Below are 72,089 nucleotides of genomic sequence, written 5' to 3'. Positions count from 1 at the left end.
CCCTGACAAACATACATCCAGTTTGGAGTTTCTGCCCTGCTTTTTGACAGTCTGCCCTCAGGTTGCCACTTATGGCCGTTAGCTACTCCAGACAGTGTGACAAAGGCTATTAAAGCATTCATTATTTCATAATTGTTTCCCTGATATCATGTGTAAATTTGTATATTAGGAATCCCCAACTAACATTTAGGTAGGATCTCTTATTTTTGAACCTTACCTGTAGGTCCTAGCCAACAAGTTTTATTCAGACATTGACAGGAAGCATTCAGAGATCTTTTTGTTCTTGATAGTCTTCACTCTTATACCTGCACTGTGTTGGTTTAAGCTCTGACCGATCAAACTTCACACATCACTCTATCAGACACCATCAAATAATGGCATTTTCTATCTAGAAAGACAAATGAATACAGATGACCTGGATTAAAAAATGCGAGCTGCACAAATCTAAAATGTTCCCCTGGTGAATTTCACACTTGACTGAAAATTATCTAATGACAATTGCTGCCTGTGCAATTCCAAACCCTGTCTTTGGTTCCTGCTTAAATAACTCTTTATGAAGCATAAAATAATAGATTAGCAGTGAAGCAGGGAATTAAACCAAAGTATCATTTCCAGTAGCAGGACAGGCACTGGCTTTTCTTTCCTAAGGACTGACCTTTACTCCAGTAATGAGAAAGTGATTAATTTACAAAAACACTTACCTAGTCCCATGCTGCAATATAAAATGCACAGCATCTATCCATGGAAAGAAGAGGCACTGAAAAGTGTTTTATTAATTTTAACTATTATTCCATTCATTTCATTGTAACTGTTATCATTTAGAAAGAACAAAATTTTGAATGGTGTGCAGGAATTCAAAAGCATTTGGAATCCTTGTAGCCTGGGGGGAAAACACTCTTCTAATTGCAGGGGCTGGATATTACTTTTTTTTTTACCTGCTTGCCCCTTGGGGTCAGAGCATTTTAGCAGAGACCCAAAGTACAGGCAATAGATCGAATTTTCTACTACTCTCAGGTGAAAGATTAAACTTTTCTGAGGCTCAGTGCTATAAAAATCAAATAATTAGCCTGGAGCTTGCTTTCATTTTGAAACTCCCCTGTGTGCCTCCTGAGGATGTCATCAGAACACAAAGAAGACAGAGAGGTTTCACTGCTTTTTATTTTCTCAGCTAGGGGACCTGCTCTAATCATGGTGCCACAAGCTAGAGCTGTTTTCTTTCGTTTTGTTTTTAACACTTATTTGATGAGGCCTTCAAACTTGTCCCTGTTTGCTCTTGCTTTTGTGTGATATGGAAAACAATGAGCTGTATTACCCTGTTCATGGTACATGTTTGGTAGGATATGTTGATTCTTGTAGCCCAATGGCAGGGGTAGGGGTTATAGACATTCTAAAGAGAGAACATGGTTGCTGCTGGAACAGTTGTTTCCATGGTTTTCAACAACCACAGCAAGCACCACCTCTGTTCACCTCCCTGTTGATACAATTCTCAACAAATTGGCTAACCTCATCTACCTGGTACCCAAAATGTTATGTCTTTTGATCTAATACACGTACAGATGTCCTGTTCAAATGAACAGTATAATAAATACCAGTGTATAAATTGCTCTCCATGGCATTGCTGTCCAACTGCAGCTGCTAAAATCAAATAGATATTCCATTTGTTCTTCCTTTCAGCAGAAAACATCAGAGCAGAATACAGTCAAGCACTTGTATACGCTCTTGTCCACTTGCACTGATTGGAGGACTGTACAGTATATCTTTGGCCTTAGAAGCCTCTCAAGCTCCAAAAGGCTGCATATCTTGGCTCTGCAGTAGGTCAGTTTCTTCACAGAAAGATTGGTGCACTCTGGATAAGCTACATCAACAGATATCTTTGTTGTTGCAAGTTACAGAGTTGTGCTGCTTGGTCTTTTAGTGTTTTATACCTCCTCCCCCCCCCCCCACCAGCTCCTTTGCCCCTCCCGACTGGTTGCTTGACTTTGCCGTGAGATAGGGGTTGCTAAGTGTGCTCTTGAGTAACAATTTAACTACTCTTATCTGTTTTCATTGTACTAACAAATCCAGCTGACTAGGCAGAAGCAACATCACAGTGTCTTTTCCCCTTGTTTACACATTTTAGTATAAGAGTATCAAAAAGTCAAACCCAAAATTCTATCCCAGGCTAACAAACAGACCTATATACTAACACTCCACCCCTTTATTTTATTTTCTTCTAGGACCCTCCTGCCCAGGTATCCCGGGAAAAGCATAGGACATATGGTGGCACATTTCCTGAAAGGGCCAGCTATCAAGATGGAACGTGTCCCCTATGCAGTATGATGCCCTGCACCTTCTCTCGTACGGACATACTGCACATATATTCCAATGAGTGTGTGAGACTCCCCATAGAAATGGGCCCGAAAAGGTTGGGTCTGGGTTATCTGTTACACTGTGGTGAAGGGCCAATTACATTACTTATATGTGACAATTAGTGGTTATACCTTGTGGGTCTGTGCCCCCCTTAACCACCGTAGTATACATTGCAAAATTAGCATACTTAACACAGTTGGCCAATAGCCACAATAATCCACAGTAATATTGTCAGCCCTGACCATCATAATATAGTCCAGCATCTGGGTCACCACCAGAAACACTGCTTCTCCTCTGTTGACAGGGTTAAGATCCTTTTAACACCATTCTGGAGAATATATTTTAAATGTGTTCCATTGTTTATAGTGGCATTGAGCTGCTCCTGCAGGTTTTGCATGTTTTTGTCTATATCATGAGTCCACTGAATGTTCACAGAGAAATGGGGTATTGTCCAAACCAGCTTAACCACGTGGTATGGAATCAGGTATTATGCACTGGTTCGATTGTCCACAGCAATGAGTTCCACAGATCCATTCGTGCACCGAAGTCCTGATGGCAGTGTGTCAATGTGCAGAATTGTGCCAGATGCTGGTGCACTTGTACTCCCAAGTGTTATATTGCAGAACTGTGTGCACTCCCAGCAGAACACTCCATACCCAATACATTACATACATTACACTCAATCGTCCATTCCTGGCAACAGGCCATTGGGTCTGCTCCTCCATGGCCAACTAGGGGAAAAGCTCTTCTTGACCTGCTGCTCACAAACAGGGAAGAAATAGTAGAGGAAGCAATAGTGGATGGGAACCTGGGAGGCAGTGACCATGAGATTGTCGAGTTCAGGATCCTGATACAAGGAAGAAAGGAGAGCAGTAGAACAGAGACCCTGGACTTCAGAAAAGCAGACTTCGACTCCCTCAGGGAACTGATGGGCAAGGTCCCCTGGGAGAATAACATGACGGGGAAAGGAGTCGAGGAAAGCTGGCTGTATTTTAAAGAAACCTTATTGAGGTTGCAGGAACAAACCATCCCGATGTGTAGGAAGAAAAGTAAATATGGCAGACGACCAGCTTGGCTTAACAGTGAAATCCTTGCTCGTCTTAAACACAAAAGAACAGCTTACAAGAAGTGGAAGATTGGACAAATAACCAGGGAGGAGTATAAAAATATTGCTCAGGCATGCAGGTGTGAAATTAGGAAGGCCAAATCACACTTGGAGTTGCAGCTAGCCGGAGATGTTAGGAGTAACAAGAAGGGTTTCTTTAGGTATGTTAGCAACAGGAAGAAAGTCAAGGAAAGTGTGGGCCCCTTGTTGAATGAGGGAGGGAACCTAGTGACGGAGGATGTGGAGAAAGCTAGTGTACTCAATGCTTTTTTTGCCTCTGTCTTCACAGACAAGGTCAGCTCCCAGACAGCTGCACTCTGCAGCATGGTATGGGGAGGAGGTGACCAGCTCTCTGTGGAGAAAGAAGTAGTTCGGGACTATTTAGGAAAGCTGGACGAGCACAAGTCCATGGGGCCGGATACGCTGCATCCGAGGGTGCTAAAGGAGTTGGCCGATGAGATTGCAGAACCATTGGCCATTATCTTTGAAAAATCATGGTGATCAGGGGAGGTCCTGGACGACTGGAAAAAAGCTAATGTAGTGCCCATCTTTAAAAAAGGGAAGAAGGAAGATCCAGGGAACTACAGGCCAGTCAGTCTCACCTCAGTCCCTGGAAAAATCATGGAACAGGTCCTCAAGGAATCAATCCTGAACCACTTAAAGGAGGGGAAAGTGATCAGGAACAGTCAGCATGGATTCACCAAGGGCAAGTCATGCCTGACTAACCTAATTGCCTTCTATGATGAGATAACCGGCTCTGTGGATGAGGGGAAAGCAGTGGATGTGCTATTTCTGGACTTTAGCAAAGCTTTTGATACAGTCTCCCACAGTATTCTTGCCAGCAAGTTAAAGAAGTATGGGCTGGATGAATGGACGGTAAGGTGGATAGAAAACTGGCTAGATGGTTGGGCTCAACAGGTAGTGATCAATGGTTCCATGTCTAGTTGGCAGCCGGTATCAAGTGGAGTGCCCCAAGGGTCGGTGCTGGGGCCGGTTTTATTCAATATCTTCATTAACGATCTGGAGGATGGTGTGGACTGCACCCTTAGCAAGTTTGCAGATGACACTAAACTGGGAGGAGTGGTTGATACGCTGGAGGGTAGGGATAGGATACAGAGGGACCTAGACAAATTAGAGGATTGGGCCAAAAGAAATATGATGAGGTTCAACAAGGACAAGTGCAGAGTCCTGCACTTAGGACGGAAGAATCCCATGCACTGCTACAGACTAGGGACCGAATGGCTGGGCAGCAGTTCTGCAGAAAAGGACCTAGGGGTTACGGTGGACGAAAAGCTGAATATGAGTCAACAGTGTGCCCTTGGTTGCCAAGAAGGCTAATGGCATTTTGGATTGTATAAGTAGGGGCATTTCCAGCAGATCGAGGGATGTGATCATTCCCCTCTACTCAGCACTGGTGAGGCCTCATTTGGAGTACTGTGTCCAGTTTTGGGCCCCACACTACAAGAAGGATGTGGATAAATTGGAGAGAGTCCAGCGGAGGGCAACAAAAATGATTAGGGGGCTGGAGCACATGATTTATGAGGAGAGGCTGAGGGAACTGGGATTGTTTAGTCTGCAAAAGAGAAGAATGAGGGGGGATTTGATAGCTGCTTTCAACTATCTGAAAGGGGGTTCCAAAGAGGATGGATCTAGACTGTTCTCAGTGGTAGAAGATGACAGAACAAGGAGTAATGGTCTCAAGTTGCAAAGGGGGAGGTTTAGGTTGGACATTAGGAAAAACTTTTTCACTAGTAGGGTGGTGAAGAACTGGAATGGGTTACCTAGGGAGGTGGTGGAATCTCCTTCCTTAGAGATTTTTAAGGTCAGGCTTGACAAAGCCCTGGCTGGGATGATTTAGTTGGGTTTGGTCCTGCTTTGAGCAGGGGGTTGGACTAGATGACCTCTTAAGGTCCCTTCCAACCCTGAGATTCTATGATTCTATGAGATTCTATGACACTTCCAAATATTTTCTCTGGACAATTACTTAACTGAATTATTGTCCAATTTACACCATTCCATCTTCCCCATCTATCCCCCAGTGGTTCCCAGCAAGCCCTTCCCTGTCTCATTATTCCTACAGGACTTATGGGGACCACCTTAGTTGCCGTCCCATTCCAAGGTACCACAGTAACTATTACATAGGTGCTAGCCCCACTGTTGGGCATTTTGTATTTCCATACACACTTCCCCTCAGATTAGCCTCTGAAGCCATCCCCCCCTCCCATCACAAGGTTCCCTGTCCATTGCATTAACTGCAGTTTCACCTCTGCTGCCCTTTTCCAGCCTGTTGCAATTGCAGACAGATGTGCCAGTAGCTCATTGATTTTGCTTCTGCAATTTTATCAGTTACTTTAGTTACTCAATGGTCCCCCAGATACACTCAACCCTATGTTTCCTGCTGCCCACAAATGCCTTTTCCGGCGACGATTCCATGTGTGTCCCCTCACCCACCAATTAAATTGTTGCTTCAGTCCTTTTATGTATGTACTGCAGTTGGGGTGTACCCGGTCCATTCACCATTCTCTGGGATGTACCACCCATGTTATGGACTGGAAAGACACGTTTTAAAGTGCTGGTTGCACCCGCTCCCACAGTGGCTCCTACAAATTCGCCTGTCAGGAAGTATTTCTGGCTCCAGGCTGCAGACAGCTTAGATCAGGATTCTTCCAGCTTGACATCCATATTACCTGTGGGGTCACATTAACAGCAACAATTGTGATTAGCAGCAATGATTGTTCCATCCCAGGCCAGGGAATCCTTGGGTTCCCCTTTGTAGGTCCACCTATAATATGCATGTAAAAATTTATACGTCCTCCTTCTTAACTCCCATTTTGGGCCTTTTTATTGATTTCCCAGCTTGTTGACTTTTGCTGCTATATGTGTTAACCCTCCTTGTACAATATCCACCAAAATAACAGTAATAACAAGACAAACAACAAAAACACCTCCTCCAACCACCTTTAAATCCTCTCTGATGACCAATCAGAACTGTGAAGTCTAACTGTCAATCAAAGCTGTTACACAACAAGTCTTAGAATTATGGGTTGTTTACTATTATGGTCTGAGGACCCTCATCTTGTTTTGGACTGAGTATGCCTGACTGACCCCTCCCTGCAGTGCTGGAGTGACTTTTACTTAACCTCAGTCCACATTCTGCTTACCAATACATTAGCCATAGGCCAAATTGCTTGAAACTGCCAATTCATCATCCTTGGCTATGTGCCAATATTGTGTGCACACTTATCAAACTTTTAACTTATAAACCATCACCTTATTTCTTTAGTATATGCTTAATTGTTAACTTATACACCTTAATGTTATAGTCTACTACTGCCAACCCATTTCTTACCAATTTAATTAATTTTATTTCAGTTTTTCCCCTATTTTCAGTTAATTGTGGCAAAGCAATGTTCTCAGTGCTGTGCTTAAGAAACAAAATAGCTCTTCCCAGGTCTACTATCGCACAATGGAGAAAGGGACGACCTGGCATCCCTCCATCTGCCAGCCTGGTTTCTGGATGGGCAAAGGACCTAGAGAATTCTTGTTCAGAGGAGGTTCAATCCATCTTTCTCAATAGAACAAAACCCTCCACAAGGAAGTGCTATGCCACCAAACGAAGAGGTTCTCCTTGCGATGTCAGCAACATCAGTTACCTCCCGAGGAGCCCAGGATTCCTCTTGTACTGGAATATTTTCTCTCTTTGAAATCATTGGGCCTAACCATCCAGTTTCTATGAGTACAATTAGCAACTGTTGAGGCCTTTCATCCTCCAATAGAGAAAAGCTCAGTTTTCACCCATTCCACAACAGTAAAGTTACTAAAAGTTATCAGAGCGTTCTCTCAGTATTGAAACCTGTCTGCTGAGATTTGAAGCTGGTGCTATCTATACTTATGAACCTACAATTCGAGCTCTTGGCCTCTGGAGCTCTCTCACATTTACTGTGCGGGAAGCCTTCCTAACTACTATCACCTTGGTCAAGATAGTGGATAAGCTCCGGGCCCACATGGTGGACCTGCTTTATACAATATCTTTCACAAAGACAAGGTGTTCCTGAGCTAACACCCCAGGTTTGTCCCCAAGGTTCCTTCTAACTTTCACTTGAACCAAACAGTGCAGCAGCCCTAAGCAACCATTTGACAGGCAGGTACCTGTTAATCCTTTACAAATCCTTTCCTTGCCCCAGCACTCAATTGTGTAAATGTTAGCATTTCTATTATGGAAACCTAGGAATTTTCACACTGAATCAGACCAGTTGTCCATCTAATCCAGTATCCTGTCTCCAATAGTGGCCAGCAAGATATAAGGACCTTGCAGTAGCAATATATGGGATGATTTGCCCTCTCTTCCCCCATTAGTTCTCATCTTGATGTCCAGTACTTAAAGATGGGCTTAATTACTGGAACACAACGTTTATATTTGTTAACACTCCTTCCACAACATTTATTATAATTAATTATAATAATTCTGCATTTTCTTGATACCCATATAAATGTCCAATCCCTTTTTTGTATCCTTGTAAATTCTTGGCCTCAATGACTTCCTGTCGCAATGAGTTCCATAGTTTTTATAAGTTTTGAATTTCCTACCTTTAAATTTCATTCATAATCTCTTTGTTCGAGTGTGGTGAGACAGGGAGAACAGAAGGTCCCAATCTTCTTTTTCTGTATCATTCATCATTTTATCATGTCCTGTCTTATTCATCTCCTTTCTAAGGTAAGCAATTCCAGTCTTTTCAGTCTCTCTTCATCTGAAAGGTTTTCCAGGCCCTTCATCATTCTTGTCACCGTTCTCTGAACCACCTTTAGTTCTGCAATATTCTTTTTGAGATGGGGTGAGAAGCACTGTGCACGGTATTCCAGATTAGGCCACACCATTAATTTATCTGAAGTCATGATAATATTCTCTGTATTATTCAACATCCTAGTCCTTATGAATCCTAAATCTTGTTTGCTTTCTTGACCATAGCTGTATACTGAGGATGGGTCTTCACTGCCCTGTCTACGATGCCCAGGTCCCTTCCCTATTTTATTTGTCCTTCGTAGTATAGAAAAAAATATTTTCAGGTCTTTGATATTATTAGGCACAAATTTAGGGGCTGGTGGTGAGAGATCATTGAGTCAGGTTTCTGTGGGATACTTATATAGTAGCTGTAAGCAAATTGTTAGTCTCTTTTAATCCTATGGGTCCAACAGTGAGATCTTGCATTGTACTGCAGAACTGGGGGAAGCGGTCATTTTGAATTAGCTCTTGAGAAGAAATTTTCCCCACAGCAGTTTAAAATATTTTAAAACTTCATTCCAGTAGAAAACCTATGCATTAATAAAATGCAGGTTTTTCAATTATTCAAGGTTTAAAGCTGCTTGTAGCAGGGTTCCCACCATGCCCCTCTGGATTCAGCCACTCTCCTCCATGAATCAGGGACACTTCAGTCTGGTGCAACACCCATAGTCTTTATTTGTGAAAAGTTTCCAGCTATATACAGGCTTTACACAGGCCTGGCCAGCAACAGACTGGGCAGCTCCTACTCCAACTGAACCTGACCTCTTAGTCTCCACCCGCTTCCTCTCACTTCCTTCCAGCCTCATAGCTCCTGCTAATGAGGCTGGCAGGTGTGGTCAGTTACCAGGCAAACATAGGGCAGTTCATTCAGCCTCAATCCATTCTCCCTGATTGGGGCTGGGGTGGCAGGTGCTGGTTAAGGACTTCTCCAGCAGCACCCTGCCATACAGATGATAGGTCTAAATCCAAAATGGCAGCAGTTCAGAATTATGGTGGATTTAGGATAATTTCAAAATAAATAAAATAAATTAATGGAGATATCCTATCTCCTAGAACTGGAAGAGACCTTGAAAGGTCATCAAGTCCAGCCCCCTGCCATCACTAGCAGGACCAAGTACTGATTTTGCCCCAGATCCCTAAGTGGCCCCCTCAAGGATTGAACTCACAACCCTGGGTTTAGCAGGCCAATGCTCAAACCACTGAGCATTGGCAATTTGGTTATGGTTTTATTTCACCCCACAAAATAAAAACATAACCAAATTGCCACAGTAACTTGTAAAGCTATCCTCAAATTACCTTTGTGTTATTTGACCAGCTCTATTCCAAACACAGCGCAAGCCTCTGCTCCTCACTTACAAAGCATTCCATGGCCTATCTGCATGTCTGCTCTCATTTCCTCTATAGCCCCTCTCATGCCCTACAGCCCATCAAGCTTTTCTGTTTCTTTTGATCCAGATGGTGGTCTGGTTTAGAGGTCCATCAATTTACAATAGCTGAAAAGAAGCTCAATTGATTTCCACTATCTGAGAAGATGGCCCTGTGCACTCCAGAACTGACTCATCTTTGGGGAGCTCCCTGGTGCATATGTTTACTCTGCCATCCCTTAAAGAATGCAGCATATGTTCCCCTCTCTGACTAGCCAGCTCTGCTGACCAGTGCAGGGGGCAAAGAACAAGGCTATGGTCCTGCCGCTCCATTGCCCCTTTGGAGGACAGTTGTGCCCCAAGGAGCATTCAAGGAATACTGAGGACATTAAGAGAGTACAGGGACCACAGCTGTGGCTGGTCCCTGTGGTGGGTCACAAGCAGGTTTGGCAGAGTTTGACTTTTTTAAAATAATTTTGATGGATAATATCAATGTTTATTTTAAGCACTTTTTTGGTTTATTTAAATGTTTACATTTGTGCAGAATTATGGGGCTTAAGCATTTTTTAAATTTTTTATGCATTTAAAGTTTCATAGTTACAGAAAATTAGGATGGACAGGGTCAGACAATGATGATTTAATGACTGTAGAAGTTGAGATTAAAAGTGTTAAACTTTCCAATTGTCAAAACACAAATTGTCACTATCACGTGTCAACATATGCAAAGTAAATACTTTCAAATCAAATTCTAATAAGTTCTTAAGCAGCATTTTTCTGACTTTGCCTGTATGTAAATTTTGATGATTATTTATTGACATATGCAGACAAAAATCTAATCCTTCCAAACCTAATCACAAGGAAAAGAAACAATTAGATCTAACATTTTGTCTTTTCTCTTTCCTCAGTTTCATGTCTTGTTACATTTGGTCCCTTATGCTTGGAATAGCCTTTCAATTATTGTATTTCAACCACCCTGAGATCTATATTCAGAATATCAGCCCATTCAGCAATGCCCACATGTGACCATGCCCACATCACTCTTAATAATAATGATAATTAACTTGTTGCCTGACAATGGCACCCTGAAGTCCCAGTCTAAGTTCCCCTAAGTGCTGCTCAGTTGTAAACTCTTCAGGACAAGAATTCTGGGGCTTTGCTTGTGGCAATATTCTACATGTTGTAAAATGTCAAGTGCAGCTGCAAGCACTAAATAAATAATACATTATCCTCATTGTGGGACTCACTGGAACAACTTGCCATTTTCTCTAACCTTCCCACCATCTTCGCACCGCCTCCCTGAATTCAATTTGTGAGTTCAGCAGGGAATGTAGTTACTGAACAATGACTGCTGCTCGAAGAAGCCAACATGGTGTGCTTGGAGAATAAACAGCCTTTTCACTTTTCTCCCTCTAAAAAACCCTTGTAAATTTACTTCAGTTCTGAAGAAAAAAAAGACCGTGGTGTTCAAGAGAACTAAAACAGTGTGAGTCACAAGGAGCATTTATTCTCTGTAAGTGAGAAGGAAGGCAGGGGTTATTTTTTGTCCCTCACCCCACTCCCGGTCAACTGTGGGGGTCTTAAACATTATTAGCACTGGCAAAGACCTAAGTGCCTGCTAAAAGTACGGTAGAAAGGATAATCCAGCCCTGTTTTAGACACAAAAAGACATTAACATTTCAGAAGCAGAGGTATTGTATGACTGAGGACATATAAAGTAAAAATAATTTCAAAGAGAAAGCTAGTGTCAAACAGCTGGTATAGGGAGACAAGTGGCTTATAAGCATTTGTAAAGTCTGCCTTTTGTAACACTTTCTCCTCTTCCTCTAGGCGCAAAGTGAAATGTATGCTTTGTGTCTGTTTTCAGCATCTAACATATACTTATCCCTAAACTCAGAGTGGACATTACTGAAGCTTTCTTTTGTAGAACGTGTGATAGATGCCAATACAACTGGACATTTCCTATCTGCAGTAATTGCATTTCTGATGCTAAGTATAGGAAATGTAAACAAACAACATCACCACCACCAAGTAACCCTCTGTTTTATTAACTTTCACTCATGGAATCCTAAACCCAGATGTAGAGTTTTTTGTTTTTGTTTTCTCTGGACCTCTCCAGAAAATTGTGGGTGATATTCACTACTCCTGATGCAGGGAGGAGCAATTTATACTTCAGTGCTACAGCAACCCTCTGTGCCCCAGAATAGATTAATTCCACTGATATCCCTTGAGGTTACTGCACAGGGGAGGTTCTACTACAGAAGAGCCTAGTTTATGGAGGCTGGTTATAGGATACACTGAATCAACACATCCCATGTTTATGCACTTTCTCAATGAGCATTGCCTACCTTTGGGACTACATTACTCTCCCATTGTAGCTCTTCCGTTCTCCTCCCCTCCTAGCCACGAAATCATAGTGGCTGGTCTGATCTGCTGCAACATGCTTAATCCGACTCAGCAACAGATTAGGTGGGAGGGTTCTGTAGTAAAGTGGTTATCCAGAGTTTAACTGGGTTACTTAGAGTATTATGGGCTGGAGCTATGATCCACCCTTCTCTAACTTCCAGTTTAGTTAATGAGTGTACCCTCCCCCATTCTGTTTATATGTAGTTGAATAAAGCAGCACATTCCCAGCTTGCAAAACTATAAGTGATGTGTGATTCTGATGCACTGAGTGGACCCTTGACAAAATTGGTGATGAGGAATGTAGTAAACTGTCACATGATGTGAGTGGAGGGAGACAGGTATCTCTAATTAGGCAGTCCTATTAGAAGCCCCTAAAAGTGGGATGGGTCTGGGCCTATATAAACCCAACCCAGCTCATTTCAAAGGATAAGGGGGAGGAAGTGCTTTAGCAAATGGGGAGGATAAAACAGTGCCTAAGGAAAAGACTCCTCTTGGGAAAGGCAAAGGTACAAACACCTGCTAGACAAAAGATACTGGGGTTTGGGCAAAGCAGGCAAAGGCTGGGGGCTGCCTTCCCAAGAAAACTTGCCAAGATGTGAGGAAAATGATGGAGAAATGGGTCTAAAAGGCTTGAGTATAAATGATAAGTTAAATTCTGATATGCCCTTTATCACTAATACTGCATATCCTTTGGGCTTTGATTATTTGTTTTCCATTCCCTCACCCCCACTTCATCCTGTGGTGGTCAGATCATCCTGGTCCATCCTGTGTAGCTTGCCCACATTAGTACATTAATGATTGTCTACCAAACTCCCTGGGACTGGTGAGGATTCACTGTTTCACAAGTGTAAGCAGGGTCTAAATGAGCTCTCCCCTGACATCTAGTGACAAATGGGTGGTGGGGGGGAAGATTCAAAACCAAACCATATTTACATAGACACACTTTCTCTGCCTAGGTGTTCAGCTGGCAGAGCTGCTTTGCCAAAGGAATCAATGTTGGCTGATTTGGGGTTACAATTCACTTTTGTATCAAATGCTGGTGTAATGAAATATTATCCTTATTGTATGAGACAAGGGAAGCTGAACTACACTCAGTATATGCTGATTGAGGGGGTCACCCTAGATTGAACCTCACTTGCTCAGTAGGAGGATAGAAATGCCAAATTTCAGCAAAATATAGCAGGGGTGGATTTTAATCAGGGGTGTTCCTACCTGAAGGCAAGGCTGCTGCTTAAATACCATTTGGTCCTCCTTTTTCCAGTGTATAAGACAGAGCTGATAGGCCTCAGTCAAGAGTCCTTATTTCTGTTCAGTGATTACTAGAACTGAAATCACTAATGAGTAGGTGTAGGGACTACGTCTTAGATGTGGTGGGGGGATAGTGTTGTATGAAAGACACTGAAGGAGTAGCAGCTGAGATGTTAAGCTCAGTTCTTAGTGACTTCAGCGGATATGGGGTGGACCCTCAGAATGCAGCTTTGCAGAAGTGGCAAAGCAGCAGCAGCAGCAGCAGAGATAACAGTGGCTGTGGTAGAGTATGATAGCATGTGGTAGCACAGATAGCAGCAGCCGTGAGCAAGTTGCAAAATTGGCAGCAGATACATTGCTTGGTGAACTTCCTCCTCCCTTTTCAGGGCTGGGAGGTGAATGACTCTCTGAACTCTGGATCTTCCTTGACCAAGGACAACTAACTGTGAGTGGGGTGAAGCAGAGAGAAACAGGAGTGGCGTGTTAAAGGGACATTCATTTGTCAGACTTTCACATCACAACACTGCCCAATGCATTGTGGGGTAAGTGCTTGCTTAAGGTTACATGCTTCCAAATCGTGCTTGTGGTTTTTTTCCCAAACTAATGCTGGATTCCCTTTGCCTTTTATTAAGTTTTCCTTTGTAATGCACAGGCTTAGTGCTTGCAAGCGGGGAAGTGTTGCCTCATAGAGGAGCCCAGGAGTGGTGTTTAGTTTTCCCACATTACAGAGTGGGCGCTTGAGCCGGTTCTGCTTTGTATTAAGAGGAACCCCTAGATATTGAACCCAACCCTTGTTACTGACTCCATCTGGCAGAAGAGTTACACAAGGAAGACATAAGAATAGCAGTGTATGGTAAAATTCCTCAGTTAATGTAGAAAATGAGGCGAGTCGGCAATATTTTGAAAGACTGGAACACTATTTTCTTGCAAATGAGATTATAGATGAGGACAAATGGAGACCAATTTTCCTCAGGGTCAGTGGTTGCAAAACCTACTCTCGCTTAAGGAGTTTGTTACAACCTCAGAAACCTGGAGCTAAAAGTTTAGAAGACCTGCAAAATATCTTAACAGAGCACTACACCCTAAAGCTAAACATTATTGTGGAATATTTCAAGTTTCATACTAGAATGAGGCATCAAGGTGAAACTGAATCTGTGTATGTGTCAGAGCTAAAAAGATTAACGGAATATTGCTCATTTGGAAAAGTCCTAGAGGACATTCTGCAGGACAGATTTGTTTGTGGCTTTGATAATGAGAGAATTCAAAGAAGATTGCTGGCAGAGGAGAACTCAACCTGGCTGAAAGCAGTAGAATTAGCAACAACAATGGAAGCAGCATTTTTTTTTAAAGTACAACATTTTCACTTAGAATTCAGGGCAAATCAAACTGACTCAATAAAAAATACAAAGCCAGCAGCAAAAGACTCAGACTCCTGAGAGGTATTTCTGCTGTGGAGGAGCTCATATTGCATCAGTTTATAAACTTAAAACAGCTCAGTGTTATAAATGCCTCAAGATTGGACACGTGACCAGAAAAAGCGAAGGTGACTATCAAGCACAGGAGGGTAGATTACAAAAGATCAGAGGAAAAGAGAAAGCAGAGGGCTTTTTATCTTGGTGGGGGGGGACAGAAAATGTGGTACATACTGTGCATTGTCTAAAAGTGAAGAAAGTGGGACCTTAGGAAGTAATGGTATAATTAAACAATCAGTCAATCCAAATGGAATTAGATACAGAGACTTCAGCTACGGTGAGCAATGAATATACATGTAACACCTCCTGGGTGTGGTGTTCTGTTCCCTCTTGTGGCACCAGGCCCACTTAGAGCTTGAGTCTGCTACAGCCTTAGCTAAGGGCCATATGGCTTTTAGCTCATGTAGTAGAGGCTCATGCACTGAGCTCCGGAGGCCCCAGGCTCAATCCTGCCCACTGACAACCGGGGGTCTGTTGGTGTTATATACAGATCAGCAATGCAAAGCAGGATTGAATATAAAAGTGACACTGCACACATACATTGGAGAACCCATATAGGTGGAAGGTTTTTGTGCTTGTCCCTGTAAAGAAAAAGTTACCACTCCTGAGGTGAGGATCTGCTGGGCTAGGACCTGGGTCTGCATATCCCTGTGCTGTGAGCATTGTGGAGCCAAGTAGTACTGGATGTCCTGCCCACAGAGGACCTGACTAGCAGAGCCCACCATGTTCTTTATTGCCCCCAGCATGCTATTTTAGGCCTATGGGAAACACCAGTAGGCTGTTTGTGCAACAAGGCAAATCCTTGACTTGCTTCTGAGACAGATCCTGCTTTGTTCCTGCATCCTTGTGTAACCCAAGGTCCAGTGTGCTTCAACAGCAGCCAGGGGAACTACATGTTGTGGACAACAAACTTCTGCATGTTGGGAGAACTTCCTGGTTCCTACCAGGATGTACCCTCTGCCCCTGCACAGCAGGAGGTCTCAGCACTGACTGAGATGGGAGCACATAGCAGGCAAGCAAAGAGGAGGCTTCTGGACTGTAATACTGTTCTATGTTCTTTACAGAATAAAGCCTTGTTCCTGGTGGTTTGTCTGAATGGGTCTGGTCTGAGGTGAACACACACTGACTCACAACACAAAGCACACAAAGGAGCTTCAGACCCAGTTTACCAAAGTTGTGTAAAAAGTTACAAGGCAGGCTTCCCCTATCTTGAACAACCTCATACTGAGCCAGTGAATAGGAAGGGGGCTACACCTGCCGTATCCCAGCCTCTGTCCTGCCTCAGACCCAGCTCTGCTCTGCCTTCCTTGACTCCAGGTAACCGACTTCTGACTCTTGATTTTGATTCCTGGTGCTAACTCTGGTCTGGCCCTTGACTCTGGCATCTAGCTTCTGACTCTGGTTCTGAGCCTCAGTCCCATTTCCCAGCCCTGACTCCTGCTCCAACCAGTGGACCTGACCACCCACGTTCCTAATGACCTGGGGACAAATGTAAAATCTGTTAGGCAGAGATTGGTTGCAAGAACTAAAACTGAATTGGGAGGAAATGGTCAAATTAGACCCTAGCAAAACACAGCACTCCTCGACACTCACCTACACATTTTTAAAGAAGGGTTAGGGACCCTGGATGATATAATGCCCAGGATTTATACCCGGGATGGGGTCAAGCCAAAATACCTTAAAGTAAGTCCACTTCCTTATGCCCTCACAGAAAACATAGCAGTATAGACACTATTGAGGACTTCTATTAGTATAATAGATTGCAATATCAGCAGCACATTAATTTTCCAGTGGGCCATGGAACTTTTGCTGAAAGGTGTCCCATGCATTTTAGTGAGGATTGATGACATTCTCATCACAGGCAGTGTGGACATTCTCAACACTGGCAAAGGTACTTCAAATATTTGAAGGCCATGGGACTTTGCTTACAAGAAAGTAAGGGCTTTTTAAATAAAGAACATATAACATCTATAAGAATGGCCATACTTGTCCAACCAATGGTCTGTCTAGCCTGGTATCCTGTCTTTGACTGTGACCAATGCCAGATGCTTCAGCATGAATGAACAGAACAGGGCAATCATCAAGTGATCCATCTCCTGTCATCTAGTCCCAGAATTTGGCAGTCAGAGACTTAGGGACAACCTGACCAGCTTAGCTAATAGCCTTGGCTAATAGCCTCGAGAGGTCATCTAGTCCAGTCCCTTGCACTCAAGGCAGAACTAAGTATTATCTACACCATCCCTGACAGGTGTTTGTCCAACCTGCTCTTAAAAATCCCAAATGATGGAGATTCCACTACCTCCCTAGGCAATTAATTCCAGTGCTTAACCATTCTGACAGTTAGGGTTAGATGCATGTGAAGAAGTGAGGTTTTTTACCCATGAAAGCTTATACCCAAATAAATCTGTTAGTCTTTAAGGTGCCACCGGACTCCTTGTTGTTTCTGACAGTTAGGAAGTTTTTCCTAATGTCCAACTTAAACTGCCCTTGCTGCAATTTAAGCCCATTGCTTTTTGGAGGTTAAGAAGAACAATTTTTCTCCCTCATCCTTGTAACAACCTTTTACATACTTGAAAACTGTTATCATGTCCCCTCTCAGTCTTGTCTTCTCCTGACTAAACGAACCCAATTTTTTCAATCATCCCTCATAGGGCATGTTTTCTAGACCTTTAATCATTTTTGTTGCTCTTCTCTGGACTTTCTCCAATTTGTCCGTTTCAGGAAAGATGGGTGGTGCCCAGAACTGGATACAATACTCCAGTTGAGGCCTATTCAGCATGGAGTAGAACAGAAGAATTACTTCTCATGTCTTTCTTCCAATACTCCTGCTAATACATCACAGAAAGATGTTTTCTTTTTTTTTTGCAACACCATTACACTGTTGATTCATATTTAGCTTGTGATCCACTATGACTCCCAGATCTATTTCTGCAGTACTCCTTCCTAGGCAGTCATTTCCCATTTTGTATGTGTGCAACTGATTGTTCATTCCTAAGTGGAGTACTTTGCATTAGTCCTCATTGAATTTCATCCTATTTACTTCAGACCATTTCTTCAGTTTGTCCAGATCAATTTGAATTTTAATCCTAGCCTCCAAAGCACTTGCAACCCCTGCCAGCTTGGTATTGTCTGCAAACTTTATAAGTGTACTCTATATGCCATTATCTAAATCATTGATGAAGATATTGAACAGAATCGGACCCAGAACTGATCCCTGCGGGACCCCACTCCTTATGCCTTTCAAGCATGACACTGAACCCCTGATAACTATTCTCTGAGAATGATTTTCCAACCAGTTATGCACCCACCTTATACTAGTTCCATCTAGGTTGTATTTCCCTAATTTCTTTATGAGAAGGTCATGCAAGACGGTATCAAAAGCCTTACTAAAGCCAAGATATACCACATCTACTGCTTCCCCCCATCCACGAGGCTTGTTACCCTGTCAAATAAAGCTATCAAGTTGGTTTGACACAATTTGTTCTTGACAAATCCATGCTGATTGTTATTTATCACCTTATTATCTTCTAGGTGTTTGCAAATTGATTGCTTAATTATTTGCTCCATTATCTTTCCGGGTACAGAAGTTAAGCTGACTGGTCTGTAATTCCCCGGGTTGTCCTTATTTCCCTTTTTTATAGATGGGCACTATGTTTGCCCTTTTCCAGTCTTCTGGAATGTCTCCCGTCTTCCTTGACTTCCCAAAGATAATTGCTAATGGCTCAGATATCTCCTCAGCCAGCTCCTTGAGTATTCTAGGATGCATTTAAGCAGGCCCTGGTGATCTGAAGACCTCTAACTTGTCTAAGGCCTGGTCTACACTAGGGTGGGGGGTCGAACTAAGGTACACGACTTCAGCTACGCGAATAGCGTAGCTGAAGTCGAACTACCTTAGTTCGAACTTCTTACCTGTCCAGACGCCACGGGATCGAAGTCCACGGCTCCCCCGTCGACTCCGCCACTGCCGTTTGCGGTGGTGGAGTTCCGGAGTCAACGGGAGCGTGTTCGGAGTTCGAACTATCACGTCTAGATTAGATGCGATAGTTCGAACTCCGAGAAGTCGAACGCTACGCGTCGACCCGGCAGGTAAGTATAGACCTACTCTAAGAAAGTAATTCATCCTCCATGAACTATTTTTGATTTTTTTTAACCCAGTTATACTTTTGGCCTTCACAACATCCCTTGGCAATGAGTTCCACAGGCTGATACTGTGTTGTGTGAAGAAATACTTCCTCGTGTTTGCTTTAAACCTCCTGCCTATTAATTTCATTGGGTAACCACTGGTTCTTGTGTAATGTGAAGGGGTAAATTCACTTTCTTCACTTATTCACTTTCTGCACATCAGTCATGATTTATAGACCTCTATTATATCCCCCATTAGTCATCTCTTTTCTAAGATTAATAGTCCCAAACTCTTTAATCTCTCCTCATAAAGAAGATGTTCCATATCCCTAATCATTTTTGTTGCCCTTCTCTGTACCTTTTCCAATTCTAATGTCTTTTTTGAGCTGGGGTGACAAGAACTGTGCACAGTATTCAAGGTTTATATAGTGGCATCATGATAGATAATAAGACAGTAAATATCTCTTTCCTAATGGTTCTTCAGACTTGCCACCAAAAAGAATTGCTCGGGTGTGGGAATCTCCCTCACATCTTCTACAGTGAAGATTGAAACAAAGAATTAATTTAGCTTCTCTGCAGTGGCCTCGTCTTCCTTAAATGCTCCTTTAACAACTTGATCACCTATTGGTCCCACTGATTGTTGGCAGGCTTCCTGCTTTTGATGTACTTAATCATTTTTTCCTGTTAGTTTTTATATCTTTTGCTAATTACTCTTAAAAAAATGTTTGGCCTGCCTAGCTATACTTTTACACTTGACTTGTCAGAGTTTATGCTTCTTTCTACTTTTTTCTCAGTGGGATTTGACTTTGAATTTTTAAAAGATGTCTCTTTGTCTGTAACCATCTTTTACTCTGTTTAGTCAAGGTGGCATTTTTTTGGTACTACTATTTTTTTTTCTTTTTAATTTGGGCTATACATTAAATTTGAGCCTCTATTATGGTGTTTGCTGTTTTGGGGTTGTTTTTTTTTAAAGTTTCCATACAACTTTCAGGTATTTCACTCTTGTGACTGTTGCTTTTAATTTCCATTTAACTAGCTTCCTTATTTTTATGTAGTTCCCATTTTTGGAGATAAATGCTACTATGGTGTTCTTCTTTGGTACCTCCTGCCACCCCCGCATGCTTGAAAAACAATACTATAACAGTAGGAATTCTCATCCATAGAGATTCTATGGTACAGTTGATTAATTTAAGATTTGTATTATATTTGACTATACACTTTCTTTCACATATAGTGTCACTCCCCCAGAAGCACAACTTACTCTGTCATTCCTATATATTTTGTACCCTGGCATTACCTTTTGATTATCCCTTTTGATTATCCTTGTTCCACCAAGTTTCTCTGGTGCTTATTATACCAATATCCTCATTTAATACCAGGAACTCAAGTTTACCATCTTAGTATTTAGACTTCTTGCATTTGTATACAAGCACTTACTTGTCTGCCTTCATGTGATATAATTGCATGGGACTCTCTTTCATTTGACTGTTTCTCTTCAGCTCCTATCAGCTTCCATCCTTTCTTCTTTATTAGGATATAGAGAATCCCCATTAACAGATCCTCCTGTAAAGGATATATCTGTTGGCTTGTCTCCGAGGCCTCTGTTTTAATTTTACATGCCAGCAAGCTGGTTCCATTTTGGTTAAGATGGAGCCCATCCTTCCTGTATAGGCTTCTCTTTTCCTAAAAGGTTCCCCAATTCCTAAAAACAAACAAACAAAAACAAACAAACAAACAAAAAACCCATAAAACACTCCTCCCTATCCTTATCAAATCCATGGGTTGAGACCATGCAGTTCTGCCTGTCTACCTGGCCCTACTCTTGGAACTGGAAGTATTTCAGAGAATGCTACCAAGGAGGTCCTTGACTTCAGTCTCTTAGTAACAGCCTAAATTTGGCCTCCAGGCTTACCTTTCCCAATGGTACCTAGATGTACTGTGACCACAAGCTCCTCCCCAGACCTGCACATATGTCTGTTTAGATTTCTTGAGAGATCTGCAACCTTCACACACAGCAAGGAATTTACCATGAGGTTCTCCTGGTCATCACAAACTCAACTATCTAGATTTCTAGGAACTGAATCCTCCATTACTATTACCTATCTGTTTCTAATAACTGTGGTCCCCCTCTCCCAGAGGAGTACCTGCAGTGCGAGAGGGTACCATGACATCATCTGGAAGGAGGGCCCCAACTAGGAGATCATTTCCCTCTATTCCAGTTTGATGCTCTTCTTCCCTGAGACTTTCATCCTCCTCAACAGCACGGAAGTGGCCAGATTAGGGGAGGCCCTGATATACTGTATCCCATGAAGTCTCAGCTATGGAGCTCTCTGTCTCCCTTAGCTCCTCCAGCTCAGCCACTCTGGCCTCTACAGCCCATACTCTCTCTGTCTCTGAGGGCAATGAGCTGCTTGCACCAAATGCACACACATGTCACCCGCCCACAACGCATGTAATCAGACATGCATTCAGTGTGATAAACTGGTAACACCTGTTCTGCTGCTGGACTTCTGCCTGCATTATTTTTCAATCTTGCAGCATTTTTTTGGTTTGGTGGTGGTTGTTATTTTTTTTTTTAGAGGGTGGGGGAAAGGTGTTTCTTCACCTACATTTAGAGAATGTTTGGTGTATCTGGCTCTCTCTCACTCCCTCTCTAAACTCCCTTGCAAAATGCCCCTGTTTTCAGCTCTTGCTTACTAGCTCCTCTGGTCACTTTTTTTCCCCCTGGGAAACTTTTGTTTTCTTTAATTGATCAAAATGATATATCGGCATCAATCTGTCTCATGCCATTTGTACAAACGGGCGGAGGGAGGGGAGCCAGGCCCAGCCCCAGTCCATGGCTTCTGCACATCGACCACAGAATCCCCTAATTACTCCAAGGCTTTTACAAGGGCCTCACCTGCTTCTACGTTAATCTGGGCTTCTACTTTAGCCATTCCATCAGGTGCTGTACCCAGCTGGGATAAGGCCTTATCCAGATTTGATTTAGCAGTAGCGAGAGCCAGCATGTCAAAAGTGGCCACCTCTTCTGCCAGCAGCTGCACAAAGTACTTGGTTGCTGTGCCATGCTCGGCAAAGACCGTCACAACTCCAGGATTCAGGACCTGCAGGGTGGGAACGTGAGCCGCCAAGATGCCAAAGGAGCCACTCAGTGTGGGAACATCCACCTGCTTCACAATGGCTTCGTTGTTTTCAACACCTGCGTGGGCAAGGCGAAGGTGAAGGACATCTGGGCTGAGCCGGCGGCCGCCTCGGCATAAGAGTGAGCTGGGGCCTGGAGGCCAGGCAGGTACAGGGCACGGGGCCCGAGGGCCAGGAGTTGGCGAGCAGGCAGCATGGTGAGGACCAGGGTGAGCACAGAGCAGAGCAGGGAGGCCACCCAGGGTCACTTTGGAGATGGCTTTTTAAAACCCTGAGTAGTCCCACCCACTGTTTAAGGGCTCCTAAAGGGATTAAGGATCAAGAGTCATTATGAGACCAGAAGTGGTGTACCCGGGCTACAAAATAGACAATGAGAGGATTCACTCTGTAGCAGATCACATCAGAGCAATTAATCAGGCTCCTGCCCCTTAGAACACAGCTGAGCTACAAGCCTACTTTGGTATGTTAAATTATTATTACAGGTCTCTTCCAAATGCTTCAGTCCTTTTAGAGCCCTTGCATCAACTCCTAAGGAAGAAGCTCCCCAGGTATTGGGGGGCGGGGTGTGGGGGGGGAATAGGAGGAGAACGCTTTCCAGGAGTCTAAAATCTACTCAAAATCTTTAAACTAGTTCATTTTGACCCCAGGCAAAGAATTAATCCTATCCTATGATGCTTCCTGATATATGATATAGGGACAACTTTATCAGAGAATGGCCAATTGGCTATGTCTCCAGATCACTGACTAAAGCTGGATGGGGTTGTTTTCAGTTAGAGATATATCATTTTTAGAATACAAAAATTCATCATAGGCTCATAGACTATCAGGGTTAGAAGAAACCTCAGGAGGTCATCTAGTCCAACCCCCTGCTCAAAGCAGGACCAACCCCAACCAAATCATCCCAGCCAGGGCTTTGTCAAACCAGGCCTTAAAAACCTCTAAAGATGAAGATTCCACCACCTCCCTAGGTAACCTAATCCAGTGTTTCACCACCCTCGTAGTGAAATAGTGTTTCCTAATATCCATCCTAGACCTCACCCCATTGTAACTTGAGACCATTGCTTCTTGTTCTGTCATCCGCCATCGCTGAGAACAGCCTGGCTCCATCCTCTTTGGAACCCCCTTTCAGGTAGTTGAAGGCTGCTATCAAATCCTCCCTCACTCTTCTGCAGACTAAATAAGCCCTATTCCCTTGGCCTCTCCTCATAAGTCATTTGCCCCAGCCCTCCATTGGACTCTCTCCTATTTGTCCACATCCTTTCTGTAGTGGGGGCCCAAACTGGATGCAGATGTGGCCTCACCAGTGCCAAATAGAGGGGAATAATCACTTTCCTCGATCTGCTGGCAATGTTCCCAATAATGCAGGCCAATATGATGTTAGCCAGGAACACTGTTGACTCATATCCAGCTTCTCGTCCACTATAATCCCCAGGTCCTTTTCTGCAGAACTGCCGCTTAGCCAGTTGGTCCCCAGCCTGTAGCAGTGCATGGGATTCTTCCCCCCTAAGTGCAGGACTCTGCACTTGTCTTTGTTGAAGCTCATCAGATTTCTTTTGGCCCAATCCTCCAGTTTGTCGGACTCTTGCATCCAACAAAGTGGGTATTCACCCACGAAAGCTCATGCTGCAAAACGTCTGTTAGTCTATAAGGTGCCACAGGATTCTTTGCTGCTTTTACAGTTTGTCTAGGTCACTCTGGATCCTATCCCTACCCTCCAGTGTATCTACCTCTTCCCCCAGCTTACTGTCATCCTCAAAGTTGCAATCCATCCCATCATCCAGATCATTAATGAAGCTGTTGAACAGGAGTATTTGCCACACACCATGGACCAAATTTTACAGGCATGGAGTTTAAAAACTTTATGAGCAAATATGGGATTAAACATATTCAAATTTCTCCATTGTAGGCCTGAGACCTGATCACCCCCATCCTATATTAAACCAGCCCTGGGTGAAACTCAGGGAGTTCACAACCAAAATTGAAAAAAGAATGTTCTGCTGCTGATAAAGTGCCCCCATCTCAGAAATATCCCTAACGAGAGTTATAACCAATAAGGTTGTAAAGTAGGGACACCCAGGCTCTGAGAAATTAGGGAGAATACAGAAAGAGACTCAACAAATGGTAAAATAAGCTCTAACCGTAGTTTTTATGCTGACCATCTGCATAAACAGAGAAGGTCACAACTAAATTACAATTTGTGCATGAAAGATCAAATGTAAAAACTTGGGTGGTAAGGAGGACACATGGGTGCCAGTGTGTAACTGGGTAAAAGTTTGTGATTTAGGAGTGTGGCTAATGTGATAGGTTTAATAAATTTGAAGGAGGGAGCTAGTTTTACCTATACAACGTAAATGAAAAACAATGCTCTTTGGGAACCATTTCAGGACCTCAGTTCAACATCAAGCTGCTGGAACTCCGACCCCTCTGCACACCTGCGACGAGCAGAGGCATCGCCGGGAACCCCTAGATGAATGAATCCTGACTGGCCAGCGGGTGAAACATGTCAGTATATTGGGAGTGGTGAGCATAAGAGAGTTGCTTGGTATATATATTCTTTGTGTGTTGCTAATAAATAGATGTTTAGAAAACAGCTGTTTAAGGCTTTTTCACTGGGAAAAGGTTCTGCAGACCCGTAAATCCCTGAGCCCCAAGGGAAAGGATGGGTACTTAAATTGACCAGGTTTCTTCCTGAGCCCAGTGGGTAAGGATAGGTACCTTACACCCTGAGTCCTTGGAAAGGACAGAGCGGGGGTGCCTACCTTGACCGGGTCACACCTTGAGCCCTTGGCAGCCTATTGACAGGGTGCTCTAGATTTTTGCGGGTAACACTGTTGTTGTCAAGTGTGTATGTGTTCTCTCTATGTGCTGTCCTGGCTCTGCACAGATAGCCAGCCCAGCAGACCTTGGAGAACTGCTCAGAAAGACTACAGACTTGGTTTAGTGGTGAAGGTGCTCGGACGGGTTTATTGTCAATAAATCACAGTCTTAGTTCCCTGGATCAATGTCTACAGGTAAACTAATGGACCAGCTCAGTCAGCAGTGGGACTTTCTGCTATCCTCTAGGCTCTAGACCTGACAAAGAGTCAAGGTGACGTACCCCAACATTTATAGATTGAGACAAACAGAGCTGGCTCCAGGCACCAGCGTAGGAAGCTGGTGCTTGAGGCGGTCAATTCAAAGGGGTGGCACTCCATCCGGTATCGGGGCAGCACATCCGGGTCTTCAGTGGGAATTCGGTGGCAGGTCCCTCATTCCCTCTCTTCCTCTTTGAGTTGCTGCCGAAGAGGAAGAGAGGGAGGACCTGCTGCCGAATTGCCGCCGAAGAAGTGGCGTGATAAACCTGCCACCAAAGTGCTGCCGCTCGTCTTTTTTTTTTTTTTGCCACTCCTGGAGCTGGCCCTGGAGACAAACAATCTGGGATAAAAAAATCTTGTGTATCACCTTACGTGTTTCATGATATGTTTATCTCCTGATGCTTCAAACTAAACATCCCTATTCATCACCTCTGTCAAACCATCTTATTTTGTGGTAGGTTGGGGTGTTCTTGTGCTAGCTTGCTGGAATGTGTTTACTCATTCAGTGTGTTTTAGCAATGCTAGCAATACCTGTGTCAAGTTAATGTACCAGATGCTGAACTTGCAGACAAGCATCTGCTTTCTAACAGAGCCTGACTTTTGCTCATAGCCTAACTTTTGCTGATTTTGTTTCAGGCCTCAGGCCTTGCCCCAGGCCCGTGCACACTCGCTCTCTCCCTCCTATACCCTTATCATCAAGTTTCCAGTGGCCTAGCAGAGGGAGCAGTAAGGACTTTTAATGAGGGGATGAAGATGATGGAAACTTGGAAACAAAGCTGGGTTGCTTCCTTTAGAAATACAAAACCACTCCTCAAACTACAACAGGCATTAGCTCATCCCATTGTTTGATGGGGAGGAAGATAAGAATTCATTGGGACTCAATCCATCACAGCATGGTGGGAAGTGTTGAGGAAGCAAGCTTTTCAAAAACATAACCTTGACAGAGCTGGACCCAACAGACCTATACCAAAAGTTTCAACACTCCCCAGCCACTGGGGATTCAGGTACCATCTTAAAGCAAACTGGACCTTATCTTTTAAAGTCTGCTTATTAAGTGATGGTCAAGTCGTAAGATGACATCACGTGCAGCCACCAGAGCCTTTCCCATTGGGTGGTGACTACCTGGAGGAGCCTAATCTAGAAGAGGATGCAGTGTGAATAGAAATGACCGAGAGGGAGAACTACGGGACCAGGAGAATGGGGGAAGTGGGTCTTCCCCCGCCCCCGACCCCAAGCAGAGGTGTCCCTGGGTACCATGGAAAGACACTACTCCATGATAGAGATGAGCCCTGTATTATTTAAAAGACTACATATGGGCTGTAAATTAAGAGTGAATAGATGTAGTAATGTGATTAACTGGGTTACTTAGGCCTGGTCTACACTGGAGGGGAATTTATCTAAGTTATGCAACTTCAGCTATATGAATAATGTAGCTGAAGTCGACATACTTAGATCGACTTACCATGGTGTCTTCACCGTGGTGAGTCGACTGCCACCGCTCCCCCGTCGACTGTGCCTAAACCTCTAGCGGCGGGGGAGTACAGGAGTCGATGGGAGAGCGCTTGGGGATTGATTTATCGCGTCTAGACTAGACGCGATAAATGGATTGATCGCTGCCCGCCAATCCAGATGGTAATGAAGACATACCCTCAGAGTATAACTCCACTCCTCCCTTACTTCCTGTTTAATTAGTATGTGTTTTCCTTGCTACACCACTCTGTACGTAGTTGAATAAAGCAGCACATTCTTAGTCTGCAGTTCTATAATTACTGGGTGTTTCTTGTGTACTGAGTGATCCCCTTTACCAAAGCTTTGAAAGTGGATAGGGCGGACTTTGTGTCCAGTAGGAGGGGAAAGGGTTTTGTGCCTGGGGGAGATGTGTTCTCGGTGAACAGGATTTTGTGTGTCACTCCATTATGCAAAATGCTAGTGGGGAAAGACCAGTGTCTGTGGTAGGGTTGCCAGGTGGCCAGTTTTCAGCCAGAACGCCCAGTTGAAAAGGGACCTTGGAACCTCCGGTCAGCACCATTGACTGAGCCATTAAAAGTCCAGTTGGCGGCACAGTGGGGCTAAGGCAGGCTCCCTGTTTGCCTGGCTCTGCATAGCTTCCTGGAAGCGGTCCGCATGTCCATCTGGCTCCTAAGTGCAGGGGCAGCCAGGGAAGCTCCATACACTGCTCCTGCCCCAAGCGCCGGCTCCACAGCTCCCATTGGCTGGGAACCACAGCCAATGGGAGCTGCGGGGGCAGCACACACTGTGAAAAGCCACCTGGCCACCCACCTCTGTCAGAAATGCCAGACACTTCCGGAAGTGTGGAGCCAGGGCAGGCAGGGAGTGCTGCACTGCCGACTGGGAGCCACCTGAGGTAAGTGCCACCCATCCAGAGCCAAAACCCCTGCCTCAGGTCAGAACCCCTCCCACACCCTAACTCCCTCCCAGACCCATACCCCAATCCCCTGTTCCAGCCTTGAGTCCCCTCCCGGAGCCCACACCCTGCACCTCTTCCCAACCCCTACCTCAGCCCTGAGCTCCCTCCCGCACCCAAACTCCTTCCCAGAGCCCTCACCCCAAACTTCCCCATGCATTCCAAACCACTTGAGCCCTCTCCTGCACCCCAAACCCTTCAGCCCCACTCCAGAGCCTGCACCGCCAGCCAGAGCCTGCACCCCCTCCCACACCCCAACCCACTGCCCCAGCTCTGAGCCCGCTCCCACACTCCAAACCTCTTGTCCCCATCCCGGAGCTCCCTCCTTATCTCTCATCCCCAGAGCCTGCACCCCCAGCTGGAGCCCTCATCTCCTTCCACACCCTAACCCCTTGCCCCAGCCCAATGAAAGTGAGTGAGGATGGGGGAGTATGAGCGACAGAGGGAGGAGGGCTGGCGTGAGTAGGGGAGTGGCCTCAGAAGGGGCAGGGTTTCAGGGAAGGGGTAGGGGCAGGTCAAAGATGTTCGGTTCTGTGCAATTAGAAAGTTGGCAACCATAGGCTGTGGGTCTTCAATCTCCCAAAAACCCAGGGAGGATCATTAAATAATGCTGAGTGGGTCACTATCTAACCTTTCCCCCTCTCTGCTTTCCCTCAGCCCACAGGAAGGAGGAGGCTCATGAGGCAGCAGCTGACTTGCAAGCCCATGGAAACTGCTGAAAGTGAGCAACATCCAGAGGCACGGTCTTTGGCACAGCCCTGGGACGTTCTGGAAAGTTCCTGCTATCCAGGCCTCTGACAGCCATGAATCCTGCTCTCATTCTGTGAAAGGACCAACCTCACTTTTATCCTTCAAAGGTTTAGGTGGAAACTCCTTGACTTGAAACTCATGGAGGTTCGCAATCTCCTACCCTGCAAAAGGAATGATCTGGCTCAGCTGTGAGCAGTAACTTTCGCAATACCAAGGTACCATCTCAAGGTTTCTCCTTTCAGTTTTTAAACCGTGTGTGTAATATCCAAAGGAAAAATAAAGACTTGCAGTGTTCTATGCCCCAGTGGGGATTAGTGTTAGCCTCTCGCTTGAAAGTTTGGGTGTTTGATTTTTTTTCATCAAAAAATTTGTTATCTTTAGAAATGTTGTTATTGAAGACACTTGATGCATGACTTTTTCCTCTATGCTCTTATGAAGGCTTAGAAACATTAATCCATGTTCAGAAATAATTCCCTTCCATGTAAATTTAACTGAATTTCTATAATTTTGTTATGGTAGAGAAGATAAATAGCTAATGTTTATGAAGAGCTTTGAATATGAAAAGTATCCTTATGAAAACAATAGTTTCTAGTGGCAGGTAAAGCACTGCCTCTCTAATTTAAATGCTTGAAAACTTGGTGGCTTTATTCTATTTATTTCTTTGTGGGAATCTGGCAAATATTCTTGACCTCCTTGAGTTCACTGGGTGGAATGGGACTACATAATTCATTTTTATGTTAATGAAAATGTGATATTCTTTTCCTAAGAAGTATATCCCACTGATTTTCTGAAATCAACCCAGTAAAGTCTGGCTTTGTGGCTTTATTGCAAATACAAATGTTCACTTTTTGTTGTCTTTTATCTCAGAACTGTAGTGTTATATTTGCATTTGTTCGAAGTATTCATGGATTTAGGCGATAGATGTGCATAAATGTACTAGATTAGCATTAACAAGCCAACATTTAGAATAAATCAGTGGGTCCATTCAGGTAAAGTTCTTTCCCTCCACCCTCAACTTCCAGCATTCCAGTTAATTCTGTCTTTCAGCTGAAATTAAAAGCATAAGTGATCAGGAATCTCTTGGTCCATTAATTAAAACTCCCATCAAAGTGCAAGTTTTGGCACAGTAAAGACTCAGAGATCAGACTCAGAGATCAGTTATTAGAATGTTTGTATAATCTTAATGCAGCTGAAATCCTTCCATAAATTACTTTGCAAATGTATGTATGTATAACTGGCTTTCATAATGTAGACAATCCATCTTCTTTTCATTCGCTTTTTTAAAAAACACTTTGTATTACAGTAATGCTTCTATCCCAATCAGTATTGGGAGGCCCATTGTTCTGGGTGCTGTATAAACATCTATGAAGACATGATCCCTTCTCTAAGCACCTTAAACTTTGAAGAAAGTACAGTCCAAAACATTCAAAAGCTAGGATCTATCCAGATGCCCCTAAAGTCAATTGAAAGATTCCTGTTCACTTCAGTGGGAGTAGGATCAGACTCTATATTTTCGTAGACAACTGTTGATCATGCCAATATCTTTTCATCATAAAACTGTGAAGACATAAACTGTGCTACCGTATAAGACAATCACATGTGGTTTTCATTTAACTCTGTGGTTTTGTACTGTTGATTGGTAAGTAAAATCTTTAAAAATAACCATGATAATGAAGGTCCTATCTGAGCATGCACAATTGTTTCTGAGCCCGCTGTTAATGTTTTCGGTCAGTTAAGGCCGAATTTTTAAAGCACAGCTTCTGAACTTGCTGGCTTGCTTTTCATCACTGCAAATGGCACTGCTTAGCCATTCACAAGGAGTTAAAATTTGAATGAAACATAGGAGTCAGCGCCTATGACTGGAAACCAGTCTGTTTCATCTGTGTTAGGCCTTGTCTACACAAAACAGTTTTGCCAACAGAAGAGTGGTGGTGTACACAGTGCAATGTTCTTCCCTCTGATTTACCTCTCCTGCTATGCCTACATAATAACGCCATGTCAATATGCAGCATAGAGCTTTTTGCAACAAAGTTAGAGCAACTCAGTATCACTTCACTTGCTTATGTCTCCCTAAGTGGCCTGCAGGAGGTATCCCACAATGCCCATCATGACTGCTCTGGTCATCAGTTTCAACTCTAATCTGGCCCTTCAGCTGGGTACACAGACATGGGCCCCTCCCCCTTTAAAGCTCCAGGAGTTTTTGAAATTCCACTTCCTGTTTGCTCAGCATGCAGAGTTCACATAGCATCTTCCCAGCTGACCATGCTGACTTTGCTTGCTTTCTGCAGCAAATGTGCTCCTGCCTGGCATGCGTTGGAGTTGTTGGGTCTGTGGGAGAAGAAGCTGTGCAGTTGCAGCTCTGGTCCAGCCATAGTAACTTTGATACCTACAAGCAGATTGCTTGTGGCATAGAGGAGAAGGGGCACAAAAGGGACACACAGCAGTTCTTTTCTAATATCAAGGAGCTGAGGCAGGCAAGAGAAGCCAACCATTGCTGTGGCATCGCACTGAAGACATGCCGTTTCTACAAGTAGCTGCATGCCCTCTGTGGCAGTAACCCCATGTACACCACCAGCAGTCCCTACTGTTACTTCAGGGGGACTGGAGGCAACCGCCTGCAGAGGAAACCCTGAGGATAAAGTGGTGGACAAGGAAGTAGAGTTGGATGTGGAACAGGCGACAGGATTGTCCAATGGCATAGCAAGCCAGGATCTCTTTTTTACTCCAGAGGGGGTCTAGCCAGTCCCAGTACTCCAGCTCTGGCATGCCTGAAGCAGGAGAGGGGAGCGCTGGTAAACACTCATTTTGCTTTGATACTAAACGGTGACATGAGATAGAGGTATCCGTTATTTTGTTACATGGTGCACATAGGAGAGGCGACAGAAATTAAAAACACTAGGTACTGTTTGAATTTGCTTCTTATTCCCCTGTGCAGCCATGCAGTGGGTATCCTACAGAAAAGTTTGCTAATGCACATCAGGATCTCCTGGGAATCGTCCATAGAAACTCCAGGAAATTGTCTGCTGAAGGTTCCTTGGCAGAGCTGCTGTTTCTTCCCGCATTGCAGGATACTTTGCCACATAAATTGGCAGTTATTTCTGCAGGAACCTAAGTAGCACACAAGCAAGCAGCATATGGAACCAGTCTGAAGCCACACGCATGCAGGAGATGCATGCACCCTTGCATCCTTGGTTACCCTCAGTAATGCGAATATCAGCTTTGTTCACCCCCACCTGTGCAGAATGGTGCCAGTACTCAGAGTAGTGTCCCTAGGCACTTGTAGTGATCCCCTTCTGAAACCACCCAGACCTTTTGTCCTACCTCCACCCCTTTCCTCTCCCTTCCCCCCGTCCTTCCCTGGGCTGAACTCACCATGTTTGGTGTTCTTGCTGTGCTGTGTGCTTGTGAAGGGAAAGTGAGAAAGAAGTGTATGTAACTTTTATGATTCAAGACGGTGAGTGCACTCACAATACTGATTCTGTGCATTGTTTCTTTTGCTTCTGCAGATGTGCCCTTGAGGGCCAGCTCCTACACACTGGTGCAGTGACTCTGTCAGATAAGGAGGTGAACAAGGAAGAGTAAAGAGGACCTGTTTCCAAAAGTGCTTCAATTGTCTGTCTGATCATGCGGCTAGCAAGTACAGAGCAGGGAGAGAGAAAAACTACAATGGATAGTCAGGAGAGGATTAAGGGGCAGGAGAGATGATAAAGCTCATGGAGGACACATCAGAGATGCTCAGGTCCCTGATTGCACTACAGTCGGAACATATCCCTACTTGACTCCTCCTACAACCCATACAGACTTGCATTCCAGACCCTCCATTCCTCACATGTTCCTGACCTGTTGCAGTATCCCCTGTACTCTATCCCTAGAGACATGTTCCATAATGACAGCTGGACTAACACACAGCTGTGAGAGACTCATTTCAGAGACTGCTGCTCAGTGTCATGTCCCCTGTAAGAAATGGACATGTGTGTATTGCTGTTTAATAAAAATTTAGTCTTAGAAATACAATGATTCTTTCTCTCTTTTCTTTTCTGTGCTGCACATGGTGGGTGAAGCAGAAATTTATACACAGGGGTAATTGGCACATTTGCAGACTACAGTTAATGCGCAGGCAGGACTCCATTACAAGGGTCATTCATGATGGCAAGTAAACAATGCCTGGCTGAATGCATTACAGAAAGACCCATTACTGGGGCTCATTGTCAAAATGCTGCTTCAAAGCCTCCCCGATTTGAAAAACTCCCTCCTCCGTTGAGCACCTCTAATAGCCCTGGTGTCTGGCTGCTCAAAATCAGTCACCACCAGGCAATCCAACTCAATGCTCCACCCCTGCAGAAACTTTCCCCCTTGGCTTCACAAATGTTATGCAGAGCACAGCAAGCTGTTATGACCATGGGAATATTTTCTTCATTGAGGTCTAACCTGCCAAGAAGGCAGCGTCAGCAACCCTTTAATCTTCCAAACGCACATTCAAAGGTCATTCTGCACTTGCTGAGCCTGTTTGTTGAAGCACTCCTTGCCGTTGTCAAGGTTTCCGCTTAAGGATTCATGAACCATGGCAGTAAGGAGTAGACTGGGTCTCCCAGGACCACTATTAGCATTTTCACATCACCTATTGGAATCTTCTGATCTGGAAAGAAAGTTCCTGCATGCATCTTGCTATACACATCCATGTTCCTGAAGACATGTGCATCGTGAACCATCCCTAATCATCCCACTTTGATGTCAGTAAAATGACCCCTGGTGAGCTACCAGTGTCTGCAATACCATAGGTAAGTAGCCCTTTCTGTTGATGTACTCCATCACAAAGTGGTCTGGGGCCAAAATCAAGATATGTGTGCCATCTATTGCCACGCCACAGTTAGGGAATCCCATTGCTACAACACTATCCACAATTTCCTACATGTTACCCGGAGTCACAGTCCTTTGTAGCAGAAGGTGATTAATAGCCCTTCACAGTTGCAGCACCACAACCCTCACAGTGGACTACCCACTCCCACACTGGTTTGCAACTGACTGGTGACAGTCTGGAGTTGCCAGCTTCCACACAGCAATCACCACTCACTTTTCCACCATGAGGGCAGTTCTTATTTTGGTGTTCTTGCAGCATGGTGCAGGGGCAAGCTTGGTATACAGTTCCAGGAAGATGGCTTTGCACATCCAAAAGTTCTGCAGCCACTGCTGCATCCCAAACCTGCATCATGATCCAATCGCACTACTTAGTGCTTGTTTCCCAAGCCCAGTAGTGACAGCCCAACGTGTGCAGCTGCTGAGTGAATGCTAACATCGATCTTGAATTGTTTCTTTCTATGGCACACAGCAGGGCAGGCACACAGATTCATTTTCAGATCCACAGTTCATGAAATACTGCAGGATCAGCCACGTTGTGTTCATAACATTTATCACAAGACTGGAGAGAAGTGCAGGATCCATGCTTTCAAGCAGATGGCGGGTGCAAAAAGTTTACAGGGTCAGTTGACAAATGATGTGAAACATACTCAGAAGCCCAGGGAATGATGGGATGGAGAAAACCACATCACTGGCAGTGAGCCCACCCCCATGATGCACTGCAATCCATTCCCGAACTTCTAGTGGCAGAAGGTGGCAATTTGCACAGTGGGATAGCTATCCACAGTGCACTGTTCTCTCTGTCAGTGCTAGAGAACCAAATGTGGATGTGCTCTGCCAACACAGGGAGTGTCATGTGCACGTGCACAAGTGATATTATTACAGCGGATTATGATCGTTGGCATAACTTAAATTGAGTTAACTCTATCGTGTAGACATGGCGTTAGTATGGTTAAGATGTGCACTGAATTTATAACAGTGTGTTTTTAATGTTTAGTCTTTTATGCAATGCTTGTAAGTTGCTGCGTGCATTCATTTCACTTATAATAGTTCTTCTTCACACAGTGCACAGACAACCTGTGGAACTCCTTGCCTGAGGCAGTTGTGAAGGCTAGGCCCATAATAGGGTTTAAAAGAGAACTAGATAAATTCCTGGAGGTTAAGTCTATTAATGGCTATTAGCCAGGATGGGTAAGGAATGATGTCCCTAGCCTCTGTTTGTCAGAGGGTGGAGATGGATGGCAGGAGAGAGAGAGCTTGTGCCTTAGCCCCGCAGCACCGCCAGACTTTTAGCACTTACAGTCTCCTGGTTTGGCTTCAGTAGCCTCGGGGAGATAGATGGAGGAGGAATTGAGGGAGGGAGCGGGAGGAGTTGATCAGCAGGGCCCACGGACCCCCTGGAGTTCCCTCAGGGACCCCCAGGGATCGGCAGACCCCAGTTTGAGAAACACTGCCCTCGTTAACTACAGGATTGGCTACAAGCATTGTGTTTAGTAAAAGAGCTAAGGTACAAATTGACCTGGGGTAAGGGAGCAACCTGAATATTTTGTGATCTTTGGTGTACAGCAACCACCTATCACTAAGGCCAGCTTGCCTGGATGGCTGGATGGACTGGAATGCTCCAGGGGACTGTCTGTGACTCCATGGTAAGACTGGTCTAGTGCTTTAGGAGTTCACATTTCTTACTGGGTTGGTGAAATCTAATAACAGAATATAACCAGTCTGTCCTGCTTCCTGACAATCTGCCCTGAGGTTGGCCTCACAGGCATGAGCCACTCCGGACAGCAAGACAACCTGCTCATAGATAGTTATTATATGCATTGTTATATCTATTTCACAGCTGATAAACTGATGCCCACATATGTTATGTCTCTGAACCTGCCCTATTGACGTAATGTGAGATTTGTCATTGACTTTAATGAAAGTAGGACTGAGTCCTTAAGTGACTTGCCAAATGTCAAGCAACTAATTAGTAGCAGAACCAATAACATAATCAAGGCATTGTGATTTCCAATCCATACTCTTCCCGTTAAAAAACTCTATCTGCTAAGTTTTCTGATGCTCTTGAAAATACTAGAGTTTTCCTAACCTCATTCTCCTGGGCCATGTGGGCTATTGGAATTATTATAGCTTTTATTCATACTTCAGCATCTGCCCTCCTGCTCTATACTTTCAAATTAGTTTGAAAAATCAAGTGTAAAAATTGTTCTAAACTGCCTAAGTGACTTAGGACTCATTGTAAGCTGTTACGGCAAATATGACAAAAGTGTCTGTCTATTTACCCTTAACACTGAATTATAACCCATGTCACCCCTGGGTGTGAGTCAATGCAAAGTTTGGCTCTAAATGCACGTTAAATAGGTCAGTTCTTAGGAGTGGGAGCAAGGAGCTCAGAAACACTAAGCAGAGAAAGTTAAATTTAGTTCAATAGCGAATGAAGGACAAAACCTTGCTTTCTAATTTGCAGTATGGATCTCTTAGGAACCCACTGACTCTCTGTTGTGTAGCATGCAATCCAATCCAGCATGGAAAGTCCATGAAGGAAAAGGAAAATACAACCAGCAGTTTCAAGGAATTTATATTTCACACTGGGCCTAATTCTAATGCAGAGCTGGATGAATTATGGATTTTTTTTGTTGCAAAAAATGGTTTTAAAATGTTGGGTCAAAAAACCCAAAATATTCTAAGCAAATATTCTGCTTAGATTTTGAGCATTTTTCCATGTTTTATTTAAAAAAAAAGACAATTTCTAAAAAAGTAATTTTAAATTAAAAAAATGGGAACATTTCATTTCCAAATTGTCACAATGAAACACAGACTTTTAAAAAAAATCGTAGGGTTGTTTTGACGAACAATTTGGTGAAATGGACAGGAATTGATGACATGTTTGTGTCACAAAATCTGCATTTTTACACATACACAAGTTCCGGCTGAAAATTTTTTACCCAACTCGATTCTGAAATCCTTACCCTGGGTCAGCATCTGTAACCTTACTGATGGTGAGTAGTATCTTACACATGAGTAAATACGTGAATTTCAGTGGGACTATTGGTGGAGTAAGGTTTCATTCAACATGAATAAGGGTGGCCCTCTGACCACTAAAGTCTGTTTTTCACTCTGTCTTTAGGCAAAGTTGTGTTGAGACTGTTTGCTGAAAGCAACAGTACAAGAGTATACATGTGCAGGAATATCTCCTTTGTTTGCAGGGTTATTTTGAAAGCCCTTTGTGGGCTGGAAGTTGGAAAGGGAAAGAATCTGGTTTTGTTTTGCAGAAAAGCAGAAGTAACAGTGGTGTGCGCACTGCGTGGACAATGGCAAAGACACAACTTTATTAGTTAAAATACAAGCAAGGTTCCTAGCAGGGAACAGCCTCATGCAGTCACTCGCACTCCATTGATCCTTTGTCAATCACCACACTTAGAGGGTTTCTGGATGTTTCTATTTGCCTGATAGCATCTGTCCCCTTTTCAGAGGTTAAGCCAAGAGGGGAACTCAACCCCCAGCCACCACTGCCATCAAGCACTTTTGGGGGGAAATCTCCCTAGAGTAGAGCATTTGGCCCCAGGGAGTTAGACGTACTGCCTTCCTCTTGTAAGGAGATGCCCTCGGGCTGCCCACTACCTTACCTTTTTTTGGATTTGGAGTCCAAATCAGTGAGTTCCTGCACCGGGCCCCTGCCAAAAGTGACAACTCAACAATTCTCACATAGGTCCAAACTGTGACCTCTGGGAGGGGGGAGAATTCCAGACCTCCCTTTGCCCCAAACTCAACCTCTAGGTTTTGCTGAAAGGAATGTGAAAAACCCAACCAGCCTCGCCCACTCTGGTGGTATGGGGAAAAAATCCTTCCCTGTCTCAAAGTGGCAACCCACACAGCCCACAGGGACCTTCATAAGGTAGGCAAGGTGGGTTGACTGCTGAAAACAAGCAAACAAGCAGTGGCTCTGAGCACCTGGCTCTTATCATGGCTCCAAATATTGTGCCAAATCATGCAAGACTTTATAGTTCCAAATCACAGGCCAAATCCTGTGAGACCTCAAGCCTACCCCACAAGTCCTGTGGGAGCTGGCAATCTAGCAGGGCCCATCTCATCCTGTCCTTTTCCCTTCTCCCATGGTGGGAGCCATCTCAACACACCCCACTGCATGGAAGAAGGCAAGGACACATGGTATGGGTTTTAACCAAGCCATAACTTTATTAGTCAAATTACATCCAAGGTTTCCACTGGGGACAGCCCAGCACAGTCACATTGATCCTTTGCCAATTATAGTGGGATCCCACAACAGCAGGATCTAATCATCACACTAGGAAAGTCCCTGGGCTCCTCCACTTACCCACAAGCATCCCTCCCCTTTTTGGTGATTGACCTCAACCTCCAGCCAGCACCAGCATCAAGTGTATTGGTAAGACAGTCCCCCCAGGGTAGTGCCCAGGCCCCTGGTTTGGTTTTGCCCACAAGGGTTAGAAACGATGTCCCCATCTCATAATGTGGTGCCCTCAGGATGATCATCTTTATGGAGCTGGAGCCTAAATCACCAAGTTCCTGCAGTGGGTTCCTGCCACAAGGGGGCAGCCATGTCTGATAACCGAGGACTCCAGCCACATTGCCATTCTCTGGCTGGCCTTCCTCCATGCCCTAGCTACCTTATGTGGCAATCTGCTAAACCCTGTGGGCCAGCATCTCTGACCATATTAGTCCCACACCAGAAAACATGTTTGCCAGCAGTCCAATATCCTGGTTAGCCTTCAAAATCAGTTCAAGACTGGAGCACATTCCAAGGTTGTTCTACCCTAGGTGGCTAATGATGATGTCCATTGTGTCTTCCTGGGTGCCAGCCCATGCAAGAAGGGCATGAGCTGGTCCCAGTGTGTGCCCTGTCTGCAGTACCAAGACAAAGTCGCATCCCTCCCAAAGCCCAGCTGCAAGCCTTTCACCAAATTACACGCTGTTTTGTAAGCCCAGTGCACAATGCTGTGCCTGCGAATCCATGTCCTCAGCTGTGAGCATGCTGCAATATATTCAGTGTGATCGGCATAGAGAAGGAAGCAGACATGGTTAGAACCTGTGGCACATATGGCCCACACTCTGCATTGGTTTCCCTGCAGGTAGCTGCACGTAGGACTTATAAGCCCTGAATCACTAACATACTGTAGCCTGGATCTCAGACACACCCAGATCTAACTGGGTAGTCACTGTTGCAGTTCCCTATACAGAGCAGCACAGAGCCACCGCTCCCCCTTTCATCTCTGCGCTATGGAGCATGAGCTGTGGAGTCACCTTCCCAGTGCACATCGAATGGCAGCTCCACGGAAGAATCCTGGCTAACTGTCTAAGGATGTGTAGGGTTACTGGCTTCCTGACATTGCTCTGTGTCCCCAGCAGCTCAGGCCCAACCTTTCAGCATCCTACAGGCCATGAATTCCCAACAGGGGTCTGGATGACCTGCAGAACAAGGACACCCCAGCTAACCATTAGCTATAGTTGGTGGCACCAGCCCCCGCCTATGTAGTGAGACCATAAACTGCCAAATTTGGGATTCTGATATAGGCCAGGCCCTGGGCTGTCCCACAGATTCCCTTGAATGTCTGAAACTCTTGAAACACCATTGTGTAAGTCAAAAAGGTGAGTGGTACAAGCAATCTCTTGGCCATGGATGCTACATCTAGTAACCAAGACTCCATAGGGCCAGTGCTCAGACTCTGTCAACCTGCCTCTTAACAGCTCCCCCGCACAATGCCTTCCAGCCATAGTCCCTGATCAATTTTATTCCACTGCAGGGAGGGGTTCAAAGCTGCCTTCATTATAAAGTGCTCATCATGAGGTGCTTGAAAATGTATTATGTGTCCTGTGTGTAAGATCCAAATACTTCAGAATGGGCCCATACATTGCTGGGTAGAGCTGTCCCATCATTCCCATGTAGGTGACGTAAGCCAGTTGTCCCATTTCCTTGTTCTCTTGAGGGTGGGGAGCCTTCTCTTAGTCCTCTCCTCTAATATAGGTTCCTTAAAGAGAAGGGAAAATATGGTCATATACGCTGCCCTCCATATCTTCTCATGTATTGACTGGAGAAGATGAGGCCCCCCCACCCCACAACTGAAGCAACTGCACACAAGAGCGAATTTAAACCCACATCAGTAGACCTGTTGGGTTGCTGCAATAAAGGCTGTTGGGCAGGGAAAGGAGGGGCATGAGGCTGTGTAGCCATAGTCTGGGGGCAAGTAGCTGTGATGCTGGAATCTGTAAGGCCATCATCTGTGGAGCCGGTGACTGAAGGGCAGGTAGCTAGGGCAGCCTGGGCATTGGGCCTCCACACACACACACACACATTCCTCACACCTGTAGACACACAGCATCTTGTATAGCTCTCCGCCCCATTTATGTTCCCCCCCTTGTCCTGTTCTTCCCAGCAGGACTGACCCTGGCGCCCAGCCCATTGCTCTCACCAGAACTGCTGCATGGACCAGGGTGTCACAGGCTGTACCTGACCGCTGTTTTCCAAGGATCCGAGCCGATCTGAAATGGATTGCATCATCTCCCTATTCCTGGCTGCTTAGGATGTGGGTCCCTTCTTGGCCTCATGCTCTTTTCTCTCTCTTCCTGAACTTTCTGTTTACCTTCTGGTCTGGGATAGGAAACACACAGCCCCCTGCATCAAGTGGATGCAGTGGGTCTGTTAGCCCATTCTGCTGTCCCATTGGGGCCCAGTGCCAGCTCTGCAGCCAGTCGGCCATGTGCTCTGCATAATCCAGCAGGTGTGGGTCATTCCCAGACTGCTGCTTATGATCCATGTGCTCTGTGTGTTCTGTTCCTCTTCCACTGCTGGAAACCAGCAAACAGGAAGTAGCTATAAGCACATGGCTTTTATCATGGCTCCAAACAGGGCCAGTCCTGCGGCTTCGGCGGTAATTCGGCAGTGGGTACGCCGAAGGTGTGGGACCAGCAGATCACCCACAGAAACACGCTGAATCCGCCTGACTGCCATGCTTGGGGTGGCAAAAAACATAGAGCCGCCCCGGCTCCAAATCTCATGCCAAATCCCACAAGACCTTGTGGCTGCAAATCATGGGTCTAATCCTGCAAGACCTCAAGCCCACCCCAGAAGTCCTATGGAGGCTGAATATCTCACAGGACCTGTTCCGTCCTGTCCTTTTGCCTTCTCCCATCGCAGGAGCCATCACTAGGCTCAGGGCACTCAACCAATAAAATACGTGGCAGCAGTGAAGGGAGGGAGGCATAGAGTGGGTTGGGTGTAACCACCACCACCAGGAGTAGCAGAGCTCACAGCGTTTGGCAATCACTCTCCTGCTTCACAGCCTGTCCACAATCCGGGAACTCAGCTAAACTATCAAGCACATTCCTAGTCTAGCAATTATGGAACCACCTCTTCCTCCTCCCTTATCCATCAGGATTTGGGGAGGACACGACAGTCAGAGGCATATGAATCAGAACCTCCAACATATGATCTTTTCCCCACTACTCTGTGACATTTACCCCTTATTAGTATTTATTATTATACTGTCACGCTAGTGCCCACAAGTCTCATTCAGGTTCCGGGCCTTGTGCTAATATATAATAAGAGAAGATCCCTGCCCTGAAGAATTTACAATCTAAGTTAAGCTAAGAAGCAACAGATTGATATGTAGCTTGTCATTTGCTATGCATTATAACCAAGATTTTCTGTGTCAGACACTGTACAGAGAATCACAAGTAGAGGTAGTAAGATTGGGTTTAACAGAGTACACAAATAAAGCCAAAGAGAAAAGTAATGCTGCTGTAGCTGTGGAAGGTAATGTCAGTGGCCTACTGTGTTTATTTTTTAATAAGACAGGATTTAGTATAGAAATGAAATTGTTCATGTCTGTCTTCTCTCGTTATATATTGCCTCTGGAAAGAGGTAAATTGTCAACTTCCCTTTGTTGTTCAGCCACAGTAGCTTTTCAATTAATAATAATTTAAAGACAAATTGTTTTGTGTGGACCTTGTGTTCAGCAGTGAATGACACCTAAAGCATTAGCTACCAATCTGTTTTGTTGCTGCAACTCGCTACACAGTAAGACATGAGTGCCTGGAAGGGCCCTGTTATTTTATTTTGTATAGGTTTAATTTTGGTTTGAAAACCTTCTCCTTGAAGAGCATCACTCTTTTTCATTTATGATGATTCATCTTATAGGCCCTTGTGCCAAACTCCTCTTCTGCTTTCATTTATCAAGATGTGATATGATAGAAATAGCAGGATGGTTATCTCACTTGGTATATGTCAGAAATGTTGTTTAGGGTTCACTGCTGCTTGTTTCTTTCTTCTCTGCTGGGCTATGTCATACAAGCAAACATAAAACTAACATTTCCTTACTTTTGAATTCTTAACTGTGCAATCATTATATAGTGGGTTGTTGGTTTTTTTGTAAGTTTTTTGGTGGGAAATCCTTAGATGGGATTTTTTTTTAAGGAAAATCATTCACAACCTTCAATTATTTGGCTAGATGCCACTGGAATAGCCTGCTCCATTCCAGACGAATACTCAGGGTTGAAAGGGCTCAGTTGGAGCCCTGTCTTCCTCACTGAACATCTTCCAAGATGTATCTCCGTAAGTGTATAAAGAAGAAAAACTGTATGATACTACAGATTGTTTTTGAGAACAAGTATGTGTATATGTAATTAACTGCCTTGTGACATATACATGCACATACAAGGAAGAAGTATTATGGGTGGAGGGCAAACTTTACTCTGACTTTTTTTGGACTTCTGAATGATCACCTTAACATTCTCTTAACATAGGGTTTGTCGTCTTTTAAATGACTTTTCCCCTGGCTTGTCTTTTATTTTTCAAAAGGAAAAAGACATTCCATGATTGGGAACAATTTGGCTAAACCCCACTAGGATGCCTTGTCTGACACTGGGTGTACATTCACTGATGCAAGGGACTCTGTGGAACCCTGCCTCGTTCACTGGATACCTTGCCTCACTGAGACAGGGCTCGAGAGTGAAGGTGGACCCTGTGCCACTGAAAATTTTGGTCCCAATACAAAACCCATTAAAGTCTGTGGAAAGACTCCCAGTGCCTTCAATGGGCTGTGGATCAGATCCTCAATGTATAACCTTAAAAGAGTACACTGAATGAAGCAGGCTCCACAGCAGCCCTGCTTTAGACAATGTACACTCTATTGCACAGCAGATAAGTGCATATTTTTGGGTACACAGTTAAATCAGTCATGTACACAGGTGCAGCAGAAAACAACGTATATTGTTAAAAATATTGCTATAATAAAAATACGGTGGCTTGGCCAAATAAAAAGCTATTTTCACTGGAATTATCTCCATGCCAGGGATTATATTGGCAGTAAATTTCAGCTTGTTCCTCTATTCCTTTCAAAGCTAAATCTGTTCAATAAAAGGCTAAATAAATGTTTTTATAATGGGGGAAAATGTATTTTGTTTATTCTCTGTTCCTTTAACTGAATTGTTTTTCCTGAAAATCTCCAAACTAAGGGCTTGTCAACCTTTAAAATGCTACAGCAACCTAGCTGTGCAACTGCACCACTGTCGCGTTTCAGCATATACACTACCTATGCCGATGGGAGGGATTCTCCCATTGGCATAGATAATCCACCTCCCCATGACGTGGTAGCTAGGTCAATGGGAGAATTCTTCTGTTGGCTTAATACTGACTATGCAAGGACTTAACTATTCCACTCAGATATGTAAATTTTTCACACCCCTGAGCAACATAGTTATGCCAACCTAATTTTCTAGTGTAGACCAGGCCTTATTCACCCACAGTAAAAGACCCAGACCTTGATATTTTCAATCTAATAGGTGACAGTTATAAGCAAGGAGTTGTTGTATATGAAAACACAAAGGCAAATTCATCTAGAGTGTGCCAGCTATTAATGAATGGAAAGTCATTAACATCAACTCACTAACATCCAGCACAAAGGGTCATCATTAAGAGCCCAGGTTCAACTTTCATTAAATCCAATTAGCCTTTCAATTGACTTTAAAAGGGAGTTGGATTGGGTCCCAAACTGAGATGCTTTTGCAGTGGGGGCCATCAGTTGAGGGGAGCAAGGCAAGGCAAATACCAGCAGCAAACACTTGAATCACCAGTGGCTGAGAAAGTAGGAAGTTGCTGCAGTACAGCACTAAGATAATCCTCAGAAGTGACTGGTCATTGCTGTAATTCCATGTCCTCACTAGCAAAACAGAAGAAGGCCAAATCCCCACCTGGTATAAATCAATGTAGTTCCAGGGACTTCAGTAAGACTCTGCTGCTTTACATTAGCTGAGGACCTAAAGGCTTTAACCTTTCCAATAAAATATTGTATTTAAATGGGGCATTTTCTCTCTCCAAAGCTTTCATAGAATCATAACACTGGAAGCAACCTCAAGAGGTCATCTAGTCCAGTCCCCTGCATCAACAGAGGCCATCTAAAAGTGCAGAATTGGGTGCTGAGATCAACTACATTATTCTTGAGTTCAGTATGCTGCTTTCCCTGTTGTTGTTGTTCTTTGTCCCTAATGACCAAAGATGACATTGATGATTGTTTTACATCTTATGAGTACAGTTGTGGCTAGCAAGACCAATGTGTGAGTGGCAGTCCATTCCAGATGAAGTGCATAGGTAGCTCGATGCTGAGGAAAAGATTGCAATCTCTGCCTACCAAGTCTGCTTCTGTTTATGGCTCAGACTCTGTGCCTCAAAGATCCATATGGTGGTAAACCCATCATTGCCTACTGCTTGCCAGTATGATCTTCTTCACTGTAAAACTTTCCTTAGTCCTCAAAATTGTTTTCAGTGGTAATGGCTTGTGCTGAACCATTCACACTCTCTTGCCCATTCAGCTGTGCTCCAGTGGCATGTGTATTGGCAGGGGTCAGGGTGCAGTCTATGGCTGTTGATGTGGAATCGTTCCTGTATAGTAGAAGACAACTGCTCTGTCTGCATCCACGTGCTAGGCCATTGTAGAGTATAACAGTCCTATCTGCCATAGAAACTGGTGAGATCCTTGCTACTAGCCTGCTAGCTAGGGGCAAGGGTTAGTGAGTGTCAGGATGTTTTCCACATATCAGTGGACCCGTTCACTCTACCTTTGGGGCACCATGCTGTTCTGAGATCCCTTACAGAATTTTGCCACTGCCAGCTGAAAACCAAACATCACATACCTAAGAAAATCTTAGGCCCTGCGAGGCAAGGCCAAATAAGTGTTTGCAGTTATTGCTATCAGAATGGGAGATTGGGACAAGAAGTGAATGTATTGTGAGAATAGGAGTGTTTGGATGGCCGACCTTGGTCTTGAGTATCTCTGATATGTAAGTTTATTATTGTTATGACTAGAAATGTTTTTATGATAAGAGATGAGTAGTTTCTTTGAAAGTAGAAGAATTGGTGACCCATTAGGGGTTACTATGGTGACCCACTAAAAGTTACTGTAGGTTAAATGCTTTGTTTGAAGTTAGTGATAAAACATTAGGCAAAAGAATTTGCTTTGGAGCAGTCCAAGGAATCTTTTTCCCTCTTTTTCCCTGTTAGGCCGCAAACTTCAAAGCATGATATCATCCATATTTCCTCATGGAGTGTTAATACACACATTTCACAATGATGTTAATCACCAGTGTATCATTAACTTTCATAAAAGACCTCACTCTATACACTTTTATAATACAGAAATACTGAATACAATCAGTTAATTCAATTGCTTATCACTTGAGATCCAACTCCTCTCTTTATAGGAAGTAAACATTTGCAGTGCATTATTTGAAAAGTAAAACCCAGACCAAGCTTCTTTCTTCTGCTGGGGCAAAGATGCCATGCTGTCCCCTACTCCTCTTGTTTCTTGATATCTTTATTTACCCCAGTAGCCTGGTCTACACTAGGCGTTTAAATCGGTTTTAGGAGCGTAAAACCGATTTAACGCCACAACTGTCCACACTAGGAGGCATCTTATATCGATTTTAATGGCTCTTTAAATCGGTTTCTGTACTCCTCCCCGACGAGAGGAGTAGCACTAATATCGGGATTAACATATCGGAATAGGGTTAGTGTGGCCGCAAATCGACGGTATTGGCCTCTGGGCGGTATCCCACAGTGCACCAGTGACCGCTCTGGACAGCATTCTGAACTCGGATGCACTGGCCAGGTAGACAGGAAAAGCCCCGCGAACTTTTGAAATTCATTTCCTGCTTCCCCAGCGTGGAGAGCTCCTCAGCACAGGTGACCACGAACAGCTAATCAGCACAGTTAACAATGCAGTCTGGTGAGAATCGAAAAAGAGCCCCAGCATGGACTGCACGGGAGGTACTGGATCTGATCGCTATCTGGGGAGAGGATTCAGTGCTAACAGAACTGCGTTCCAAAAGACGAAATGAAAAAGTATTTGAAAGAATTTCTAAGGCTATGACGGATAAAGGCCACAGCAGGGACTCAGTGCAGTGCAGAGTGAAAGTTAAGGAGCTCAGACAAGCCTACCAGAAAACCAAAGAAGCAAACGGAACGTCCGGGGCAGGTCGAAAAACATGCCGCTTCTATGCTGAGCTGCATGCAATTTTAGGGGGCTGCGCCACAAGTACCTCACCCCTGATCGTGGATTCCGAGGTGGGGGTTGTAATCTCTGCCATGGCTGAGGATTATGCAGACGGGGAAGATGAAGATGAAGAAGAGGAGGAAGACCTAGCAGAGAGCACACAGCACTCCGTGAGCCCCAGCAGCCAGGAGCTTTTTATCACCCTGACGGAATTACCCTCCTCCCAGCCCTCACATCAACAGAGGCCATCTAAAAGTGCAGAATTGGGTGCTGAGATCAACTACATTATTCTTGAGTTCAGTATGCTGCTCTCCCTGTTGTTGTCTATCCCAGACAATGACGCCATGGAAGGGAGCTCTGGTGAGTGTACCTTTGCAAATAGCAAACATTGTTTTTTAAGCAAGCCTTTTTTAATGATTGATTTGCCCTGAGGACTTGGGATGCATTCGCAGACAGTATAGTTACTTAGAAAAGTTTGTTAACATGTCCGGGGATTGAGAGGAAATCCTCCAGGGACATCTCGATGAAGCGCTCCTGTAGGTACTCCAGAAGCCTTTGCAGAAGGTTTCTGGGCAAGGCAGCCTTGTTCCGCCCACCATGGTAAGACACTTTACCACGCCATGCATGTAGCAAGTAATCAGGTATCATTGCGTGGCAAAGCATAGCAGCGTATGGTCCCGGTGACTGCTGGCATTCAAGAAGCATCCGCTCTTTATCTTGTTCTGTTATCCTCAGCAAAGTGATATCGTTCAGGATAACCTGGTTAAAAATCAGGAATTTAAGTAAGGGGGGTGGCCATTTTTCTACTGGGTTCGTGGACTGCAGCAGCTTAAAAAAAAACCTTTCCTGCACGTAGCGAAGCGGGGGGAGGGGAGGAGTGAAATGCCGATGATCTTTTTTGTGTTTGGTCACCGGCGATCTTCCCCAAGCTACCAGCCACGCAGTGAGTGGGGGGGTGGGAAGGTTGTTGATTAGCAGGGAGCTAGCGTGGTATTAGCCATGCGTTGGGGGGGAGGGGTAAATCACTACAGAAGCCGAAAGACAGTGGCTTACCATGGCCGCATGCAAGCTGAATTCTGATGCCCGGACCTGTGTCTGTGAGATCTGTAACTCCAGAGCTGCAAGCACTCACTATTAAGATGAAAAATGCGACCTTGTAGGGAAATCACATGTGCTAGGTGAATAGTGCTGTTCACTGTGAAAGAGTATAACCATTGTTCTGTAAAATGTATCTTTCTAAATATTTATCTCCCTCATGCAGCTGCAAATTTTTCAACCATCCCTCCTCCATCCCAAAGGCTAGCACAGATAAGGCGGAGGAAAAAGAAGACGCGAGATGAGATGTTCTCGGATATTATGGAAGTTACACGCAATGAAAGAGCTCATCTGAATGAGTGGAAGGATGTGGTATCAAATTACAGGAAAGAGGCCAGTGAACGTGAGGACAGGAGGGATGAACGTGAGGACAGGAGGGACAACCGAGATGAGAGGTGGCGGCAGGAAGACCGGCAGGAAAATCAGCGGTGGCGGCAGGAAGATCAGCAGTGGCGGGATGCAACTCTGGGGCTGCTGCGTGATCAAACTGACATCTCCGGCGTCTGGTGGAGCTTCAGGAACGGCAGCAGGATCACAGAGTGCCGCTGCAGCCCCTGTATAACCACCCTCAACCCTCACCATGTTCCACATCCTCCTCGCCCAGACATGTAAGAACGCGTGGGGGGAGGCTCCGTGCACCCGCCCACTCCACCCCCGTGGACAGCCCAACCAGAAGGCTGTCGTTACTGTGAATTTTTTTTAATGGCCTTCTCCATCCCTCCTATCCTCCTCCCAAACCACACCCTTACTTCTCTCCCTTTTTTTATAATGAATCAATAAAGAATTCATGCTTTTTAAATGAGAGTGACTTTATTTGCATAAGTAAGCTGTACTCGAAGGGGGAGGTGGAGTTGCTTACAGGGACTGAGTCAATCAAGGGGGTTGGGTGTTCATCAACAAACACAGCAGTCACACTGTACCCTGGCCATTGATGAAGCTTGTTTTCAAAGCTTCTCTGATGCGCACCGCTTCCTGGTGTGCTCTTCTAATCTCCCTGGTGTCTGGCTGCACGTAATCAGCGGCCAGGTGATTTGCCTCAGCCTCCCACCCCGCCATAAAGGTCTCCCCCTTACTCTCACAGAGATTGTGGAGAATACAGCAAGCAGCAATAACATAGGGGACATTGGTTTGGCTGAGGTCTGAGCGAGTCAGTAATGTCCGCCAGCGCGCCTTTAAACGGCCAAATGCACATTCCACCACCATTCTGCACTTGCTCAGCCTGTAATTGAACAGATCCTGACCACTGTCCAGGCTGCCTGTGTATGGCTTCATGAGCCATGGCATCAAGGGGTAGGCTGGGTCCCCCAGGATAACGACAGGCATTTCAACATCCCCAACTGTTATTTTCTGGTCTGGGAAGTAATTCCCTTGCTGCATCCGTTTAAACAGAGTAGTGCTTCTGAAGACGCGAGCATCATGAACCCTCCCTGGCCATCCCACGTGGATATTTGTGAAACGTCCCTTGTGATCTACCAGTGCTTGCAGCACCATTGAAAAGTACCCCTTCCGGTTTACGTACTGGGTACCCTGGCGCTGCGGTGCCAAGATAGGGATATGGGTTCCATCTATCGCCCCCCCACAGTTAGGGAATCCCAGTGCAGCAAAGCCATCCACTATGGCCTGCACGTTTCCCAGAGTCACAACCTTTTGTAGCAGCAGCTTAGTGATTGCTTTGGCTACTTGCATCACAGCAGCCCCCACAGTAGATTTTCCAACTCCAAATTGATTCCCGACTGACCGGTAGCTGTCTGGCGTTGCAAGCTTCCACAGGGCTATCGCCACTCACTTCTCTACTGTGAGGGCTGCTCTCATCTTGGTATTCTGGCGTTTCAGGGCAGGGGCAAGCAAGTCACAAAGTTCCATGAAAGTGCCCTTACGCATGCGAAAGTTTCGCAGCCACTGGGAATCATCCCACACCTGCAACACAATGCGGTCCCACCAGTCAGTGCTTGTTTCCCGGCCCCAAAATCGGCGTTCAATGGATAGAATCTGCCCCATTACCATCAGGATCTCCAAAGCGCAGGGGCCCGCGGTTTGAGAGAATTCTGTGTCTACGTCCTCATCACTGTCATCGCCGCGCTGCCGTATCCGCCTCCTCCTCGCCTCGGATTGAAGGTCCTGGTTCACCATAGACTGCACGAGAGTGCGCGAGGTGTTTAAAACATTCACGATTGCGGTATTGAGCTGAGCAGGGTCCATGCTTGCTGTGCTATGGCGTCTGCACAGTTCACCAAGCAAAAAAGGCGCAAAACGGTTGTCTGCTGCTCAGGGAGGGAGGGGTGAGACTGTACCCAGAACCACCCGCGACAATGATTTTTGCCCCATCAGGCACTGGGATCTCAACCCGGAAATGCCAAGGGGTGGGGGAGGCTGCGGGAACTATGGGATAGCTACGGAATAGCTACCCACAGTGCAATGCTCCAGAAATCGACGCTAGCCTCGGACCGTGGACGCACACCACCGATTTAATGTGTTTAGTGTGGCCGCGCACACTCGATTTTATACAATCTGTTTTGTTAAACCGGTTTATGTAAATTCGGAATAATCCTGTAGTGTAGACGTACCCAGTATGTAAATGTATTTTCATTGTCTCTGCCTAACAGCTGGGCTGCGGGTCAGAGAAGCAAAGCACATTCCTTTGTCTAAGGCAGACTTGTTTACCAACTCCCTCTGACATGCCTGGCTTAATCACACAATCATAATTCTAGCATATATTCATAACTCTTAGTACACACTGCATACATTCTTCACACAAGAATATTCATGATTAGCAAGTTGAGAGGCATAACTTGAAAACTAATAAGGCGTGTTTTTTGTACAAGGAATATTACAAGTGTTTAGGCAGAGTACAGGGGGTCACAGCTCAGAGTCATAGCATGTTATTGGCATACGTACTGTACCACTTATGAAGGTAAATTAATTTGGTGAAATAACTATTTAAGTATTAGGGCAAGCAGACATGAGTTAACTGTCAGGCTGTGAAGGATAAGGTATGCTACAATCCATGCTATTGTGGGTATAAATGTTTTTGAGTAGCTGACACAACCTAAAACCATTTTTGACAGCAATTCATGAGTGGGGGGGATAGGGAAAATGACATTCAGTATGACCCGGTCATATCACTTTAATTGCATCACTCAAACTGCCACACTGTGTCCTGATGAGGGTTGTGTAAACCAACGGTCACTTGTTGCAATGCCAGACACCTGACCATACCCACAAGAGAGAGATTGTATTCCAGTAAGGTCTTCGTTCAATTGCTGCTTTCAAAAACACCTTTAAAAATCAGATAGACTTTTAGAGAAAAATGAGCTTGGTGCTGGAGCTATGTGAAATGTTTGTAGCAAAGCTCATAACCATGCAAACCAGAGAGAGGATTTTGTTACTCCCCCTCCCAACACACAAAACAGAATTGTATGGGCCAGCTTGCATAAAGCAGTAACTTTACTGACTTGAATACAGCTATGCTGATTTATGCCAACTGAAGACCTGGTTCTATATATTTAACTAGGTATGAAAGAAAAGGAGAGCGAGAAAGAGAAAGAAGTGATTATCTTTGAAAAGTCTTGGAAGATGGGAGAGATTCCAGAGGACTGGAAAAGGGCAAATATAGTGCCCATCTATAAAAAAGGAAAATAAGGACAAACAGGAGAATTACAGACCAGTCAGCTTAACTTCAGCACCTGGAAAGATAATGGAGCAAATAATTAAGCAATCAATTTGCAAACACCTAGAAGATAATAAGCTAGTAAGTAAAAGTCAGCATTGATTTGTCAAGAACAAATAGTGTCAAACCAACCTAATGGCTTTCTTTGTCAGAGTAACAAGCCATGAGGATAGGGAGGAAATGGTAGATGTGGTATATCTTGACTTTAATAAGGCTTTTGATACTGTCCTGCATGACCTTCTCATAAACAAACTAGGGAAAGACAACCTACTATATGGAGCTACTATAAGGTGGGTGCATAAATGGTTGGAAAACTGTGCCAAGAGACTAGTTACCAGTTATCTCATAAGGTAGGTTTTCCATTCCTCTAATCATTTTATTAGCCCTTCTCTGCACCTGTTCCATTCTCCGGTCTGCCCCTGGAGTTCTGCAGCTATGAGCCACCCCTTTACTCAGAGCAGATTTTAAAGTTACAATGTAGTCCAGAGAGAGGTGTATCTTTTAAAAAAATCTCCAAATCTGAGAGAGATGTCTTAGGAATGTTTTTCTAGCCTTTCCCAGTGGACACTCTCTGCAAGCCTGGAGACCTGGGTTTTTTGCTGGATAAAGAATGGACACTGCCATAATTTCTATAAAGAATTCCTGTCTCAGTCTGTAAGATACCACCTTTTGATCTTACTTCTGGGGGAATTCTGTGCCAAAAAAAAAATTCTGCACACATTTTAAAATTCTGCAATATTCTACATATTTTATTTGTCAAAACAACAATAAAATCACACCAGTTTCAATTATTTTGGTAATATATTTCAAAATACCTATCAGCAAATATGTCTGTAACAATACAGACAACAAAAAAAGATTCAGGAAATGTTTTCTGACAAACAGATTCCTTACTGGGCATATAAATTCAGAACTTTGAGTAATAATTCATTTAAGCTACAATACAGAAACATATTTCCTGCACCCCACAGAAGCAATGCAAAGGCTTGGGGAAGTCAGGGTGATGAAGGAGCTGAGGGAGAGGGAAGTAATAACTGGGAAGGAGCCTGGGGGGTTGTTGGATGCGGGTGGGAGACGTATGGAACAGGTTGTATTTCAAAGAAACCTTATTGAGGTTGCAGGAACAAACCATCCCGATGTGTAGGAAGAGAAGTAAATATGGCAGGCGACCAGCTTGGCTTAACAGTGAAATCCTTGCTCGTCTTAAACACAAAAGAACAGCTTACAAGAAGTGGAAGATTGGACAAATAACCAGGGAGGAGTATAAAAGTATTGTTCAGGCATGCAGGTGTGAAATCAGGAAGGCCAAATCACACTTGGAGTTGCAGCTAGCCGGAGATGTTAGGAGTAACAAGAAGGGTTTCTTTAGGTATGTTAGCAACAGGAAGAAAGTCAAGGAAAGTGTAGGCCCCTTGCTGAATGAGGGAGGAAACCTAGTGACAGAGGATGTGGAGAAAGCTAGTGTACTCAATGCTTTTTTTGCCTCTGTCTTCACAGACAAGGTCAGCTCCCAGACTGCTGCACTCTGCAGCACGGTATGGGGAGGAGGTGACCAGCTCTCTGTGGAGAAAGAAGTAGTTCGGGGCTATTTAGGAAAGCTGGACGAGCACAAGTCCATGGGGCCGGATGCGCTGCATCCGAGGGTGCTAAAGGAGTTGGCCGATGAGATTGCAGAGCCATTGGCCATTATCTTTGAAAAATCATGGCGATCGGGGGAGGTCCCGGATCACTGGAAAAAAGCTAATGTAGTGCCCATCTTTAAAAAAGGGAAGAAGGAAGATCCAGGGAACTACAGGCCAGTCAGTCTCACCTCAGTCCCTGGAAAAATCATGGAACAGGTCCTCAAGGAATCAATCCTGAACCACTTAAAGGAGGGGAAAGTGATCAGGAACAGTCAGCATGGATTCACCAAGAGCAAGTCATGCCTGACTAACCTAATTGCCTTCTATGACGAGATAACCGGCTCTGTGGATGAGGGGAAAGCAGTGGATGTACTATTTCTGGATTTTAGCAAAGCTTTTGATACAGTCTCCCACAGTATTCTTGCCAGCAAGTTAAAGAAGTATGGGCTGGATGAATGGACGGTAAGGTGGATAGAAAACTGGCTAGATGGTCGGGCTCAACGGGTAGTGATCAATGGTTCCATGTCTAGATGGCAGCCGGTATCAAGTGGAGTGCCCCAAGGGTCGGTGCTGGGGCCAGTTTTGTTCAATATCTTCATTAACGATCTGGAGGATGGTGTGGACTGCACCCTTAGCAAGTTTGCAGATGACACTAAACTGGGAGGAGTGGTTGATACGCTGGAGGGTAGGGATAGGATACAGAGGGACCTAGACAAATTAGAGGATTGGGCCAAAAGAAATATGATGAGGTTCAACAAGGACAAGTGCAGAGTCCTGCACTTAGGACGGAAGAATCCCATGCACTGCTACAGACTAGGGACCGAATGGCTGGGTAGCAGTTCTGCAGAAAAGGACCTAGGGGTTACGGTGGACGAAAAGCTGAATATGAGTCAACAGTGTGCCCTTGTTGCCAAGAAGGCTAATGGCATTTTGGGTTGTATAAGTAGGGGCATTTCCAGCAGATCAAGGGATGTGATCATCCCCCTCTACTCAGCACTGGTGAGGCCTCATTTGGAGTACTGTGTCCAGTTTTGGGCCCCACACTACAAGAAGGATGTGGATAAATTGGAGAGAGTCCAGCGGAGGGCAACAAAAATGATTAGGGGGCTGGAACACATGACTTATGAGGAGAGGCTGAGGGAACTGGGATTGTTTAGTCTGCAGAAGAGAAGAATGAGGGGGGATTTGATAGCTGCTTTCAACTACCTGAAAGGGGGTTCCAAAGAGGATGGATCTAGACTGTTCTCAGTGGTAGAAGATGACAGAACAAGGAGTAATGGTCTCAAGTTGCAGAGGGGGAGGTTTAGGTTGAATATTAGGAAAAACTTTTTCACTAGTAGGGTGGTGAAGCACTGGAATGGGTTACCTAGGGAGGTAGTGGAATCTCCTTCCTTAGAGGTTTTTAAGGTCAGGCTTGATAAAGCCCTGGCTGGGATAATTTAGTTGGGTTTGGTCCTGCTTTGAGCAGGGGGTTGGACTAGATGACCTCCTGAGGTCCCTTCCAACCCTGAGATTCTATGATTCTATGATTCTATGGTTTTTGGGGCAGGATTGTTAGGGAGCTGGGGAGCCTCCCCCATTCAGACCCTGGTTGATTCCTAGCCTCTTCCATTCAGTCAGGCACATCTGCCCCATCCCTCTCTGTCCCTGCACCCGCACTCAGCCACCTCCTGCCCCCATCTGGCCTTGCTCCCCAACTCTCATTTCCAGTCTATCCCCCACTATCCCTTTTGAACCCCAGTTAATGTGACCCCCCAGAAGCCCCATATGCCCTGCTATAGTCTGTGTCCCCCATATCACGTCTCCTTACCTGATCATGCAGGAAGGCCACTGTGAGGAATGCAGCCTCTCCTCCTCTTCATCAGCTGCTGACTGCTACTGCCAGTGAGCCATCTGCCCTCTTTTCTGGCACCACGGCAGCTCCTGGTGGGCAAAAGGCATAACTGCAGCACCTCTCCAACAATTTATTTTCTTCAGAGAAAAGAAAAAATCTGCCAGGGCTATGCTAAGTTTCCTGTAAGCTCCGCGGCCACGCAACAGCCTATTTAGCACCGTGCAGGTGCTCAGGGAACCCGCCTGGGGACCTGACATGGCTGGGGCTGAGGCACCCCTCCTTGGCCCCAACCTAGCCCAGCCCCCAACCTGCCACAGCTGGGGGAGGGGTGGCCCAAACTCAGCCTTAGCCCAGACCTGCTGCGGCCATGGTGCCCCTCTCCCAGCCCTCCTGCAGCTCCAGCCGAGACCTGCCAGGGCCAGGGGCGCCTATCCTGTAGCCCCAGCCCTGGAGCTGCCGTGGCGGGGAGAGGTGCCTCTCCCCCACAGCCCAGAGGCTGCAGGAGGAGGTTGAAGCCAGTGATCTCATCCGTGGGGGCTGCAGGAGGGGAAAAGGGGCCAGTGATCTCATGCCTGGGAGTTGCAGGCAGGGGCTGGGGCTAGTGGTGGTGTGCTCAGAGATCAGAGGTATTGTGCACCTTGGTGTTGGTAGGGAGCGGAGATGGTGGAAGCAGCTTAGTCTCTCTGGCCATGGTTAGTCCCAGTGGGCTCCCACGCCTTCCCTGGCCTCTGCCAGGGGGTGTTGAAGTGGGAGAGCTAATTGCTTCTTGCAAGTTGAAACGCGCATGGAGTGGCCACTGGGGCAACTGTGAGCCGGTCAAGTTGTGGAGCAGATCCCCTGCCTGCTTCACTTTAATATGCCTTCCCGGCGAGGCATGCAGAGGGGAAAGTGGTTCAGTGCAACCAGGGAGTTGCCTGCCAAGCTTCTGACTCTTTCAAAGTTGCCCACCAAGCTGCTGGCTCTTGGTGGGGAGCCTGGTTGGGCTGTAGTTGCCTGCCTGGCAGGGAGAAGCTCCCAGGGCTCGTTAGTGCCTGGCTGCTCGCTAATCACGGCTGGGAAGAGGAAAGCCCCGGAGCACCCTCCTGCACCCCAAACCCTTCATCCCCAGCTCCACCCCAGAGCCAGCACTCCAACCATCTGCACCATCCCTAAGCCCCTCATCCCTGGTCCCACCCCAGAGCCTGCACCCCGACTGTCTGTCCCAGTCCTAGCCCACTCCCACACTCCGAACCCCTTGACCCCACCCCAACCACATGAATTTTGTTATATGCACCAATATGAAGGCACCAATAACAAAATTCATTTTGCACATGGGTGGGAAAAATTACAGGGAACACTGGGGAGATGAAATTCTGTGTGCGTGCAGTGGCACAGAATTCCCCCAGGAATAGGATTTGCATACCAGGACTAATGAGTGATACAGAATTTCACCTCTCACACAAGCTGTTCTCAGAATTTTGTCTTTATCCCTCAAGTCACTGGTTTACAAATTACAGTATTTCCAGCCAACAATTCTTTATTAAGCTTCTTGGCTGGAAGCCTGTAAGTCTTTTCAACATAGATCAGATCACTATCTCAAGTTCCAAGACCTCCACAAACCAATCTTCTAAGAAAGTAATCAGGTCCCATTCTCTGCACCCACTGACAGGCCAAGGATTCTGACATTACATGCTTTCATGTGATTTTTATACTGTTTCAATTTGGTTCTACAGCACATCATTAACCCTTTGGGGAACTCTGTGGGTAAGTCCAAATCACTGTACATTAATTTTGGTTTGAAAAAATCAGCTAAAACAACATCAGTTAACTTACAGCAATTATTTCCATTTCTGCATTATATACACCACATTCTTCTAAGCATCACTCTGGCAAATCATTCCAGGAAATAGTAGGCTTCTAACAGCTACGCTATTGCAAAGAGGCTAATAATATTTCTTTTTAGTCTCTGCCTATATCCCTCCTTAGTTGTAATCCTGCAGGGAGGCAGGATGATCTATTGAAGTAAGTATAGTTCAAGTATTCCCAAATTCTAATCCTAGCGCTGCCACATGTGAGGGTGCGTACTGTTTCATTTAATCTGGAACAGAAAATGAGGCAGGAGGAAGCTGGGGAAGATCCCAGGGAAAAACACTACAGAGAAACAGTTAATCAGAGTAGTTTTAGTAGAATATGTTTTTCTTAGTCTTATACAGTGTTAGAAGACTGTTATTTACCACTGTCACTTGACAACACTGATTTGCAGTGTGACGCTGGACAAGTCTTACAGTAGTGCCAACCCGAGGCATTCAAAAATTAGGATGCAGATCCCAAAAATCATAAAATTAACTAAAAGTCAAAGTCATATGTAAAAGTTGGGGGGTGGGGGTTGGCTTTCTGGTTTCTGATCTTTTTCTCCACAACCATGAGAACTAGAAATTTACTTTGAAAAGAAAACAGAAACTGAGATTCTCATGTAAATTCTTGACTCCGGACGCTGGACCTTTCAGAAAAATACCAAATATGGTGAGACCCCCAGTAAAATCATGAGGGTTGGTAATACCACTGGCATAATCTCTCTGTTTCTCAGATACCCTAATATTTAAAAAATGGGAAAATAATACTTCCTTTTTCTTGATGTACTGTGAGGATTAGTAAACTAGTGTTTGTTCAGTGCTTTGAAAGTTTATATTGCTTAGTATGATTTATTATCCTTCCACATGCAACACCCACCCAAAGTGTGTTACAAAGTTTTATTTCAAAAGTGAATGAACAAACTAGCCTGGCTGCACTACTGTATCACCCACTCAAACTCAACGTACATAACCACAATCAGTAGGTTGTCTCCAATTTTCTTCCTCTAGGCCAGAGCACAAAGAGGAATCACACACGATTCCAACAGGGGCCAGCACTGAAGAAAATGGCTTGACAAAGCCCTGGCTGGGATGATTTAGTTGGGGTTGGTCCTGCTTTGAGCAGGGGGTTGGACTAGATGAACTCCTGAGGTCTCTTCCAACCCTAATCTTCTATAATTCTATGAAAGCAAACTTAGAAGACTCACCAGCCCTAAGATTTTAAAGATTCAGCTGCATAGAATTTAAACCTACCTTAATCTTCCTTTTATGCAAGGTTGGAAACTAAGTACTATAAAGGAATTTAACATCCAATTTAAGAGCCAGCAGGGAAAAATATGCCAAATAAAATGGAGAAAAGATAAAGTTAAGCCAAAGTGCTTCCTCTCAGTTGAGTGCTCTAATGACCCCTTTATTGTTTTAGAACCATCTTCCCCTCATTGCATCATCTGCCTCTCCTTTATTTTTGTAATATATATTTTTAAAATGTCAAATTTTCTTCTTATAATGGGGCAGTAGCTGCAACCTGGTTCCCCTAGCTTTTGGTTTCTCAGAAAAGTTCACCTTTTGCACTGAAGTTTTCCATTACTGATCTTTGCTGGAGGGCAAAGTTGTTTTGGGAGGTTTCAGTAAAATTGTTTTGGGGGTGATAGGAGGGTGAGAAATATATCTCAATTATTATTATTATTATTTATTTTTGAAGGAAAGAAAAAGTAATGGTGTCCTTTTTTTGACTAGCCCAAAAGGCTGAAGTTTGAAAGATATCATTTGACATGGAAGTAGCCCTCACTGAGGAAGGTCTACACTCCACAGCCTAAGCCACAATAAATATGTCAGCAGAGCCTGCCAGTGGACACACAGCTTATGCCAACTGGAGTTCTGCAAACATAGAATCACCATCTTCATGAAGGACATTAGCTATCCCAACAAAAGTACTCTTCTGTAAGCATAGTTGCATCTATATTGAGGTTTTTGTTGGAACAGTTATGTTGGATAGAGGATATGATTATTTCATAATCTTAGCTGATATAGCTATGTCTGCTTTTTTGTCAGGAACAGTATCCCTGATGATGCCACAGCACACCTGGTTGCTGAGCTCTGTGGCTTTATCCTCACACACAACTATTTCAAATTTGCTGACAATATATATCTCCAGATCAGTGGCACCGCTATGGGCACCCGTATGGCCCCACAATATGCCAATATTTTTATGGCCGACCTGGAACAACGCTTCCTCAGCTCCCGTCCACTCACGCCCCTTCTCTACCTACGCTACATCGATGACATCTTCATCATCTGGACCCATGGGAAGGAGACTCTGGAAAAATTCCACCACGATTTCAACAGCTTCCACCCCTCCATCAACCTCAGCCTGGACCAATCTACACGGGAGGTCCACTTCCTAGACACCACGGTGCAAATAAGTGATGGTCACATCAACACCACCCTATACCGAAAACCTACCGACCGCTATGCCTACCTTCATGCCTCCAGCTTCCATCCCGGACACACCACAAGATCCATTGTCTACAGCCAAGCACTGAGGTACAACCGTATCTGCTCTAACCCCGCAGACAGAGACCAACACCTAGAAAATCTCCACCAAGCATTCTCAAGACTACAGTACCCACATGAGGAAATAAGGAAACAGATCAACAGAGCCAGACGTGTACCCAGAAGCCTCCTACTGGAAGACAAACCCAAGAAAGAAACCAACAGGACTCCACTGGCCATCACATACAGTCCCCAGCTAAAACCCCTACAACGCATCATCAGGGATCTACAACCCATCCTGGACAATGATCCCACACTTTCACAGGCCTTGGGTGGCAGACCAGTTCTCGCCCAAAGACAACCTGCCAACCTGAAGCATATTCTCACCAGCAACTGCACACCGCACCATAGTAACTCTAGCTCAGGAACCAATCCATGCAACAAACCTCGATGCCAACTCTGCCCACATATCTACACCAGCAACACCATCACAGGACCAAACCAGATCAGCCACAACATCACCGGTTCATTCAACTGCACTTCCACCAATGTAATATATGCCATCATATGCCAGCAATGCCCCTCTGCTATGTACATCGGCCAAACTGGACAGTCTCTAAGGAAAAGGATAAATGGACACAAATCAGACATTAGGAATGGCAATATACAAAAACCTGTAGGAGAACACTTCAACCTCCCTGGCCACACAATAGCAGATCTTAAGGTGGCCATCCTACAGCAAAAAAACTTTAGGACCAGACTTCAAAGAGAAACTGCTGAGCTCCAGTTCATCTGCAAATTTGACACCATCAGCTCAGGACTAAACGAAGACTGTGAATGGCTTGCCAATTACAGAACCAGTTTCTCCTCCCTTGGTTTTCACACCTCAACTGCTAGAACAGGGCCTCATCCACCCTGATTGATCTAACCTCGTTATCTCTAGCTTGCTTCTTGCTTGCTTATATATACCTGCCCCAGGAAATTTCCACCACTTGCATCCGAAGAAGTGGGTATTCACCCACGAAAGCTCATGCTGCAAAACGTCTGTTAGTCTATAAGGTGCCACAGGATTCTTTGCTGCTTTTTTAGTGTAGCAGGCCTGAGAAGCAGTTCATTGTCTTTTTCTGATGGAAACTGGTTTTATTTTGAATTAGGTTGGGCATTTGAAAATCTCATATTGAACAAGTTCTCTAGATTCCTCATTAATGGGATTGGAAGACAATGGATCAGGCCCTAATTGCATATCTCAAGCACAACTAAATTAGCTTTGCAGTCAGCTATCTTGCTGTCATTAACATGGAGAACTCACTGAAAAAAGGGCATAAGTGGAACAGTTACTGTCTGCCTTTTCTATTTAACAACACTTTAAATAGGCACGTTTGTGGCAATCCATGGTCATGGTGCTACCAGCAGAACATGAAAAGTCCCCCATACACCTAAGTCTCAGGCCAAAAACTTGAGGTTAAACACTAAACTTCCTCCTTTGGGGGCAGAATTTCCATGCCAAGAGTTGTCTTTGGTAGGGAAAGGCTTTAAAAATGACTGTTTATAAAATAAGCCCCCCCCACCACACACAGAGGCCAGTATCTGCTCATTACAGGTTAGAGCTAGCCCTAATTAGACAGCTCTGGCTTTGCTAGCAGGTAGTCTGGGTTACCTCTGTTTGAACTTGTACTTCAAGCCATTCCCACTGATATATTTATTACATCACACCTGTCTACTCATTGTTTTTCTTCCTTCTCTTACCTGTGCTCATTAACCACACAGTGGAGTGGAATCTGGCAGTGCCTGCTATATTTAGATTGCCAGCACATTCCACTGTGAGGAAGTTCTGCAACTTTTTTTTTTAAGAAGCTCTACTGATTCTGTTTGCTGCAGGCCTTTGAAATTCAGCAAATGGAAAGCCTTGATCATGTCAGGTATGTCTACACTGGGGGGGGGAATAAATAAAAAAGCCATGGCAGCACGTCTCAGAGCCCAGGTCAACTGATTCAGGCTTGTGGGGATTGCACGATGGGGATAAAAATAGCAGTGCAGCTGTTCCCACTGTAAGACCCTCCCCCCACCGCTGGTTGCATAGCCCAGGCTCCAGCCCCAGTGGGAATGTTTTCACTGCTATTTTTAGCCCCATCGTTCAATCCCTGCGAGACCGAGTCAGTTGACCCAGACACAGACTCACTACCGGGAGCAATTTTTCTTCTTCTCTCTTTTTTGTTGTTGCTTGCAGTGTAGACGCACCCATACTGTTTTTTCCCACAGGACCCCAGCCTCATTCAGGATACAGAATGGATGTATGAAGGGGCAAAATTAAAATTGCATGGTTGCATCTGGCATTTTCCAGTGCTTGACTTTGCAACCTAAAGAACATACTTTGGATGTCATGTTTTGTATGCAGTGTAATACCACACAAGCAAAGCATGTCGTACCATGGCTGTTTGAGTTTAGCATTGCCACTTATTATCCACAATTTCCCACCCTTTCAGGCAATGTGACAACCCATCTCAAAAATGAAAAATATCATTTCTATTAAGCCCCCCACCAACCTGCAATTCATACATCCAGCATGATTGCTTCCATCCTAAAGCTAGTTGCAACTCATCCTTTATTCCCAGCCTCTAAAATGCAGTCATGACAAGGATTTCCAGACCCAAGCTACCTAGAGGAGTGTTTCTGTCTTCCCTAAAAGGCTATTAATAAAGCATATGAACAAGCTTGTGGTGGATGCTACGCAAATTGTACTTCACACCAAAAGAAAATGCCAGAAAAAAAATCAGAGATTTCCCCCAATCCTTACTCCTACCAAGCATATAAACAAGAAACAATTCACCATGCCATGCAGAAAGATATCAGACTCTTAACAGCAATATCCACTTAGTGCAGCAAGGTTTTACTTTTTCCCACACCCGGCTGATCATTTTGGAGGAGAAAAGGGGGAGGATGAAAAGGATTATTCGGTTCACAGCACAATATAGCCAACAAATGAAACATCAAAAGGTACATTCCCTGGTAACAGATCACTCTCTAAAACTTGCAAGTACACTGCTACTTAGAGATTTTTGGACCTAAAACTTCATTAATCATTCATGAGCCCTTTGCCATTCCCTTTAGCAGTGAACAGATAGTATATAATCACCGGTATATGTGAGCAGAAAATCCCTTTTTATTGGAAAAAAATCAAAATGCTTTTAAATCTTAGGCTGCCTGCAGCATGCAGTACTCTTCCAGAAAATGTGATCTAGGAGCTAATGAAGGGGACTGGGAGTGGAGGTGGGGATCAGAACTTCTGTAGCTATTTGTAGCTCTGCCGTGAATCCACTGCCTGACTCTGGGTACTTAATTTCTATATACACCTCAGTTTCCCCATCTGCAAAATGGGGATAATAATCCTTAGTTCATAGGTGCATTGTGAGGGTTAATCAACGGTTTGTAAAGGCCCTTGAGATCTTTTGAAAAAAGTTGCTATGTATCTAGGTGCCTGTGCTTTCTTATTATTAACAGGAACATTTCTCAAGAGGCTAGTTCTGTCTAGGTAGCAGGGATCCTGACATGATGATACTGATTGGATATTGTTTTAGATTGTGAATGCACATTTTGCAATCAAGAGATAATAACATCACTTTTTAAAGATTTCTGGAAAATACAGCAAAAATCCAGAGGCTGATCCTAAATCCACAAACATTTCTGACTAACAGATTGAGATCCCCTACTTCTTTACAACAATACACACCCCAATGCCTCCAAACAACAAATAAATATTTGGCTTATGTTAGCTCGCTGGTAATATGAACCCAGACACCTGTGTGCCAGTTATGTAAGTGTGCTGCTGCTGCTGCTGCTGTTGCTATCCATCTGCAGTATGCACCACATCTCAGTTGCTCTACTTAGGATAAGTTAGAGGATAGGTCCATTAGAGAGAACACACTGCACAATTAATAAAATATTCTTGCTATAGATGCTCTGTTTATAGCCAATCCTCGTGTTTCTGCTATTTCTTCCTCATCCAATGTCAGTATCACTTCCTTTTACATTGCAAAAAGATGTCAGTACTTGTTTACATCCAGCGCCTAGTCGTTACTGGAGCTGCGCAAAAGGCACAAACACATCTTTGTGAGTATTCACATCAGGGCTGATTCCACCACCTTTACTGATGTCGAGTTGTACCTTACTCCGTACATAGTCACATGCAGTCCTAAATTCTCAGAGTATTTCCCAGAACGCTCTATACCCCAGCCCTCAACATGCGATGAAAACTCCAGGGAGGCTGAAAATATTTACTGGAGTTCTGCTCTGGCTGAATGTAAGCCTTGGTACCATGGACATGAGGAGAAGAGTCCATAAGGGATAACAGGAGGACAAAAGAGGTTTTGGGCAGTTGAGAAAGTATACTAGGCCAGAAGAGGTTGTGGGGAGGGGCAGTGGGAAGGTAGGGAACTTAACGGTGGGTAGGGGAGGGAAGAAGGTGACACAGTGTGCTGGAAGAGAGGGTTGGGCGGTCAACGGGAAGATAGGGAGCTACATCTAGTTGTAAGGGGAGACAGGTCAGAGGAAGACCAGAAAAAGTTTGGGGGAGAATAGCATTAAGTGAAACCCAGATGCCAGTATGGAAGAAAAAAATTTTTTTTGCAGAATTTTAACAAAAGTTATTATTGAACTTCACATGCATTGCATTTGAGTCTTCCATGGCTCCTATTATACCTGCTTCTGTGACATATCTGGTGGAAGCAGGCAGTTGGATTTGACCCTGGCATGGCTTAATTTGCACTTCTGTTCTCTTTCCCCTGATCAAACGCTGCAGGCATGAATGGTTGCTGCGGGCAAATGTAAACACTCACATGCAAAATTTGTACCAGAAGGGGAGGGACGCTGGCTAGAATAGTGCCAGGAGAATTCCTGTTCTCACTTTCAGGTGACATTGTAAATAAGAAGCAGGCAGCATTATCTCCCGTGAATGTAAACAAACTTTTTTGTCTGAGCAATTGGCTGAACAAATTTTTTTCACCGTGCGATTTATTTTTTTAACCGCACAATTTATTTTTGTAACCGTGTGATTAATCACGATTTAATTACTTATGTACGTTTTACTTGGGGGTTAAAACCATGTCAGTGCATGACTCATGTTCCTGGTGATTGCTTTTAGTCCTGTAGTTCCAAAAAAAGGGTCACCATCAGGTAATCTGCACTCTGGTTTACAGGACTAAAATACCTGCATGTTTATCATATAATTATATAACAACAATTATATTTACAATATGGTAAGAGTGTACAGTAATGTACAGACAAATAAAAGACAGGTCCGTAGGCCAAACAGTTTACAGTCCAAGGAATAGATTGTCTTTTGACCTCAAGCCCATAATATGGGTGGCATATAGCCGTTCAACTCCAGAGACAAAGCACGGAAGGAGCTGTGCCTCTGAGAGGCTCTATTCCATCCCTATTTTCTCCTTGTTCCTGCAGGATAGAAACCTGCTACTTCTCTTTTCCAGTGGCAAATTACTACCCCAACACACACTCATTGGCTCAGGGGTGATGACAGTGCTCCACCCATTTCCCACCATCTGTGCAAGGGGCAGTATCTGGCTCACAGGACCTCTTTTCCCTTATGGGCCTGTGGTGGAGATGCAGAGAAGCCCTGCAGGAGAGTGTTGTGGGACTTGCTCCTTTTCATTTCCCTGCACAGCTTCCTAGGCTAGGACACAACCTGGCCCCAAAGGCCTCTTGTTGCTCACTCTCACCTCACATAAAGTCCTTAGTCTGGTGAATAGGCCCATTGAAACTGACTTAGGAGTACTTATGTGTGTACAGATTTGTAGCATCAGGCTCTAAACTTACTGTGTAGCTCTTCTGTCCATGCACTTACCATTTAAATTATAAACCCCTATGTATTTCAGGGATCAGCAGTTACCATGTTCATAAAAAATAATGATGTAAAGAGGCAAATCAAAGGAAAATTTGGGCTTAATGTAAGGAAAATAAATTCTCAATGTTGAGAAATCTGTGGGATCGTCTCTCAAGGGGAGTGCTGGAATCGACATTTATTTGGGTCATGTAAAAGTGAGCTGAAGGAAGCACTAGAGTGTTGACTCTGCTGAACATTCCCATACAAGCAGCAGGATAATCTCGATGATCGAATACATCATCTTCCTCTGGAATGTCTATGATGCAACAAGGATACAAAACATCCCCTATAACAATGCCCAGTTCGAATATCAATGACAACACTGAGTCCAATCCCCACACATATACTGAAGTAATCCCTTTGGACTAGATTGTGCCCCTTTCTATTGCTGCAGAACAGGGTATAGGGGAGAATCATTATTTTTTCTCTCCACCAACCCCAGGAGCTCCCTGTAAGTTAGTGCAATTCACACCACCAGTCCCTTAATTCAGGATTGTTCCCAACAGGCTCTTTCTAAACATGAAAGTCAAATTTCTATGGGAGACTTTCATGCTGAGAAGCAAGTACATTGTTGCTACTGGAAACTAATAACAAATTTACTCCAATTAGTGTCACTCTCTCAACTAATTGTGATTACAGAGTCTTCCTTCATTATCTTTGTATATTGTAATTGTTTTTCTCATTGCATACCTTCTGATTAGAAAACCTTCCTTAACCAAAAAATGTGCTTCTTTCCAGATAAATCTCACTTCCTTGGGCCCAGATTGTCAGAGCACGTAGCAATGTGTACATAAATCTGACAGAGCTCCAGGAAAATTGTTGCTTCCATCATGCAGAAAGCTGATGAATCCTTACCATAAATGCAAAATGTTTTGTTTAGCCCTACTTTAAGTACCTGTCCTTAACATATTTCCATGCACTTCTCTTTGAGATCTTTCCATTGAGAAAAGGTAAATAGTGTATTTTACATCCAGGTTTTACATTGTTGTAATTACCAGATACAATAAGATCTACAGAGTGATATCCTTAAAAGTCTTCATGTATAATCCACTCTATTCAAACACGGGTAACGTCAAGCAGTGATGTACTCATGTTAATAACTTTATGCCAGCCAAGTCACTGCCCCTTTGCTGCCTTTTTTTTGTGCTCCTAAAACACAGCTTAAATAAAACAAATACGACCACTTTGGAAGAGAATTTAGAGTAGCAAACATGCTCAGTCTCATCCAGCTGATGTCCTAGTGTTGCTTACAAAGTAACTGCCATCTTTCCAATGACAAATGTCCCATTATTTTAAAATGAACATCAGTCTGCTACATCCTGCAGACATGTGTATATCTTCTAAACCTATTCTCTACACTCTCAGTAAGCGTTTCACTCACCATAAAGAACCACAGAGCATCCCTCTGGCAGCTAATCAGCATGGATTTGTCAGGGTAAATGTGAGTCCTTAGGAGAAGCCAGGATAATAAAATTAGTATAGAGCAATGCAAAAAAAAAAAGTACAACATTTCAAAGGCAAGCCACAAAAGATGAAGTCAAAGCAGCAGCTGCACCTCACTGATGATGAGCCCAGAAGAGTAAAGCATATCTGCTAGTTGCTGATCATTTTTTGGTAGGATTAATGCAAAATCCTTGGCTGGTAATTTTTAAATACTGCTATAGCTATCAGCCTATAAGATAAAAAAAATGCTGGCAAAGCTTTTCATTGCAGTTTTATTTTGAAAAAGCTAAAAGTTTGGGTTGGGTTATTTTTCCAATGCCACCTTGCTGAATTTTCACCAATGTGATCATTCAGATGATGATTTTATAGAATGAATATAATAATAAAATGATTATTATTGAATCACAAGGTCACCGCACAGTGCAAGGGGCTCCATATTAGGTACCAAACAAGTGAGAGGGGAGAGACCCACAGCTCCGATCACCTCCCTATTGTTGTAGATGTATTAGCTGTTGAGAACAATAATGTCCTTCCAATGATGGAAGTCATTGCAAGACTGAACCTGGGACTTCCAGCACTCAAAGGATGAGCTGCTATCACCTGAGATAAAGAATGAACTTCTTTAACTAAGTTGAACCACCAGTAGCTCGATTGGAGTTTTTGGTGGGGACTGCATGGGAGAAAAACTCTTCAGGGAGCACCAGGAAAAGTGCAGAAGCATCCTGAGACCCACGGGCAAAGGGGACCAACCAGGCCCTTCTCTGTGTTCTATGATGGGGGTAAATCCTGCCCCTATGGAATTACTGCATAGGCTTTTCTCATGTAAATTAGTAGATTACCCTGTTGATACTATTTCATAGTGTGCTCAGTACTAAACTGTAAACTGTCCCTTCCACAATGAGCTTACAGTCTAAACGGTCAGATAGTACAGTTGAGATCCATAATCCCCCAGGATGAGGGGATGACAGATTGGAAGGTAGAGCAGTATTATTAATATTGTACCATATAATATAACATATTTCATAATGTTTTGCAGATTAATATTGAAAGTCTTCACATAAGAAAATAAAAAGAAAAATGGGGTTTTAATGACCTGGCCTGTACAATAATTTGAGAACAGCTGTAGTTAAAAATGTTGTTTCAGGTCAAACATAAATTGATTGTGGAAAGAAATGAACTACTACATGCATCTGAAAATGTCAGTACAGTTCTGTACTAGTAAAGAATCATAATTATAGGAAAAGAGATAAGAATAAATAACTGCAGTCAGGTCATGCTGATTTTATAGTTCTGACCTTTTTTTCCCTAATTAAGTAGCTAGTCCATAGATTTTGTGAGTGACTCGCAAATAGAAGGACAAATCCTGAATCACTTACTCAGGCAAAACACCTAGCTGGATTGGGCCCATTTTATGCACATTTATACTTTGTACATATACAAAGTACTGCACATGCTTCATCAACACAGTGGGGGAAACTATTTTGCCCCAGAAACACTGATCTTTTAATTAACATCAGTAATATAATACCCATATCTTAATCATAGTCCCTGATCCTGCAATCAGATTTGCATGGATGGACGTTTTTGGATCTGATTGCAGGATGAAGGTTTCTGGACTTTCTCATTTTTTTTGATCAGTGCAGAAGTTGCCAAATTAACATTTTTTAATAGAATCATAGAATCATAGAATCTCAGGGTTGGAAGGGACCTCAGGAGGTCATCTAGTCCAACCCCCTGCTCAAAGCAGGACCAATCCCCAACTAAATCATCCCAGCCAGGGCTTTGTCAAGCCTGACCTTAAAAACCTCTAAGGAAGGAGATTCCACCACCTCCCTAGGTAACCCATTCCAGTTCTTCACCACCCTACTAGTGAAAAAGTTTTTCCTAATATCCAACCTAAACCTCCCCCTCTGCAACTTGAGACCATTACTCCTTGTTCTGTCATCTTCTACCACTGAGAACAGTCTAGATCCATCCTCTTTGGAACCCCCTTTCAGGTAGTTGAAAGCAGCTATCAAATCCCCCCTCATTCTTCTCTTCTGCAGACTAAACAATCCCAGTTCCCTCAGCCTCTCCTCATAAGTCATGTGTTCCAGCCCCCTAATCATTTTTGTTGCCCTCCGCTGGACTCTCTCCAATTTATCCACATCCTTCTTGTAGTGTGGGGCCCAAAACTGGACACAGTACTCCAGATGAGGCCTCACCAGTGCTGAATAGAGGGGAATGATCACATCCCTCGATCTGCTGGAAATGCCCCTACTTATACAACCCAAAATGCCATTAGCCTTCTTGGCAACAAGGGCACACTGTTGACTCATATTCAGCTTTTCGTCCACCGTAACCCCTAGGTCCTTTTCTGCAGAACTGCTGCCCAGCCATTCGGTCCCTAGTCTGTAGCAGTGCATGGGATTCTTCCGTCCTAAGTGCAGGACTCTGCACTTGTCCTTGTTGAACCTCATCATATTTCTTTTGGCCCAATCCTCTAATTTGTCTAGGTCCCTCTGTATCCTATCCCTACCCTCCAGCGTATCAATCACTCCTCCCAGTTTAGTGTCATCTGCAAACTTGCTAAGGGTGCAGTCCACACCATCCTCCAGATCGTTAATGAAGATATTGAATAAAACCGGCCCCAGCACTGACCCTTGGGGCACCCCACTTGATACCGGCTGCCAACTAGACATGGAACCATTGATCACTACCCGTTGAGCCCGACCATCTAGCCAGTTTTCTATCCACCTTACCCTCCATTCATCCAGCCCATACTTCTTTAACTTGCTGGCAAGAATACTGTGGGAGACCATATCAAAAGCTTTGCTAAAGTCCAGAAATAGCACATCCACTGCTTTCCCCTCATCCACAGTAAAGACCAGAACAAGTAGAGGCATATTTAAAATTACAATTGTACAGTTCTGCTGGCCTACGTCTTCTCTCCCATCTCCCACCCCCAAGAATAATTCTTTATTTTCCATTTCAAAACTGAAATATTTTGTTTTTCTAGCTGACTTTTTGCCCTCCATTGAAATTATACATTTCTGTGTGATGCAAATTAAGGTGAGGGAGAGAGATTCATGATGGACACATTTTATCTTGGGATGTGATAACAAGGGCAAATGTTCTGGGATTTTTATTTTTGTTTTTTGTTTTGTTTTCCTCAGGAGGAGGAAGTAAGTTGGACCCAATTCAGTGCCCTTTTAGGTGAATGGAAATACTCTAATTGACTTCAGTGGGAGATGAATCAGGCTTAAAATTGGTTTCATAATGGACAAGTAATTACTTTTCCTTAAAAAGATCCTGACAAATATTAATTATATGAAATTAGGGAAAGCTGGCTTCATTTCAGTGAGAGCAAATTTTCTTCAACAAGTTTGCTAAGTCATCCAGCCATTCTCTGCAGATCTTGACTCAAGTTGGATTTTAAGATGGACACACAGATAAATATTCTGTAAAGTGTACTAGTAGCGTAAGAGTTGAATCTAGTGTGCATGTAACAAAACTTACTAGTACTGGAGGAGCAAGTAGAGAGCAGAATAGCCTGCTGTGTCATGAGAATCCCAATCTCAGCTCTGAATCTTCTATGGTAATAGAGCTGGCTGACCCTTAAAAGGTTCAGAGATTTCATTCATGTAAGCAACTAAAAGTTTGGAAATATTGCCTATGTGAAACTTGCATATCACTGTGATCCTCCCAACCAGACCCTGCATCCCTGCTCACATAATTTTCTTTAAATATTTATTTTAAAATAGTATAGGAAAACCCCATAATTCTTCCTAGAATGCACCACATCGTTTTTTACAATGTATTTACTTCTCAGGTGCTATAGCTGTGCATGGCATCACTACTGACATATTTCTGAGTTAACTTTCAAACTAATATACAGGCCAGGTTCTCTTCCCAGTTCAGTCCCCCTTGCACTATTCCAGAATCAGACTGTATCTGGCCAGCTGAGATGTGACTTAGTATGAAAGAACTTTCAGCTGGTTTTAAGCTAGTGTACAAGGTTCCTGCCCCACCCTACATGTCTTTTCCAGCCAGGCCCCAGTTCCCCTCTACCTTGCCTGTTTTGTTTCTGAGGCTGTTTCAGAAGCCCATTGAATTGTAGAAATATAGGGCTGTAAGGGAACTCAAGAGGTCATCTAGTCCACCCTTTGTGCTGAAGCAGGAGCAAGTATATCTAGAGCATTTATAACAGGTTTTAGCCTAACCTGTTCTTTAAAACCTCCAGTGATGGGGATTCCATAACCTCCTTTGATAATCTATTCCAGTACTTAACTATCCTTATAGTTAGAAAGATTTTCCTAATATCTAACCTAACTCTCCCTTGCTGCAGATTAAAACCATTAATTCTTGTCCTACCTCCAATGGACATAGAGTACAATTGATCACAGTCCTCTTCATAACATCCCTCAGCATATTTGAAGACTTATCAGGTCCCCCTCAGCCTTCTTTTCTCAAAACTAAACATGACCATTTTTATACCTGTAACTACACTTTCAGTACAGTCTTTCAACCAGTTTTGCACCTACCTTATGGTAATTTTATCTAGACCACATTTCTCTAGTTTGCTTACAATGTCCTCTGAGACACTTAAAAAGCCTTACTAAAATCAAGATATATCAGATCTACTGGTTTCCCCTATTGGTTAAGCCAGTAACCCTGACAAAGAAAAGAAATTGGGTTAGTTAGGCATGATTTATTCTTAACAAATCCATGTTGGCTATTACTTAACACTCTATTGTCCTCTTGGTGCTTACTAATTGACGAATAATTTGTTCCAGTATCAGGAATCAAAATTAGATTGACTAGTCTATAATTCCCTGGGTCCTTTTGTTCTCCTTTTTAAAGGTAGACACTATGTTTGCCCTTCTCCAGACCTCTGAGACCTCACCTGTCCTCAATGAGTTCTCAAAGATAATTGCTAATGGTTCCAAGATTGTTTCAGCTAATTCCTGAAGTACCCTAGGGTGAATATCAGACACTGCCAACTTGAATACATTTAAGTTCTTTAAATCTTCTTTAACCTGTTCTTTCCCTATTTTGGCTTGTATTCCTTCTCCCTTGTAACAGGGCCATTTCTAGACTCAACTCAGATATGCAAGTCAAAACTTCATTATCCCAAATGTAGAATTGGATTTTGCTGGAAATTACACTTGTGTAAATCTAAAGTAGGAAGCCCCCTTTCCCTATTCTGGTCAGGAACCCTCTTCTGGGCCAGTCCTCTCTCCAGGAAGTATTATTTGATGTGATTTTTAAAAAAAAATGGTTGTTTCAATATGCCTTCTATAAAATTATAGGAATAATTAGTTAATGCTCCTTTTATTTTTTTCCATGATCACTATTGTACAAAATGATTATTCAGAGACAACAGAAAACCGCAACCAGAGGGAGCAGTCCATAGGTGATTCTCAAGGTCTTATTGTGCTGGCAACACAACAAATAGTTTGTGATCTGTTATTGCAGAGCAGTTTCAAGAGACAGGGCGGAGAAAGAGGAAGGTAACAAATAAGAGAAGTGGACAGGATGGGGTCAAATGTGGCAGTCTTAGGACCTGTCTACACTGGCAAGTAAAGCAGCTTTCTTCACTGTACACACTGCCAAACCACTTAGTGCGCAGAAACTGAGCAGTTTTAGCACTTTAAAAAAGCCCGCCCCAATGAGAGGCGTAGAGCTTTCTGTGTCGGGGCTACAGTGCTGCGGTGCCAGTGTAGACACTATGGCAATTACAATGCTGCGACTGGCCTCCGGGAGGTGTCCCACAATGCCTGTTCTTACCTCTCTGGTCATTGGTTCAAACTCTACTGCTTTGCCTTAAGATGACCAACCGTCATCCCCACCATGTAAATTCCTTTGCAAATTTGAAAGTCTCGTTCCTGTTTGTTCGATGATGCAGTGGTCTCAGTGCATCTTTACAGGTGGCCACGCCTGCTCCATGCACAAGGCAATCCCCCGCTTGGAGCAATGTCGAGCTGCTGGACCTCATCAGTATTTGGGGAGAGGAGGCTGTCCAGTCCCAGCTGCGCTCCAGTCATAGGACTTATGATACCTATGGACAGATTTCACGATGCATGATAGAAAGGGGCCATGACTGGGGCACATTGCTGTCTAGGGTAAAAGTGAAGGAGCTGCGGAATGCCTACCACAAGGTGCGGGAGGCAAACCACTGCTCCGGTGCTGCATCCAGATGCTGCCGGTTCTAGAAAGAACTGGATGCGATATACGGTGGCGACCCCAACTCCACTGCGAAGGCCCTGTGGATACTTCATTGGCTCGTGTGATAGTCGAGAGTGGATCAAGCCAGGAGGAAGAAATCTTGGATGAGGATGTGGAGGGGAAAGGGGACCCAGAGGCAGAGGACGACTCGGAGGCCAGAGATGCATTCAGCCAGGAGCTCTTCTCTACCCCAGAGGAGCCTCGCCAGTCACAGCAGTTGGATCTTGGCGAAGTGCAAACAGGAGAGGATCTGATAAGTGGGGAATTGCTGAAGTGAGTTGTTGGGGACAGGAGGGTTGCAGAAAGCAGGCTTGTCTCCCACCGAATGCCTAGTCTGAGCGATGGAACAGGCTGTTGATTGATTCCCTCACTTCACAGCAATCTGCCTCAGATCTCCA

The 72,089-nt window shown here is 44.4% G+C and overlaps 2 long non-coding RNA genes and 1 pseudogene across 2 annotated transcripts; 1 reads left to right on the top strand and 2 right to left on the bottom strand.

Annotated features, from left to right (window-relative positions):
- Positions 1-21,713: 21,713 nt before the first annotated feature.
- Positions 21,714-22,180, bottom strand: LOC123367103 (annotated as a pseudogene).
- A 2,177-nt stretch (positions 22,181-24,357) lies between these two features.
- On the top strand, positions 24,358-32,228 carry LOC123367104. The gene is made up of 4 exons (XR_006578307.1): positions 24,358-24,504; positions 25,695-26,062; positions 28,141-28,448; positions 31,740-32,228. It is a non-coding gene; the product is annotated as an uncharacterized LOC123367104 (long non-coding RNA).
- A 5,208-nt stretch (positions 32,229-37,436) lies between these two features.
- On the bottom strand, positions 37,437-65,487 carry LOC123367214. The gene is made up of 3 exons (XR_006578359.1): positions 65,423-65,487; positions 53,800-53,960; positions 37,437-39,089 (listed from the first exon to the last, which is right to left on the bottom strand). It is a non-coding gene; the product is annotated as an uncharacterized LOC123367214 (long non-coding RNA).
- Between the last annotated feature and the right edge of the window lie 6,602 nt (positions 65,488-72,089).

This window comes from Mauremys mutica, chromosome 3 (genome assembly GCF_020497125.1).
Source record: "Mauremys mutica isolate MM-2020 ecotype Southern chromosome 3, ASM2049712v1, whole genome shotgun sequence".
In the NCBI taxonomy this organism is placed as follows: Eukaryota; Metazoa; Chordata; order Testudines; family Geoemydidae; genus Mauremys; species Mauremys mutica.
The sequence above is the reverse complement of the archived record's forward strand: the minus strand, read 5'-3'. Positions and strand labels throughout refer to the sequence as shown.